General features: G+C 38.5%; 2 protein-coding genes across 5 annotated transcripts; both read right to left on the bottom strand.

The window, feature by feature from the left end:
* Positions 1 to 29: 29 nt before the first annotated feature.
* pdcd4b (programmed cell death 4b) lies at positions 30 to 8,749 on the bottom strand. 2 transcript variants are annotated; one of them, XM_013913496.1, is made up of 12 exons: positions 8,570 to 8,749; positions 8,018 to 8,123; positions 7,436 to 7,753; positions 5,525 to 5,619; positions 5,282 to 5,395; positions 4,895 to 5,116; positions 3,671 to 3,768; positions 1,939 to 2,053; positions 1,368 to 1,475; positions 1,032 to 1,157; positions 818 to 957; positions 30 to 723 (listed from the first exon to the last, which is right to left on the bottom strand). In XM_013913496.1, the coding sequence occupies exons 2-12, from the start codon at positions 8,058 to 8,060 to the stop codon at positions 663 to 665; spliced, it is 1,440 nt and encodes a 479-aa protein (XP_013768950.1). In that variant the 5' UTR covers positions 8,061 to 8,123; positions 8,570 to 8,749; the 3' UTR covers positions 30 to 662. The 2 variants fall into 2 exon arrangements, with proteins under 2 accessions (XP_013768950.1, XP_005743687.1); XM_005743630.1 differs by having other exon boundaries at positions 1,047 to 1,157; positions 8,570 to 8,748.
* Positions 8,750 to 10,775: 2,026 nt separating this feature from the next.
* Positions 10,776 to 57,978, bottom strand: rbm20 (RNA binding motif protein 20). Of its 3 annotated transcripts, XR_312004.1 has the most exons (15): positions 57,463 to 57,978; positions 27,403 to 28,447; positions 26,948 to 27,012; positions 26,512 to 26,621; positions 24,941 to 25,041; positions 19,677 to 19,823; positions 18,701 to 18,832; positions 18,538 to 18,617; positions 17,745 to 18,441; positions 17,578 to 17,664; positions 16,897 to 17,485; positions 16,487 to 16,552; positions 13,406 to 13,527; positions 11,747 to 11,982; positions 10,776 to 11,460 (listed from the first exon to the last, which is right to left on the bottom strand). XR_312004.1 is itself a non-coding variant. In XM_005743631.1 (14 exons), exons 1-14 carry the CDS (start codon positions 57,582 to 57,584, stop codon positions 11,914 to 11,916), a joined length of 3,432 nt encoding a protein of 1,143 aa, XP_005743688.1. In that variant the 5' UTR covers positions 57,585 to 57,978; the 3' UTR covers positions 10,776 to 11,913. The 3 variants fall into 3 exon arrangements, 2 of the variants coding, with proteins under 2 accessions (XP_005743688.1, XP_005743689.1); XM_005743631.1 differs by having other exon boundaries at positions 10,776 to 11,982; XM_005743632.1 differs by lacking the exon at positions 57,463 to 57,978 and adding an exon at positions 54,690 to 54,737 and having other exon boundaries at positions 10,776 to 11,982.
* Positions 57,979 to 62,078: the final 4,100 nt, after the last annotated feature.

Consider the following 62,078-nt stretch of genomic DNA (forward strand, 5'->3'; position numbering starts at 1 on the left):
GTGTGTTAAACAGACAAAAACAGATGAAATGATTTCATAGTGATTTAATCAACAATCAAGGAACGTCAGGGTGTCTCTCACACTCCTTATTCCCCAAATATAAAAATAAACACTTTTAACACACCACTTTGTGAAGTTACCTGATTGGTATTCGTTTTTGCACAGAACTCATGCCACGGATGTGTGATTAAAGACTGAAAACCTAGCACAGCATAGAAACAGCAGCTAGTTTGGAAGCCAGTATTGCATTGAACCAACAAACTCCCTTTTATTTTATTTTTTTTAATACATTTTTATAAAGCTCTTGACACAAACCAGTCATGTCAATACAAACACTGCTTTCTAGAAAACACAAAAGGAGTGGCAGTGAAAACAAGAAAATACTGTACAAAACAATGTGGAATGACTGACACGGAGAGGTGTGGCACTTTAAGAGCTAGCTTATGTAAATGTTTATATTGAAACACCTTGGAGAGAGTGATCTACTTCAGTTTCAATCACAAGTGCATTTTTTTTTTTAAATTACCCTTACCTCAATTTTGGAAATGTACCTTCTTTTGACCATTAGAAAGGAGAAAAACCATTTTTCAGGTACTTTGAAAAATATGCAAGTAAAAAAGTAGCTTTATGTTTTTTGGGGTAATCTGGCACACAAAGTCTTCTCAGTAGCTTTCAAGTTTGACAACACCACCGTCTCCCTCGCTGACATACCTCTTACGGCCCCTGAGAGAAGATAAGAGCAACAACATGATTAACAAAAACAGAAGCACATCTCTGGAGACGAGTGTCAGATGTGTGTGAAAACCAGCGTGCTTACCGACAGGGACAGAGATCCCTCAACTTTACATCAATGATTCCCATGCTGAAGCTCTTGTCAACAAACTGCTCCAAGATAAAGTATGCACGAGGGACATCAATGTTGATCTCAGCGATGTCCATGTAAACTCTTTGGTAGCCCTACAAGAAAAAGACAACCATTTTACAGGGCTACAAAAAAAGGAAAAAAAAAAAGCAGTGCATAATTCACACACCAGGTGGCACCATACCCTTCTCATTTGGTCCACAGTAATGATGGAGGACATAGAGAGTGACTTGAGTAGCTGCAGAACCATTTTGAAAGTTTTCTCTCCATTAGACTCCAACACCATCACTATCGCCTGCGAGAAACATTCACAATCTTGTGTTAATACTCAGAGTACTAACAGCTTTTAATTTAACTGAAGACAATGCAACATTAAGGGTTGCATTAAAGGTTGCTAAAGAAATCCCCTCAAAACAGATAAAATTTTTCAGTAGTTTTATAACATTTTACATTTAGACTGCATTTAATGTGTCTGCTGCTACATCAAATGTAGCCATGAATTTACCTCATAGGCAAACTCGTGATGGAAATGGGGAACCTCAAGATCTCTGAGACATCGCTCAGCCTCCTTGCTGTCACCAGATAGGATGTACTCCTTCAGAAGAAGGTTCATCTGGCATGACAGAATACAAATGAGAATTTTTGTTATTGCAATATCCATACAGTAACAAAGAGCTACACAAAGAAAAAAAAAAACAAAAACGCAAGTCTGCTGCCATCTGCTTTCCAATTTCACTTGAAAGTGATGAAAACAGACATATTTTACACACAACTGCTCAAAAGCTGCAAAAAGTTTTTTTGGGATACTTTTACTTCACCAATTCCTCGCTTTCAGACCTCTTAACGTTTCTCCCACATATGACTGCTATTTTGAAAACAACAACGAGACCAGGCAGGACCGGTTCATCAACATGGCACGGTTTGCATTTTAGGAAGAAGTTCTACAACCCCCCAAATACATGAAGACTGTACAGTGCTGCTTCAATTTTATTCGAGCTTTATAATAAGAACCAATTACAATTCAGAAAAACTGCTTTCATTTCAGAGTGTACTTGATTCTGCTTCATATAACCTACCTCTTTGATGAGCTGTATGACTGGTTGCTGGCCTCCACCTGTCCCCCATTGGCTATCTATGCGAAGCCCACCCATACTCATCTTCAGTAGCACAGCTGCTCGGTCCAGAGCCGCCCTGAGAAGAAAGCGATACACACAAGGTTTATAAAACTTTAACCTAAATTTTTATCTCCTTGTTTTGGAGAGTTGCTTGTAATGTTTAAGAGAGGTGGTGCCTGAGTAGAGTGTGCTGGGGGCAACACACATGATGCACACTTCCTCATTGGGAACTTTAAATGCTCTACCCTCAATCTACATTTCTCCAAATAGCAAGCTAGCAAGGAAAATTGGACATTTGCATTCTTAGACACAAATTAGACAGGGAACATGTAGTACAAACTCTTAACAAGAAGAAGAAAAAAAAAATTCCTGCAACAGATGGTCTGGTCCTAACACAGCCCTGATCACAAAAAACAAGAGTCAGTCTGGGATTACATAAAAACATGGGCACTGAGACAGCCTTCATTCAACCAACCTGCCCCAAACACCTTGTACACTGTGAGAACTGGTGCAGTTTCAAAAGCGAATCATGATCCCAACATTTTATTTTTATTAGATATTGTTTTGTTGTCCTTTTTTATAAATGCACACTTTTATTCAGTTTCTAGATAAACAATATAAATGGCAATATTTTTGAAAGCATCCTCACATCACTGGCAAAAACGTTTTAAACAATACTGTTGGTGTTAACCTGCTGCTCTCCAATTAGAGGACAACAAGAACAGCTGATCACAAGGCTAAACTAAATCCTCTTTTCTCATGAATCACATTGACTTATTGCATTATTCCAACAGCTATAATTACCCTGATCTCTCAAAATGCAAATGGTGCAGACAAACATGTAACTAACCATTAAAGCAATATAATAAAAGCAACCTATTGTGGGTTTAAAATCAGTTTATTGCTAAAAGATCTGGCTATATATGAAGACATCTTTAATTTCTGTGAAAAAACACAAAACAAACTTATTCCTTTTTGACTCCATGAACTTTTTAAAAACAAAGTTAATGATTTGGACATCTTTGTGCCATTTAAAAAAAATAATAATTAAAAAATAAATTTTCAACCGTCCATCCTAACTATTACCCCACATAGGCTACAGCTGGCAAATATTATGAGTTTCAAGAGATTTATACAAATTTATTTTCTGAGACAGAAAAAAAAAAAAAAAAACATTTTTGCTATCATTTTATTCGAGCTCCAGAGTAAAACCCAAAGAAAATTTTTGTAAAATATTTACTGCCTATTTATTTAGCAAACTTTGATCTAACCCAAAATCTGAAATACAGATTTTGTATACAGTTTTTCGTATTGAAGTACACATGGTATAGCTAAAATACAAACTTAACTTGTACCCTGATCCTTTCAACAGAAATTATTACGCTTCTCATTATTATTTATAGTTGGGTGCTCATATTTAACATGGTCAACGTTTAAAATAATGAGGTCAGTGTATGAACAAGTAATCTCTGTGAGCCAAAAGCTTCAGACTCGCCAGATTAATCGCTCTGTTTCTGACGGCAGAGAAATGTTCCTAATGTGGTAATACCAGGCCAACAGCTCCCCACCTACTGCCACAAACCTTCTGTTTGCTAAGGCTAGCAAATTAGAAGAGATTATTTAAAGGGAGAAAGAATAAAACTCCTTGTTTCATCATGCTAAGCTATTGTGGTGGAGTCCAAGAACGACATACCTTGCATATTCACAGTCAACTTTTCCTTTGTAGCCTTCGATGTAGGTCTTGGATAATATTTGGTCACTTACAGCTCGTGCAATGAATTGACCCACCAACTAAAAGAGAGATACAAAGATGGGAAAAAAGCTAATAATTTTAAACACTCTTGCACCATGTTCCTGTTTCTTAGAGCTGCTAACCCACTAAATCAGGAGATATGATTGGCTGGTCATTTATTTTCGGCATAAATAAAGTCGGCTTTCCACAGCCTGCAACAATAAGATTATTCGTAGCTTACAAGCTTCAGTTTGGAGGCCCCACAAAAACACTGACTGGACAGATGACTGACTGTTGCTTCACTTGCACGTGTCTCTTTGTTTACAGTAGTGTGAGCACGTGTATGAGGAAAATGAAAGAGCTGCCTTTGCTCTTCTGGCCTCCACAAAGCCTGGGCTCACTGTTGCTCATTGTTCCTGTACAGACAAGAGGCAGCTACATCTCAGCTGACCCACTGCTGTGTCTAGACCGACAGGCAAATGAGGAGTAAGGGGGCGTGTGCGGGCTTGTGTGTGAAACTGAGAGAGCGAAAGCGCGAAGGGAAGGAAGTGGGGGCAGGGCGCTATCATAATGTCCCTTTAAACCCACTGAGAATTTGGAGAGTGGGACAGACATGACCAGCGAGACCCAATGAGATGGCGAGAGGAGGGGTGCGGGCGGAAGTACGCAGAATAACCCTTTTAGCGTCCTTTGCTGAGCTTGCTTTTTGTGAGCACAGTTAGACAATAGCCACAGATCTCATGTCTGTGCAGGCCGAAAGGGAAAGAGCTCTAAAAAACACACCGGCTCTCTCTCGCACACCAACACACAAGAAAAAAAAAAGAAAAGAAAAACCCCACAGCGTTGTTCCCCTGTGCTCAACCACAAGCTATGTTAACACTTCAAACAAAAAGCATACTTCTAGCTGACGAGTGTTAAAACTGTTATCTTCTTTAAAGGGACTGACTTGAAATAATTATTCTTCAGGAAGTCAGTTTGTTAAATGTCCTTTACCACTTGTTTTATCTCGATTATCTTGCTCCAATTATCGCTGAAAGCCAGAATTATAACTGAAGTTCTTTTGTTTAACTGCAAAGACCTAGTTTGGACTCATATCCTCAAGAAACAAGTAACTAGAAAACACACAAACAGAATAAGTTGCTATCTGGGGACTAAGTATACACACATTTGTCTCCAAACACTCACCTGAGCAGCCCCAGGTGTGTCTAGGACCAAATCAGGCAACTCTCTGAGGAGTTTGTCAAATGACTTTTCCATGTCGCCGTGGGATAAAACAGGCCCACAAAGGTCAGCCAGCAGCCTGGAGGTGAGCTCTCGGTGGCTGGCTTTGGCCTCCAGGGCCAGTGCTACAGCCAGTGAGGGCACCACGCTCCGCATAGGCCCCAGGTTCAGCTCTGCAAGCAGCTCCTGGAAAAGGAAAAGGACACCAACTTGTCTTAGAATTCATGGTTGTGTTAATATCAGTTTTTTGTTGTTTTTTTTATTTTTTATTGTGTGTTGATCTCAGCTTCTGTAATAGAGTAGCTCACCTCAACTGCCAGTATACATCTACATTAACTTGGTAACACTCACCGCTACTTCATTTGTGTCTCCATGTTCAAAATACTCTTGCACTATGGGGGTAACAGTCTTCTCGAAGTCCCTTTCATCCAACGGAGGGACCACCGTCTCATACACACAGTTTTCCTGACGAAGCAGAATCACACTTCAGTCACACTTGTTTGTGGAACATGTATCCTTTTTTTACATTTGTAGAAGAGCCTGTGTTAATAATAATAATAATAATAATCCAGGTGATGTCAGCACAACAATTACCTGATCTTCATCATAGTTGGGGTCTCTTTCATCTACTGCCTCTGGTTCATAAACTTCACCAGATCTGCCCCATACACCTTTTCCTCCAGCCCCACCTGGAGACAAAGGGCAGTGACAATATGAATTGTGATGCGTGACATTGTCAAAGTGCTTTCTTTTTCTCTTTTAAAAGCTTTAGTGCCCCACATGTAGTGGCAAATCTTATTGTTTCATTATCAAGTGTACAAACAGGTTTGACAACAGGACTGAATTTAGTCATAAGATTAAAGTGTCAAATACATTTGGTGCTCTACTTTGAACTAAAACAGCTACTGATACTTCATTTACTGCATGTTTCCTGAATATCCTGACTTGCTTTGGTCATAGAGTACAAACTTCCTTTAAGAAATGGGCTTCTAGTGATAAAAAAAAAGGGGAAAATACTGTTTTTCCATTAGCATTTAGTCTAAATTTAATCAATCTGTCTGCATAATTTGTACCAATCCAAAAATGATTTCACTCCAGTCAAGTTCCTGTATGTTACATGCATCACAGTGTTGGTATATGGGGGTCTACTCGCTAAATACTTCCTATGCAGATACATGCAGAGAACTGAAGCTGCTGCCAACATGCTGCCCAAACTACATTTTCTGTGTAGACACAAGCAGCAAACATCTGCCAGTTCTGAGGTCAGCACTGGCAGATTGCAGACGGTTTAAGAAGCTGAATGCCAAAGCAGCTTGTGAGACATCCCTTAAAACCTCCATTAGTCTCCCACCCAGTATGTGGCATACGACATGTCACTATATTTAGCAGAGTCCACCTTGGTTGTGAAAACCGCCAAGCTTTAGCATTTAAACATTACACTTTTTCCAAACCTTAAATGCATAAAATTTTCATGCAGGAAAGCTACAAGCTCAAATTGCCAGGCTCTGATAGTGTGGCAGTTCTGTTACGCAATCGAGGAAAAAAAAGAAACAGAAACAAAAGAGGGCAGGCTCTGCGCAGGGAGAAACTAGACATGCCCATGGGGAGAGTCAAGTGCCTGAACTGTACTGCAGGGACACATACTGTAACCGAGAACTGTATGCTGACATCACTGAAGATCTGCAGCGAGAGGTGGCCGAAGGATTGGAAAATGCTGACACTTTGCTAAACTCTCATCTACTTATAGATCAACAATTATCTATACAACCTATACAAGAGGCAAAACGTTGGCAGGTCAGAGAAGCCATTATGCAACATTTCCAGCTGATTGAAAAAATTATATTTTCAATAGCATAATTATCTATAGCGTTAATGTTGCTTTACACCCAAATAGATAGACAACAAAAACACGGGAAATCAGATGCTCTATAAGCCTTGTGACTGTAACTTTAAACAGCACCTGTGCATCCAATAGTTATCTTAAAGATGGACTATTCATGTCACATCCTGTGCATTAATACCAACAACGAAAGCAGTTAGTGGTACATTATACACAAAATGGTAGCAGGATTGTTTTTATTTTAACCTTCTCACAACAAAAAAAAAAAAATTAGACCTCCTATTAACAAAACTAGTTACAACGAACGATTATGTCACAATGCTATTTTTGGGGAAGGGGGGCATTCACCATTCTGCAAAGAAGCCTGGAAATTTCCAGAAAGGCTTGGCTGAGCAGATGACAAGGGGGAAAAAGGATACAAGTGAGTCGGAGCCATTTGTTTACTTGTTAATTGGTTTATGGCTTCCATAAAATAAAAACAACAACGACAACAACAACAAGAATGGATGACAGCACTACATGAATGTGTGGATGTAGCACCTTCCCTTTGAAGTCCGGGAATCTGAAATACAAATGGCTCTTTGATAAACATTCACATGCCTTTGATAACGACCGTGCTTTGGTTACAACTGTGCTACGTTCTTCATTTAATAATAGGCTCTTACCTTTCTTTGGGAGGCCTCTGCCCTTCCCGAGCCGGGACTTTCTGTCTAGCAGCTTGCTCTTGGGACTTGTGGGTGCCACTGAAGTTCCCCTAACCACATCTCCATTATCGCTGAGCGAGTCCCCCCTGCCAGAGTCCCTGGAGGAGTTCTTCCTCAGCCTCCGCTTGGCCTTGGCCTTCAGACGTGCCTCATGGATGCTGTTGCTAGAGGAGGCCACCCAGTTGCCATTGATCTCGTTGTTAATATTTTTATTAGCGATAATGAAACCTCCATTGTCTTCCTCCCCAGATACAAAAGAGTCACTCAGGTCTCCAATCTCTGTTGGTTTACAAGAGAAAATTGTGGTGAGTTCGTGTTTGGTTTGATTTGATTTGATTGACAATATGCATGCATGCAGTTAATTTCTATCTGCACTTAAACACAGACTACAGCTGAGGGGGAGTAAAAAAAGTAACCGAATCTGTACACAGTGCAAGATAACATACTTTCACCCACTTCCGCATGAAAAAAAACCCCACTGCCCCACATCCTATCCAGCTGATGAAGCACAATACTTAAATGGCTCTAAATGCTCACACTTACCCACGGGGTTTGCGTTCAGCCAGGCCTCGCAGTCAGCTGCCATGATTTACAGTAGAAAAGAAGCTTTTGCGGCAGAACGGCGCAAAAACAGAATTTCAAGCGATACCTGCAATAACGAACAAGAAACTGTCACCTTATGTGTGGACGTGCGTCGATAACAAGCCCAGACAAGATTCAGTAACACCACGCCTCCCCCCTCCCCCTGTTCATTCAAAGTCGCACTGTTGATAAACAATGCCTAACGCTACATTAGCTTAAATTTTCACTGCTAGGAGATGTAACTGCTTTAAAAATCTATCTCCGTGCGCGTATTAACGAATAAAACTCCCACACCGTCCAATATCCGCACTTTTGTAGGCGTTTTATGCGTCGCTAACGGTTATCTAGCTCTTCTTCTCGAAGCCCGAACGTCAATTAAACATAATATCAAATTGCAAAGTCGCGAGCTCGTTCTCCATCTTGAAATACATCTATAAAATCCTAATATCTTTATCTACGCTGTCATATAAATCACAGCATTGGGGAAAAAAAAACAACAGAAAAATCTCCGACCGTCTGCTGTGTCCAAGCTCCAAACTGTGACACGAACACTGTTGTTTTTGTTTTACTGACAGGTAACGCTGGCACTTAGGCCAATGTTTTTCCTTTGCTCATTGGCTGGGGGAAAGGTTTTTTAAAGAAAGAGCCAATCAGCATGCAACACGGATTTCCTTCTCGCAATTTCTGTGAGGCCCGTGTGCTTTATTAAGTGCTGCCCTCTGTCGGCGATGTTGCGGAGCTGCACTTTCTATACATAGAAGTCATTTATTGGCAAAAATGGCATGTACTGGCAGCTGCAACATGCAGGTTTCCAAAAATAATAATAATAAAGCTATGGTCTTATTGACGTTACATTATCGATAGCCTAGGATAAGACATTATTAAAATATAAACTATTTGTGTGGTACTTTATACATTTATATTTGTATTTTTTTTTTAAATAAAGATTAAAGTATATGTCTAAATTTATATAAATGTCTTTTATTTTCACCAAAATCGTCTAAAATCAATAATGGAGGAAGAATATTGAGATGCTAGTGCTAAAACTTTTGCTTATTCCATCACTAATTGCTAAACCAGCATGTAGGCATGTGTAAAGTATGACATACAAGGGCAATTTTAACAAAATAGCTGCCACATATCTTCAATCAAATCAAAAGCATTCCTTTATTCATTCATCCACTGCACCTTCCCCACCAACCTCCTTAATTTTTATTTTTGACAGTTTCTAATGCAAAATATGCATAAATTCTCTACCATTAAATGGCCCTTCTTCCTCATCAACCTCTCTATGTATCAGAGAGAGTGATGAAAAAGAGCATAAGGCTGTGGTGGACAACTTGGTCACAAGGAGTGAGTAAAACCATCTGCATCTTAATGTGGCAAACACTAAAAAGTGGTTGTGGATGAGGTAGCCACGAACACCAGTGACCCTTATTTTCATCCACTGGGTCTGTGTGGAGAAAGTAGATGATTACAAATACTTTGGTGTTCATGACAATAAACTGGACTTCATCAAAAACACAGAAGGCCTCTGTTTCTATTTTCAGAGATGACTGAGCTCCTTTTACAGCTGTTCAGGATCTTTTATGAGTTTGTGCTGGACAGTACCATGCTCTTTGCTGTTGTGTGCTAGGGCATTACACTGAGTGTGGTGGAAAAATAACAGATTCAGTACACTAATCCGAATGCCAGTACCGTTGTGGGTGTGGAGCTTGACTGTCTGACAGAGGCTTCAGAAAGGAGGAGGCTATCCAAGTTACAGTCAGTATTGGGGAGTCTGCAAAATGTGGCCACCAGACTTTATAATTCACATTTATAATTCCTTACTTTCATTTCTGAACATAAAAATTGGTTTTAGTGATTGAATGTTATACTTGTTCTGGCTCAGATTTGAGTGTAGAAACATGAATTCATTTTATATGGCTAATAAATACCAATATAATTTTTAGTTTTAAACAAGACTGTGACAGCTTTCAAAAAATGTGTTATGTTTTTTATTGATGTTTTTTTTTTCATGTCAGGTGGTCTAATAAATTTATTACGTACTGTATATCTCACTTCCAGTTTCTAGTGATGATGCATTACTTTAACAAAAACGTTTTGTATGTTAACACCAGTTACACTGGGACAACTGATGTTTAATTGATATTAGAAACTGATTTTTTTCCACCATGGCAATATTATACTTAATTTAATGTAATGATAATTTCACTAAACGTTATAAAAAAAAATACATGTAGTTGAAAAGTGGAGTACATGGCCAATCTTCCATTTTTAAAATTGGTATTTTAAGTGAATAACTAAAATTCTGAAAACCTTGTGTATGAACAAACTTAAATTATCATTACAACATTTTCATTATAAGGTCACTCAAAAGGATTTTTGCAATTGACAGCATTTCCAGTTTTTGTAGTGCGATCCGGATTTTTGCATATTGTGAGTAACCAGCAGATTCAAATTTATCACAGTAAACAAATAATGATGAAATAAAAAACATGCATCTGCATTTAAAAACTTTCTCTGGGTTTTACATTTCTGTTTACAGCAGTAGATTTATTGCAGAATTACATGGATGTAGTGGGGGTTTTTTTTGCCTCAACACTTGGTGGAGCTCTTTCACAGCGCTGCCTTTCAAGGTTATTACACACAAAAAAGCTGCTAAAGCAAAATGATCGAATCTGTTTTTTGTTCAAGAAAGGAAGATGGCTAATTTGAAACATTCACATTGTTTATTCAAGTGTTTTCCATCAAAAAGTCAAGAAGTCTATCAAAGAAAAATAATACTATATTGCTGAAGTCACAGGATCAGTATTCACAGTATACAAAAACAGAGTGTGAGCTTGATAATCCCTCCGTAACAAATTGTCGTAACATGAAACAGTTCATGTTTAAGTTAAACACATGGTCCAGTTGAAGTTTCATATCTAAGGCATTACATGTCTTGGCAAATATGACTGGGATTGTCCTATGAATTACATTCAACATAAAAGAGAAAATAAAGATCTTTTGTATCACTGAAACATTATTAATCTAAAGGACGTATAGTTTTCCCTGACGGATACTGAAGTTCACAATCGCATGTGGGGGGAAAAGGGAAAAAACAAAACAAAAACAGCCTTAGATATAAATAAAAATGTTAATTTTATTATTTATACAGTGAAATTTGTTTAACAAGAACAATAAACCTGAGAATCTGCCTCAGTTTTTAAACCGAGGGGGGGAAAACACAGTGGCCCTGAGAGCTCACGTCACAAAGACGAACGAGAAGATAAAACACAAGCAGATGAAGAAAACATCCTCACTGATGATGTCACAAGTGAAAAAAACAAATGCCACAAATGCTTTTTGGGTTTTTTTGTTGTTATTGTCCAGTTTTCTTAAATACACATAGCTCTCAGGCTCTGTAACAAAAAAAAAATCATAAACTTAATACCCAACATATTCAAGTAATTTAGCAGACCTAAGTCTGTCCCAGTTGTTTCAGTGATGACGAGACAAAATTCAAAACACAAACTGTAAAAGACTTTTTTCTAGATAATTTAAGATAAATGTAAATGCACTTTTATTCCAACAATATAACTTAATTTCATTTCACACAAACCATTAAAGTAAACTGTAAGAAAAATGATAAAATTGAAGTTAAATTTTAAAACCTTACTATACATTTCACTTCATGTATGTACAAACCTGAAAGCCTCTATTGCCTGCGCCATTCAAACATTGCTCTCCCATAAACATCAGCATTCTTGTATTTGTCCGCATGTTCCATGTATGGCATTATCCGTGCTTTAGGATCGTTTAGGAAATCCTTCCTCTGATGTTCGTTTTGCAGCAGGTGAGAGGTCGAAGTATCGTCACTGTGCAGCTGGAGGTTCGGTCAGCACGCTCGATAGACTGACCTCTGCCAGCTGGGAAAGGTATTTCTGTTAAAAAGAAATCAAAGCAGATACCTGCTTAATACCTGCAAGTTGTGTGCTAGCCGTCTCATAAGTCGGTCTTGCTCCAGAACATCCCCCAGCACCATAACACCCATCCATGCTTTGGTTTTTCTTCAGACACCCTTCACAGGAAAGCACTTCACAATTGATCAATATAATCCCAGGAAGAGACACATTATACTCAGTAAAATTAAAGTAATCTAAATGCTGATATAAAAATCCCGCCTCATTCTGAGAAGTGTCAGCACGATGGCTTAAATCATTTATTTTGTACTGTCTGGAGATGAGAAGAGTAAAACAAGAATCAAAACAAAATCAAACAAAACAAACTGCTAAACACACAGAGCTTTGACAGACAGCACAACTGTTTAAAACTGTTTTTTTCCTCCTTGGAATGTAATGCATCAAATGTGAAGGAAACACGCTCCCCGACCTCGCTTCAGCTGTGCTGCAAAGGACGAGGGAAATGTAAGATGGGTCGGTGCTGACTGGCCAATAACGGGAAACCTAATACAGTCGCAAGTTTACATGCGATGCCTATGTTCGTGCGTATGTGTGCGCGTTAGGACGTGACAGCAAGCTGTATATTTATGTTCGATTTCAATTTACGATTACGATCCATTGATTTTGTTAAAAACTTTTTTTTGTCATTTAAATTTGAGCTGTTATGAAATGAACTTAGAAACTTAGAAAGACTTAGAAAATGGGTTCAACGATTTGTCAAGCCACAAACGCCCATTAGAAAAGTAAATCCTCACATTTCAGGAAGTCGAATTAGCAAACTTTCTCTCAATAAACAATAACAAAAGAAAACAAAAGAGACAAAAGAGTTTTTATTGCCAAAAGTGTCTTTGTGCTATCTGATCATTTAATATCTGTTATGTCTTCCAAACTAAATTTTGTGAAGAACATCTTTCTGAGAGCAATGGAGTCTGAATGAATCATTTGCTCCATGCATTGATAGGTAACACAGCCTCTGCAGTGGGGTTAGTGCTAAATTAAAATATAAAGATAAGTCATTTTTATCATTGCAATCCTGTTTGGAGAACAGAATCATACTTAATAAAAAAAGAAAAGAAAAATGTAAGTTTTATCCTCATGTGACAAAAGCAAGGCAAATTAATATAATATGCACGTGCTGACTGTGGAACAAAGAGATTACTCTCTAGGCTGAAAACAGCTGGTGTAATCTTTCGTTAAGGCCACAGTTGATGTGGCCTTAATGAATCCCTCAGTAAGGAGTGTGCGTCACACAGATCGACTTTATATGGGCATGCGGGAATGCCAGCACACACGGGTTTATGTCAGATACACTATCTCCCGCCATAAAGGCTTGATGTGTTCATATAATTAATTTCTCAAAGACTGGATAAAAGAATGGAGGTGTGTGCCGTCTCGCAGTTTGTACCTGTAGGTTCCTGTAATGGACGGTGCTGCGGCAGTGAGTGGTCTTTGCAGTTTCCTCACTGGTGTAGAAAAGTCCGCAGAGTTTACAGTAGAAGCCGGTTCTTGGCACAACAAACTCCACTCCTATGAGAGAGCGAAAACAAGAATTACAATTTAATCCTTGTCAAAAGACGAGACTCGCATGGTATTTATTAATGAAACCTTTTTTAGAAGGATTTTGATCCAGAACCACAGTCAAGCCTCATCCCACTAATTTGAGTCATTCTACAAATTTGCATACATTTTTTCTAGATAATAAAAAAAAAACAATTATAGAAGGTCAGTTATCAAACGTAAATTAACTACTCTACTGGGACTGGCTCGTGGGTTTTGCGGCTGACTGAAACCATCATGCTGCTGGTCTCAGATTACACATTTTCTTCTCTCTCCCCCGGGTGCCCTGATACCAAATTAACTTTGAACTAACTTTAATTGTAAATGTTTTTTTCCTGTACTGACTTCTTTCAACTCATAGTCTCCATCATCCTTTCTTTTCTTTTTCTCCATAGAAAATACATAGTATTCTTTATTCTAACAAACATCACAAGGTTTTAAAATTTATTGTCTTTTAATCCAAATGTATCCTGTCCAGACGTGTTTTGTTTTTTCCTGCTTTCTAATATTTGTTCTATTTCCCCCCGTCTGCATAGGTTATAGTAACAGATTTAAGGGCACCAGATGGGTTGCAGCTGAAGGTAAACAGAGGCTTGGTTAAAAATTAAACATGGTTGGACCAATGAGCACTGAATAAAGCACACTGGGAGTGATGGGGTACGTGGAGACCTTAACAGTTGCTTGAATATTCTGTGTCAGTTGTAAACAACTATATCCTAAAATATATGAATTCAGTGGGATTAAGGAACTTTACACTCTCATTGCAAAATGTCTTATAATAAACAAAACCCAGAAACTAAAGTAGTTTTCCGTCATGAACAATGTCAGGGGAATCAAATTGTTTGATTTAGCCGAGGGAGAACCTGGATCAAGTGTATGGAGCAGGACACGTGACATCTAATCATTTGTTCTGACTCCATCGGGCAATTATCTGAGCTATTTGCACATGGGCACAATCAGACATCACGCAGACTGAATGGAGCTGGCAAGGCAACAGCTGTTTAATGTCCAATATAACTCTACTGGACATTCGATGATAGATTTCCAAAGGGTAATGTAATAAAATCACAATCTGATTTTGTGCGGTTAAATTCAATTGAAAGAATGGGATTATATTATCTAACAATAAAAGCGATCATACCCTGCTGGCAGTGAGTTCTTATAGTCTGCCCACTGCATTCATTTCAGACTCAAAGACACGGCAAAGCCCTATTTTTAATACCAGGATTAATTATGTATAACATAACTGTATAGGTTCTCAGTCATCTGTAGTCTTAAGAGCTTGCAGAGAAGGTGACTAGACTCCTTTAAGTTTTTTGAAGATGTTTCACCTCTCATCCATGAGGCTTCTTCAGTTCTGGACTTTAAAAGAAGTCCAGTCGCCTTCTTTTCAAGCTCTTAAGAATTATTTATAACCAAAACAACTAAAAAAAAACAACAACAACACTTTTAGTTAGCGGGAATAAAATGATTGCTGGACATATATAAAACATAAGCGCAATGATAATGTGCTCTTAAATAACTAAAAGCTAAATGTATTAAGAATGTTCTAAATGGTTGTTTGAGGCTTTGTTACATATTGACTCAGTGACTCAGAAACCTTTGTAAATTTGTTTCTGACTGGGTCCCACAATGATCCACATTTATTACAAATAAGAAAAAGGCTAAAAAAAAAACTAAATTTAAAAGCTGGAAACTAACAGGAGCCAAGCTGAATTGAAAACACATCCACCACACACACCTATTTTCACTTTCAGGCTGGTAAAAAACGAACAAGATGGAAACAATCAGAAGACTTATCAGTATTCCATTGGTGTTTATGCACACGGTTTTTCTCTGGACACACATGCAACAGAAATAGCTGCACAATGCTTGTGTGTGTGCACTGTGCACTGAGCTCTGTTGTTGTTGTGCCACTCCAGGGCTTTTGTACAGTAAGTCTCTGCACCGCAGGCTGAAAACTGGCCATGTGCTTTGGCTGCGTCATTCTAGCTCTAATGATAATATAAATACTGATCCCTCAGGGGTGCATTTCACAACCTGCTCACAGAAATAGGTCAGCAAGTAGCCAAGCAGTTCCAGGCAATTAGAGTGCTAATGCAACAGATTGTCAGTGCCCTTACTAATGGTGAAAAAGATAATACTTTATCTTTGGGACTAAGATTATGGGCTCAAGACTCCCGCAGCTTTTGTCCACGATAATGAATAAATATAGCTGTGATAAGCAGGTTTTAAGCACACTGCTTTGAAATATATGGACTAAAGAATTTTCAGAACTGAGAGCAGACAAAAGCATGAGGATGCACGCTGAGACTTCTGTTTCAAACCTTATTCTCTGACCATCAGGATATACATTTTTTTAACAGCAACGGGTGTTAACTGGCCTCTAACATACAACCAGGTTAAATTAAATGTAAATCTTTTACAAACAATTGTGCAGTTGATCAGAATGAGGTTGTTAATTATTAACAAACTCGTTAGGAGCAGAGGAGGTGTGTGTGAGCTTGTGAATTTCTAATGCAATGAAATCTGATGGTAAACAATTTTTAAATTGCCAGCTCAATAGTACAAAATCCTTTCTCCTGCGTGCTCTGTGCAGGCTCCCTCACCTAAACCTAAAGTATTTCCAGTAGTGCAAATGCATTTGAAGCTGAACATACCCTGTTGTGTGTTTTATCTGAGCAGCAGATTTTTTTTTTTTTCATTTAATCAGAATGTCACACGTAAGAAGTCTAGACTAGATTAGAAAAAAGGTGTTACTTTTTACTTTGATACTGCTGTAACTTAGTGGGTTATCTACCCAGACATCCAGTCTTCCACTGGTGACTTTTTTAGGTTGTGGACTTTATTCCGAATGATTGGAAAACCGCTCGCTTTCAGTGATTTTATTAGTTCAACAGTCATGGTAACAAAACTGTGTTATGCTTACCCAAAGGAATGCCGTGTTCACTGACAGCTCTATCTTGTTCACGAGATGGTGAGCGGGCCTCAAAGTCTATGAAAGGCATATGAGTTATGAGAAAGAAACGTACTTACTTCTTGTTTTGTTTTTTGTATCTGGGTTTAGACAACTAAATAAGACACTTGTAGAAAAAATCTTCTCAGGTTACCCATCACGTAGCTCTAATTACATTTATAACCTGCACTGTCATTTGAGACCATATTGGTGACTTATTCTAATGAGGTACAGAAAGAGGAATAATTTTACAGGTCTCACACTAGCTAGATGCTTTTGTCCAACAAATGATTAACAAAACTGTATAAGTTTAACAAAATAAGCTTAACAGCTACACTTGTTTGTTTTTTTAATGAACATTAATGTTCTCTTGTAAGCAGTACCTTTTTTATGAACATCATCCTGGTGTTGCACTCCATTATTGACTACTTCCATGACCTGTCCTACTTCTAGGGTCTTGCTGTCCTCTAATACACAGATGTGATTTTCCATAGTCTCTCCTGGTGGCCCGTTGTTGGCTATTTCACTACCTTCAAAGCATGTCTCCTTCAATGCAGCTTTAAACTCCTCACTGGGGAATTCACTAAGGTTAGCAACTGGTAACTCAGAAGTCACTGGATTCGTATTCTGTTCTTCTGGTTTGGCTGAAGTCGTAACAGTCTCTTGTTTCTCAGTTACAGTTGTTGCTGCCTGGTCTCCAGCATCCCCACAAGACTTTTCAGTCTCTGGAGATTTCTCATTAGATGTTGGCTGCACCTCCAAGGATGAGGAAGACGGCAATATAGACTCCTCTACTGATGGCTCCCCTGCTGAGTCTTTGGGGCAGGATGCAAACTCTTCCAGCTCAGAAAGGTCTGGCTCAATAATGGAATCATCTTCTCCTCCCACTTCATCTACAGTGACCAGTTCCTCCATGTTCTTAGGATACCAACACTCTTCATCTGTGTCGTCACAACTTTCCCGATCCTTCTCCTAAGAAAACGGGTCAAGAAAATTGTTTTTAATACCCTACTTTCAGCTGGAACCAGAGCTTATAAGGTGTCATAAACATCATGTTTACTTACAGCGTCCCTGTCTTTACCACCTTCATTAGTTTCTTTTGTCTTACTGATTCGCTGAGGTGAAACAGATTTTTCTTTTGACACGCGTTCCTGAAAAATTCAATCACTTTAGTTACAAGAAATATTTGGCAGATGTAAATAAACAATGTACATTTACAGAAGTTACTCACAGTATTTTCAGTAGCATTTTCTTTCTCTTTTTTCTCCGCAGCCGTGTACCTCCTGCTTGTTTTCTTACTCCTGCCCCTGCCTGGTGAACTCTGCCTCTTATTTTCAGGTGTTCTGCAAAGTGTCTGATCAGCCATCTCAAATTCTGAATGCCTGGACCTAGAGTGGTAGTCATCACCATCCCTCCTCTTTGGCTTTGTGTCATGTCGCTGGTATGGAGGTCTGAGCGGCTTGTCTGATTTGTACACTTGTTCCTTGTAGAAATCCTCTTCGATGTTCCTGTACGAATTATAGGATGAGCCTTGAGGGCTTCCTCGTGGGTGCCAGTCTCTGCCCCTCATCCCTTCTCCTCCACCTCCTCGCTCATCTGTAGATCTGAAACTAAGATGATCTAAGGATTTTTGGTAGGTCTTTCGACGGTCAGGCGCCCGTCCACCATTAGGTCGATCATCATCCACGCTGCCCCCATTCCTCCACGGATCATCCCTCTCCCTTTCATCCTCACCCCTTCTTAAGTGTGACGACCACTCCCATGAGCCCCGGTGGGGGCCCATACCGTCTGAGCCTCTCTCCGGACCCCTGCATGGTGGCCCTTGGGGGCTGTGGGCTGAGCTGCATGATGTAAAACTGGGGCTGTGGGAATGAGGACTTAGAGAGTGGCTGATAGGGCTGCGAGAACGTGCTCGCTCTGGTACAAAGCTAGGAAGAGAAGATGCACGTTTTTGAGATTGCATTTTCCCCATTAGCAACTCAAAGAAGTCTGCTGCATGAAAACAAACATTTGAGTTTTCTTACTGTTCATGTTGTTGCATCTCATCCCTTTCCCGCTGTGAGGTAATATCCTGGATGATTGATTGAACATCTTTACCTGGTTTCTAAATTAAAAAGACTTATGGGTTTAGTAAATGCCCAACAGAGTGTATAACTGATTTTTGAGAATGTTTCTCTTTAGTTTTACCTTGAGTTGCAGCTCCTTGTACCTCTTAGACATTCGTATTAGAAGTTTTTGGTTGTTAATCATAGCTGGAGTAAGTTGGTAGTACTGAACCATGGCATGAGCTGCCTCCACATATGCCATTTCTAGAAAGGCCTGATGGAGGAATACAATGTTAGAAAGTTGCAATAACATGAACCCTGTTACGAGAGGTTCTTTTTTCAGGGCTAATCTTCTCAAACATATATACGTTTCAGATGACAGAGTAGATGGAAGAAAATCTGAACATCATCATCCTCCAGTATCGTATTTCATTAACGTAATAATTCACTGAAACATTTTCTTTCATCTTTGCAACTAATACAGTGATTTTAGAGTGAATGCTTTAAATTTGATAGGGGTGATATGAATGCTGCAGGTCTGTTAAACGAAACCCTGGAGCCTAAGTGAGCTGTCAAGTACTGGTAGTTAAACAGCCAGTAAGTTATGACTAAGTGTTTGGTATCATATAACAGCCGTGGCAGAAAAGAAGATGCAGATAATAATAATAAAAAAAAAAAAGATCATTGAAATTTTACACATGTGCTCCATATAAAGGTAATCATCCAATCCGCAACTTTTCTGGCGGTAACCACTAAAGAAATCTGTGCAAACATAGCAAGATGCTTCATATATTTTAAAGTTAAGTTCGGGGCATAATTAAACACCCTGCCACTGGTATTAAAACCCCAGCGGTCAACTGTATGTATGACAAGCAGCTGCAATCAATCAATAAATGCTAAAATAAAGAAAACTGTAACCATGTGTCCTGCATGGTGCACATTTTAAGCACAGAAGTTACCTTTTTATACTAATGTAACAAAGAATGTACTGATCTGAATGAGCAATGGCCAAAAGTATAGTTTTCTTTTTATATAGACATGTAATTGAGACCTAAACAGTTTCTGATAAACATGAACAACAAGTTACTATTCACTGATAAATAATCATTTTGTTTTACCTGATGTGTAGACCGCATGAGAATGTAATTGGTAACTTTGCCAAAGGGTATTCCCAGGTTGATGACATCAGTCTCCGTGCAGCTGCCCTCAGGGAGGTTGCATATGTGGACGACTCGACCGACGGAGGTGTTTCTGATCGGAAATGGCTGCAAATGTGAAACAAAAATGCAATCTTTGAGCAACTTTAAATATTTTATCTGATCTTTATTTAGATCGTCAAACTTTAAAATAGCTTTGTTCTATTTGCAGCACTTGTAACCATGACCAGGATACAGAGAGCTGTGTTTATGTGTCAATTTTAGTGTGTCCCACAATGAGCACACGACTTCCCAAATGCAGAATGCAGACACTGAAGACAGGTGTCAGCCATGGAATTCAGTTACCCAGCGTCTCAAAGGTAAATATAAAAGATATCACATGACATTTCATAGCTTTAATTTCCCCTTTGACAAATCTTAGCAAGAAGTTTTTTTTCCTTCCTTCCGGAATTATGTGAAGCTAGGCGTAGGAATTGTTATCGATCCTATCATCTAATTTTGGCTGATAACAAAAAACATATCTTCAAAACTCTGTGTCAATCTCTGCAGTATATGAAAATCATGCATACTGTGTAAAATGAGTCTATCTAAGACTGCTAAGACACTAACAAACAGACAATGTGTAAATTTCCCTCCTTCATACAGCCCACCTTAGCGCATTTATTAATAGATCCTTGGGAGCCATCCAGCAGTAAAAATTACATTTTGTTACTTTTTGGCATTAGAGACATGTCAGTTTACTAGGCCCAGACATATAACACACATCTCTCCAGGCTGTCAAGTATTGTGACCTGCACTGCTCAGCACCCACTTGTAATTCCTTTTTTAAATCTGACCTGAGAGGGGGTAATACAGAGGCACAATACCCTCTTTTGTTATGGAAAAACACTAGAAACTAGACTCCAGGAACAATACAGATGAGGTTATACTATTTGTTTTGTATAAACAAATAGATGCTATAAAATCCTATGTCGTTATAAATCGAATCCCTTATGTCGATCATCTGGTGTCCCACAGGGCTATATTGTATGCTCTGTAATGTCCAGCATTAGGTCAATCATCTTCCACGCTGCTCCCATTCCTCCATGGATCATCTCTCTGTCTTTCATCCTCACCCCTTTTTAAGTGTGACGACCACTCCCACGATCGTCGTTGGGGATGGAGACCATTGGAGCCTGTCTCTGGACCCCTGCATGGTGCCCCTTGGGTGCTTTGGGCTGCATTGATGTAAAACTGGGGCTGTGGGAATGAGGACTTAGAGAGTGGCTGATAAGGCTGTGAGAACGTGCTCTCTCCGGTATAAAGCTGGAGAAGGAAGACAAGTGGAAGCTAAAGTGCTTCCTTTAGTAATTCTCACATACTTAGAGTTTGATAAACCCGTCAAATAGAGTTTTATAACACGTAAAACTTTAGTATTAAAACCACATAAGATATATTGTAATTGATAATACAGATACCTGCAACTCTTATGCACCTTCTTTACTGTGACGGAGAAGAGTGAATCCTGCGTATTGCATCTTGCAAATACGAAGCGCTATATTCATCATCAGACTAGCTGGTGACATGCCGTCATGTTCCTTTGACATCACTGCAGAAAGCAGTTATAAATTCAACTTGTTATATCACAGAGTCTTAATTCTGCAACCATTGTGCTGCAACTGCAACTTTTCCAGCACCCCTTCTCTTCTTTCTGTGTCTCTGGTTGACAAACCTGACCAACAGTTCCATGTGTTAGCCAGACCGGGGTCTCGATTCGACCCGGAGCATTTTTAATTTTGTCCAAGAAAAGCCCAACAATAACAAAGACTTTACTTTGCTTGAATCTAGAGTGTATATAAGTCTTCGTAAAAAGTAACCTTTAAAATTTACATGTCAGTTTGGTGCATATTCTGTGCATACACAAACAGCCCAAACACAACATGTGCCATGTGACTATATTTTAGACAACAAAAAAAAACATTTGATAATGCTATTAAAAAAAAAAAGAAAAGAAGATATTATAACTTAATAGTTTCTGGCCAGCACAGTGACATTAACAACTTCAGATGCAATTATGATAATTCTATTAACAGCCACATGCCAGTTCCACCACCAGAACACATAAAGGTCAGTTCAGGATGGGCTCAATAAACAGATCCAGGAATAGGCTGTTTATGTCCCTGGGATATTAGTGAGAACAAGAGGCTCAGTCGCTGCTTGCTTTAGTCACAAATGTGTGACCTGTAAAAGTCAGGCCTGTGTCTGATAGGCCAGACAGTTTGACCACAGCATTAAGATCACTTTCAAGGTTGGCTCAGGCTTTGAACAGTAGCCGTTTCTGTGGTCCGCAAACCAGAAGTGCAGAGTTATGCCGTGTCGTTGACTACTCACAAGGAGACACTTTACACACAGCCTGGACCTCCTTAATGTGGTTTATTTATTTAAAAAAAATAATTTGAATAAATGACAGAAGACCTTTGGTAATGTTCAGTGTTCACTAAAACTTAATTATCAACAATTAAAATGCACAAATACATAAAGAACAGGAATGGAAGGACTTCAAATAATCTTTTAACTGAACTGGCAATCAACCCTGACTGAAATTGTTTAATTAAACCCTTGCGAGTTTCTTACAGTTTCTTACAATTCAGCGAAAGGAAACAGTCCTAAAAATATAGCTTTGCAATGTGTTCAGTAAATTGCAGTGGAATCTCTTCTGAGGATACGTCTGCTTATTTTTACAAATCAGGGTTCATGCTGCAAGACGGTCAGTTTGGTTTCACAGTTTCTCCCCACGTTCCTACGCAGAGTGCTCACAAGCCGATTCCTCAGATCACTTTACCAGTCTCTCACCAGTCTGAAACTTAACACTGCTGCCTGGGGGGTGTGGCCCTAGGGTCTTTAGGTCTGTGCTCCATGCAGCGGTTAGCTGTAATCCTGTGTTTATCTCTGTTCGAGTTCTGTCGAAAGAAGCTACTGTGTTACTTCAGGCTGGACAGCTGACACTGCAGTGCAGAAGAACAAAAGTTGTGCATGCTTCTAATGTATGTATGAACCCACATTATTATATGTTGTGGTATCTTCACAGTGTAGTGGTTTACAAATTCCCTCACAAGCAAAAGATCCCTGGTTTGAGCCTTGGATGGGGCTGTGTCTGGAGGGACTTTGGTGAAAACGTGTCAGATCCAACATTTGGTGGTACCTAAATCCCCTTTTGAATATAGAGCAGCTGAAAATAGCTTTCATCTTTATACTGGTAATTTTTTCCCCCTTTTAGTCTGGTTTGTATCTGAGTTATTGTAGTTTTTATTTTTCAGTTTTAATTAAACTTTACTCACATTTCAGTTTAATTCCCGTTTGCTTTTAAAGCGACCATATCAGCTTAATTTGTGTTACTTCTAAATGCTTAGTTCTTATTGTAGTTTTTGCCTTAATATGGTAAAATGGTGCACTTTTGCATTTTGGTTTTGTGACTCTTGCCTGTAAGTATTCACTTACTAAAGTGTAGTTTTTATTTTTTATTTCAGTTAACTGCAACCACAATTTTTTTTATTTAGTTAAGTGAAATTAATGAAAACAATTTATGTAACTTTTTAATTTTTTTCTGTGCATATCTAACAACTAAATTGCTGTTACACTAAAAATGACACAGAATATCAAAACTTGTATGCGTGTGTGCATTTGTGTGATCCCTGGGATCTCGCAGGGCTTTAAAAACAATAAAACCTCACATGTTAGGCTTGGACAGGTGTGTGTTTATTGCAACCAACATTAGCTCATGTAGCACACCCTATAAATACTTCCACGCTAATAAAATCAAATCCTTTGTCAAAAACCAACCAAAGACGCACACGGCTTTTTCCATCACTTACTTCAGCATTCTGTTATACAGTTACCCTGGCAACAAAAAACAAACAGCGGCTTTAGCGGCGAAGGAATCTAGTTTAAACATTAAGGCATCCATCTCTGGATCGGCCTGTCTTGTCTTTGAATTTGACTTTGAATTTGTCACAAATTAACTTTAATTTAAAGTTACAAATTTAACTTCAAAATTAAAGGGAAATTATAGAAAGTGAGAAAATATAATCTAACAAGTTGAATGCCATGCTTTATGCATTATAAAAAAACTGAAGCTAAAATAGAGTATAGAGCACACGAGTCTGTATAGTGTGTTTGTGTAACCATATTAATACATATCCATGCACTGGGTGTGTGTTGATGCCCGCAGACTGTTGAAAGCTGCATGCTAGTCATAAGTGTAGGCTTCCCGAACGTTTGCTGGGTCTAATTTTGGTGTCCTTTCTCTTCACTCATCATCTGCACTGTGCTTTTCAAGAGACCTGCCTTCATGATGGACGCCTATCAACAGCTGCTGTTTTTTTAACCCCAGTCAAACACAGGCTCTTTAACTCAGGCAAACTCACTGCAGGACCACAGTTAGGACAACTATCCTTCATCTATACTCTTAGAAATACTTTAAAATCAGTGTTAGGATTAGTTTTTGCTTTTGCAACCCATTTGGTAACCCTCTACATTGCTAATATTAATTATGTTTGAATCCTTCAGTGTCATCAGGAGGTTAAATCGAAGTGTCTTTACAAATTAGGGTGCATAACCAGAAAACAGAAGTAAAAGAAAAAGTGTTCAAGCAATTACAAAAAATCTCTTATTCTTAAAATATAAATGTATTCTTGAGTAAATCTGGATAAATGTTCCTATGTATGTATTTGTATTTATTGCTGTTGTTCTCTTTTTTAAACCTAGGGCTTTCGTAATTCATGCGCTTGATAGATTTGGAAGTAGTCTTCTAACTATTAAAGTTCAGTGGAAGAGCGCTAACATGAAACTTGGTGTTGGGCCTGAGCGTCTGTCAACAAGGTGAACTGAGTCCATTCAATAAGCAGCACACATTTGGTGTTGATTCTTACTTATTCACTCTTTCTTGATGTTTAAATGTCACATGAAAGAAGTGTAGCAGAATAAATGCTCAGAAAAACTAAATGAAGAGATCATGTCAAAGGTATAAGAGCCCTTTGAACATACTGTTGGATGTTCAAGTGTAATTTAAAAAAATCAAATTTGAATTATATATATATTTTTATAGGGAGTGAAAAATCAAGAATTTCAGCTGCTTCTTTGTCACTAGCATTTTTTCCAACTTATCTTAAAATTTGATTTATGTGCTCTGGGCAAGCTCTAACAAAGAACCATGTATCCAATCCAAAAAACCCAAACATTTGTCTGACCTTTGACTCTGGCTGGTGTGAGGCAAATCCTGTGTCTGGCGTGGGGTAAGTCTTCATGGCTGTAGCTGGCAAGTATGACATACTGGCTCCTGAGGATACATCTGTGGAAACAATTTGATATGGGAACTTACAACTGTCCTGAAACAGTAAACCCAGTGCGAGGGAAGAACTTTGCTTTAGTAAAGTACATTTTCAAACTGTTAAATATTTTGTTCAAAATGTTTAATATATTTTTTTATTGTTGCTTTTTCTTAATTTCCTCTTTGTTCAAAGTCTTTTTTTGCCCCAACCAGCACCTAGCTGGAAGAAAAGGCTTTGCTAAACTCGTCACTCTTGAGAAACATCTGGGAAACAGTAATGATGCTCCACTGTGATGCAGATGTAGTTGCAGTTTCATTTGCATAACCCATTTTCACACAAGCCCTGTAGCTTTATAGATATTACAGATGGAGATGCAGCTGAGAATGAAAATGTTTGATGAGTCAGATTGGAGTCTTCATTCTGCAGTTTTCTCTGCACCACAACATTCACATGGTGTCTGATTAAGCAGATTTCTGCCATTTTGGCCGATGTGAGAATCGTGCAGGCATTAGTCCTAGCTAACTCGTGGTGATTATGTTTTCTTGTCTCTTTCCCCTCATGCTTGAGCCAGTTGTAGCAGATCGCTGAACTTCCCTGAGCCTGGTTCTGCCAGAGGCCTCTTTTTGCTACACGAGAGCTCTTCCTTCCCATTGTTGTGTAAATACTTGCTCATAAGGGACCATCCAATCACTTGGATTTTAGCTCCAAAACTATTTAAACCAGATGGTTTAATCTTAAGTGCAGAGTGCCTCCACAATAGATATCCAAATGTTAGCTTCAGATTTATTTAAACCCTAAAGAGAAGATTGTCTAAATTTAAAATCGGTTGAATGTGCCATAGGAGCTGTAACTATGATGGAATGACCTCAGAACTATTGGAAATTGGCACACAGTACTAGCATAGTTCAAACAGCTACCCAGTCTTGGGTAGCTCAAAACACATTGTTTCCATTTTATTTAAAGACATTTCTTCACCACCCTTCCAAGCAATGGGAATACAATACTGAGACAGAGATCTTCTAACAGATTACTCATCCAATAAAAATTGTGTTAGGTAATTAATATATATTAATGCTGTATGGGCTTGTTGGCAGTTTGTAGTTAGTAATTATACATAAGTGAATGCATGAAGCATATATAATAGGATCAAGAGAGTTTGTCAGAAAAGCAGCGCGTAGAAGTCTTCGGCTTTGTTGTGTTTACTGCTACTCCTCCAGCATGTACAAAAAAAGATGACTTGGCACGGTGCAGCACTGTTTTAGGACTTCAAAACACTTCACGCTAACTGCACGCAGCACTTCAATGTGTTAAAATAAGAAGTGTTCAACTATAAAAACATGCTGCCTCATGTCCTAAAAATACCCTGTTTCTCATAATCAAGTGATGAGTAAAATATCACTCTTACAGCAGGAGTTAAGACTGATGTTTTACCCTTTGCGTTAATGTAAGGAGATACACAGCTGGTGGTGTTGGTGGTGGGCTTATCCTACCTTGACTCGCAGCAGAACAGACTATGTGGTTCGTTCCTGCGGGGTTCAGACCTCCATCAGAAGGCCTGTTGACAGCATAGTGAGTAGCTCCAGCTGATACCACCGTTGAACTGCAACAATCAGAGACGGCTGATTTTAGCTGCCTCTCCCCTGCCTTGCTCGCTCATATCTTATGACAGAGCTCATATTCAGAGAAAGATTAAGACAGCTGCATAAGAAGTAAGGAAAAGGAAACTAACATATTTCCAACTGCTAAAAGAGGTTTGCTCTGAATTGATCGACATCGTTTTAAAGCTGTGTAAAAAGTCTGAAACTCAGCAAAACAAAAACCACAACAAATCACATCAACACAGAGGCTTACTGAACGTCCTCAGTCATCAATGATAGTCTAATTTAGACTGTGTGCAGTGAATCTTTGGAGTTGTAAATGACTCACCTGTCATTTGCATACAACATTCGATTCTGGAGGTGTAGCTTTCCCTTCACGTGCTGTTCCCAGTCCTAAACACACGTACACACATAAACACTGTCTGAACATGTAGACTCAAACAGCTTAGACACAGGAAGCCCAATACTTGCCCTCCCTTAGTGGCTCTTAGCTACCCCTTGTATAACCTCATGGCTGAAACCAATTAAAGAGACACCATCATGGACTTAGAGGCCATCGAACAAAAATACTTAACTACTGTATATTAGCTATTCTTAATATCTGCTTAATGCTCATTCAGAAAGTCAGGACTTGTTTAAATTTTGTAAAATCCTTCAAGCAACGCACAAACTTGTGTTTTAGTTCAAGAAAACTAACTTTGTTCTGTTCCTGTTTCAAATATACAAATGCATAGATTCATATAATGGTCACGTGCTAAGATTTCCACTCATCAATTTGCTCACCTTTAGGTTGTAGACCTTCTTGTCACAAATGCTACACTGGTGTGGCAGCTGAGTGGGTGTAACAGCATGGTAATCATTGACTTGATAAGGCTGAAGTGTCCTGGTACCTGACGATAAAGCTTCCTCTTTTCCGTGCAGGTGCTGGTAGAGTCCTAAAGCCTGCATGCCACTTGAACCAAAAGAGGAAACTGCTGCACTATTGCAGTTTAACTTCGTATCATGGGTTGGCTCCTCTGGGTTATATAGTTCAGTCCTAGGCCGAGCCGGCTGTCCAGCTGGTGTCCACGCAGGGGGAGGATTAGAACCCACATCCACCATACCGGTGTGAGACAAGTTGGTTTGACCTTGCCATTGCTCTTTATGTCCCATTGAGTTAAAAATGTTCATTTTCTGCTCACTAAACCCAGCTTGTTGTACTTGCATATCCTGTCTATAGAAATCTCGCTGAAGACCAACATTGGTCATGTTATTTGCCTGAGTATTGATAACTGTGGACAGCCCGTTACCAGCAGTGGCTGATGCTGCAGATGTCCCTCCAGATAAGTTGTACTGAAGTCGTCTGTCTGTGTCAGAGGGGTAAGTCGACCCAGACTTTTTCCCATACTCATTGCCCTGTTGACCCATCGCGTCTCCTCCACAAGGATGGTTCAGCCTAACAGTGCCTGAATTTTGGTTGAATCCCCCACTGACCAAGGCTCCCAAGGCTGAATTTGAAGAGGGGAAACCTAGCACTCCTGTGGGGAAGGCACTCTGTTGACTTCCAACCATAGTTGAAGTCCGTAACTGATTAAACAAGGGCTGAGACATGTTGACATTGGAGAGAACCTGATTGAGAACAGTGGCCGCAGCAGCTGTGTTGCCTTCCTGAGCCAGTTTCAGGCGATGGAGGGTAAGCTGGGCCTGGAGCTGAGCGAGTTGGAGGCTGGCTGGAGTCAAGAGGAGCTGCTGGTTTTGCTGCTGAGGACCTGTCTGCGAACTGCCAGGGAGCTGGACACCCAACTGGAGACCCTTATTGTCAACACCGTCCAAAGGTCCCGAGGTGATGCTGCAGGGTACAAAAGATCACAGATGTTTTTCAGGAACCTCAAAGATCTAATCTATTAACCTTGCCTATGATTCTAAGCCTGTTTCTGAAGATTTGGGCAAATTTAACTGATACTTATAGGCTACAGAACAGATCTTTGCTCTGTTCTTCATTAAAAATGGTGGATTTAGTCTACAACTGTCTGTAAAGTGTCAATTACACATTACACATGTTTTTCATTTCTAATAAAATATGTGGCCAATACTGTGATTTGTATGATATTTTCAGACCATTTTCTTTTATAGCTTCATAATTATTTACTAGTGATTTGCAATACTGCAAGGTTTGGTAGCAATCCAATACCAAGTAAAGACACAGTGAGTTTTGCTAATACCAAAAACCAATATATATACTTTTAACTTAAAAAGCAGCTTATGTAGAGCAGAGAGCTGTGTCATGATTTATGACATCAATCATCACCAGTTTGCAAATTCTGAACACATTTTAAATATCACTAAAGCATTTTTTACTTTCCAGAATATTTAGTTCACAAAATAAAACACAGCTTTCACTAAACCATCGATTCAATCTTGCTAGTATTACTCTGATAACAATACTGGCTCAATATAATAATAATAATAATGGATTGCATTTATATAGCGCTTTTCAAGGCACCCAAAGCGCTTTACAATGCCACTATTCATTCACTCTCACATTCACACACTGGTGGAGGCAGCTACAGTTGTAGCCACAGCTGCCCTGGGGCAGACTGACAGAAGCGAGGCTGCCATATCGCGCCATCGGCCTCTCTGGCCCACACCAGTAGGCGGTAGGTGAAGTGTCTTGCCCAAGGACACAACGACCAGGGCAGAGAGTACGAGGATCGAACCAGCGACCTTCCGGTTACAGATGCGCTTCCCAACCCCCTGAGCCTGGATTGGTATGTGTACACATATTGTTTCCCACACCTATATATAAGTAACAACCAATGCTCTACAGTTTGCACCACACAGGGTCTTGTGTACAGAGCATTTTTTTTAAACATTTGATTTATTATTGGAAAGCACTTTGGTCAACTTTGTTGTTTTTAAAAGTGCTATATAAATAAAGTTGGATTGGATTGGATTGGATTTGCAAATGTTGTGTACTGATACCAAATAATGACACATTTTGCACAGTTTGCACAGTCCTTTGCAACAGCTTAATAAGCACTGATATTGTGCTTGGCTTAATGCCCACCGGCAGCTAATTTCTGGTTAGCTTTCATTACACTAACTAATACCATATATCGCTGGTATTACAAAGAAAGATTTATCAGATACTTCACAGTTTTTCTTTTCTTGCTGATATTGGCTGATTTAAAGTTTCAAAGTTTCAGCTTTAAATTTTTACACACTTAAGTGCCCCACAGCTAATATCTGCACACATGGAAAATCTCACAAGCAATAAACCAGAAAATGAGAGTTTAGCACTGCCATTAGCCTGTTGTCATTGCTGCTGGGATTAAGGCAAACCAAACAATGTAATTACACAGCATTTTGCTTCTGATAAGCAGATTCCCATCTGCTTATGCATTGAAACAATGTCTTAAATCAAACATAATTCCCAAAGGTCCCAACCTAAAACTATCAGGTCTCCTGCCAGGTTCATTTCCATACCCCAACGGGTCACAGTTGTTTTTCAGAACCTGCACAGTATAAACATTGTGGCTAATCAGTGTGCATATGGACACAGACACTATGTTTTAACCTGTTAAGACCTGTTCATCAATTTAATTTTGAAACCTTTTGAAAGTTTATTACATCTCTATGGCACATATACTAGCATAATTAAAGCAATGTTATATCCATCTAAAGCAGCATATATTTGATCCAGTATGGTCAATACTAACACATCTCCAGTCCATTGTTGACAGCACAGGAAATGTCATGTATTCTTTAATTAAGTCCAAGGTGCAAGGATGAAACAGAAAGGTAAGAAGACAATCCACTGAGGTATTCCCATGACGATGGCCACGTGTACTGACACATCTGCACATCTCCTGAAAATCTCCCTGTCGTGTCTCTTTGTCAATTTCTGAAGGCTCAATTCTTCATATTTAGCAGCTTTTACAGGTGATAAAGAGCTGATAAAGTCTAAAAATCACATTGTCTTGGTACTGATTGTGTTGTCCCCACATAAGTCAGTTTGCTCCATTTTGCAGTTAACCTGGGAGCTCATTTCATGTTCATGCTCACAGAACACAGAAAAACCCTTAAAAGGTCTCTGCAGACCTCCATTAGCAACCTGTGATATCCTACTCACAGCATATGAAGCGGGCTCAGTGTGTATCATGAGTGTCTCCTAAAGAAGTTAGGTATTGTCCGTTTGAATACAACTTATGCGTTCACATTCGCAATCTGCCCCAACCGGGATGTAAGCAGCAGCAACACATGTGAACTCCCTCGACCAATCACACGATTGGAGCCTCGCAGCAAGCAGTTCACATTAACATGTCTAGAATAACATCATCTGTTAATCCTACATCACAAGTACTGCAATCCTCACACATTTCCTCTTGCCAGTCTGCCTCTGTGTGCCTGTTAGATCTGAAAACTGCTGAGTATGAGTTTGGAAGATTTTCCTGCACAAATATCTCAGTAAAGCACGTGATCCTACAATCCCAATGTCCCTCTGGGTCTTAGTCAGTGCAGCTATCATCTCAATTTTGTCTGCTATAAGAAATAAACTGAAGAAAGAGATTAGACTTTCTAGACCTTACTCTCCATCTTGGCCGCAGCCTTGCATTCACAGGGTATTATCTTTAACTCATTGAGGATTTGGGATCTTGCAGTGTGCCTTTGTAGAGCTCAATCAGCTGATTACTTATGTAAATGATGTTCCACCTCCTCATATTATAGCATCACAATGCAAAGAAAAAGCACTGGGAAAAGCAAGAAAAATCAAAGTTTGGATAGCCAGAGTTCAAACGCAAGTACAAAACACAAACATTGAAATGAGCTGTAGGAAAATGAAGTCCTGTATGATTTTTAATCGTAATATTTGCATATTAATATTTGATTTAACATTATTCATCCATGTAAAACATAAATTCCATTTAATTTTGACAAAGATGTTGGAAAGTTAGCACCTGAGCTATTTATTTACAGACACAACAACACAACACAAACTGTTGTAATAGAACAACACAACCCACAGGTGCCATGACCCTGTTTCACTGGCCAGCTTTTTCAGTTTCTGATGAATGCTCTTACACGAGAGCTAAACTTAGTCGACTTGACTATTCATCACATTATCTATGTTAAGCCCTTGACACCGGCCTGCCTGGCCACTGCTTCAATATTTGTGCAAATACTCTGTCAGAAACAAAGAAGCGACAGCCATAAATCTTTGTTCACAGCAATTATGAAGCATTTGAATCTGGATTATTTGCAATTTTTTCATAAAAGGCAGTACTGTGCCTAAGAAGTGAGAGATTATAAAATGGATTTTGGTTGTTCTAAACAAACAAAAGTCAAAAGGCATTTTCAAATATTAATTTATGAAACAGAATCTTGCAGAGGATTATCACCTTCATGTCTGTCATCCTGTTGGCTTCTTCAGTTGTGATATGGTCTTGTGACTACATCGCCACATCATAAACTTGTCATATCATATCCATCACTCACACTTCAAGTGAGCCATAAATCATCTTGCTGTATATACTGTGGTCCTAAAATCCCACCTCTCCAAATGAAACATCGTGAGTTTGTTTTGGACTTTGAGAATATTGTAGTACACTTTGTATTGAAATATTGTATTAAAGGTTGTGTATGTTCTACAGTATAAGAGTAATGGCTGATGTATAACACCATTAAATCATAAAAAAAATACTAGTTCAATCAAATCTGATAATAAAGCATTCATTTAACTTATTATGTGTCCAAAGTGGTACATCACAATGAGTTAGTTCATCAGCAGAACTTTCTGTTTCCAATAATTGGTCATACTCAGTGTTTTGGCTTATTACCCTAATTTAGTCAACAGTTTTTATTGTTCTTTGTCTGTAAAGCTCTTTGGAACTTTGTTAATAAATAATTTATGTATTTGCAACATATACAAAGCAAAGTAATCCAGTACAGTCTGTGGAGTTATAATACCTGTGCGTATGATATTTTGCTCATCCTGGACAATTCACAGCTCCCAGTTCTTCTTAAGTGAACAAGCATGCTGATGGAGAGATACACTTACACCATTCCAGCTTATGACTCAAAGCTATAAATACTAGAGTTGCCCTCTGCCATCATGATACACAGTGTCCTTAATAGGCTAATATGGACTCTTGGGCTCCTGGCACAGTGTGCCAGACACTTCAAACTAATCTTGTTATGATGATAGGGAATATAGGTGTCAAAATAACCTCAACCAGTTGTGGAAGGGAAGGGTTTAACACTATGTATGTATACGTATATGTTTCTGTAGCTTTCAGATAGATAGATAGATAGATAGATAGACAGATAGATAGATAGATAGATAGATAGATAGATAGATAGATAGATAGAATAAACATTCAAAGTGACTTTCTATATTTAATTGAAAAGTGAAAAAGAATATCAAGAATATTTAATAACTACAGGAATGGACAGGAAACGTAAATAGGAAGTTATAAAGTGACAAACAAATCTAATCTGAAGACAAATCATTCAAAACAGAAAAACAAACAAAAACATGCATTTCTGTTTAAAATAACCAATTTATCGAACTTTTCAAATGGACTAGAGAGCTTAGATCTGAAACATGCCTGTGCAATTTTCAATCCTAACACACTCTGGTACTATAGTATCCAAAACAAGTTGCAAATCATATATAAAAACATCACACGTGTATGAAATACAAATATAATATTGATATTATACATTATATAAATGTAAGATGGCGGCACGTATGCAGCTGCACAGCGCCCCCAGTCCCACAATTTGTTTTATTTTTATTTTGAAAATAAAGGGCTATTCTATTCTTTTCTATTCTATATTTGAATATTCAAATATAGATGTGATGTGTTGTTATTTTGTTTCAGGTGGTGTGCCAGTGTGTTTTTTGGTGTGTATTTGTTACAGTTCCCTGCTCTGAGTGACGCGCTGAAAACAGCCTCTCACAGTCAGAGTCGCAGTACAGATTGATAGCAGACAGCATTAGCTCAGTCTTCAGAATAGCTTCATGTGTTCTTAGCTACATAAATACATGTACAGGTTTCTATTTCGTCCCACAAGGTTTAATTTTAAAAATACATAATTCGAGAGAATATACATCAGAATTACGGCTGTTTATAAACTTACGGAGCAAAGTGATGGCGGATGGTATCAAACAAGAATGTCTACTTTCTCATATGGCATCATTTACAAGTTAATTTGCTGCTAACTATGCATGCTCACTTATTCATTTTGTTCTGATAGGGAACCATAAGCTGTCACAAAAACATAATAAAGACTCATAGTGACCTTTTTGCTAAAGAAAAAAAAGGACAATAAAAAGAGGTTAAAGGCTGAGTGTCATCAGCATATTTTAAAATCAAATGAAAATACATTCCTTAACAACAGAAAATATGATGTTTCTAATAATATAAACCAATATAAAATGCCAATAACCAAAACAATACAAATCCATTTTATTAAGAAAATATCTCCCCCCACGCCCCGACGCCCCCCCCCCCCCCCCCCCCCCCCCCCCCCCCCCCCCCGCCACCCCTTGTGGACAGGGGCACATACGTTGTGCTGTAGTTCAAGAATCTAATTATTTATAATTATTCCAGTGAAAAATTCATATGAATGTTAAAAGAAAAAACTCCCATCTATTTCCTTATTCAGAAAGCAGTCAGGTAAGCTCTATTCTGCACCTGGAGCGCTGATTCCTTGTTAATTCAGCTCAACAAAGCATTATACAAATACAAGACCACATCCTAATGTCCAGTTAAAACTTCATTCGTGCATACTGTATGTTGAGAAGCATACGTAAAGCAGCAGATTCATAAAAATCAGCCAAAAACAGCTGCCAAGCAACTTTGACTGATAGTTGCTTCCTGTTCTATTTTAAAAACAATAATAACACAGTCGTTTGGGGGACATGTCAAACTACAACAACCACATTCTCTCTGCAAAACTTGCAAGACAGCATCATAGTCAAAAACTTGAGCGTTGATCTGGTCTGTCTACAAAGCCTCATCGGAGGAAGTAACAAATTAGAGGAAGGGTTCAGGTCCAGTTTGGTTCAAGAATAGTCATCCGCTGAGTCCAGTAAAACATCCAGCAAAATGCAACATTGTCCAAAACAGTTGCATCTTCACGATTAGCTATAAATCCTGCTTCCGTGCAGCTGACAACACTTGATGCTATACACCCAACGAGCCAAAACTGACAAGCAAACCTTGACGTATTGGAAGAAATGCACAAACCTTGAAAAGTTAGGCAGTGAAGGTCCGAGTTACACCTCTGATGCTAAATTCTGCACAGCTTCTTAATAATCTGACCTTTGCCCAGCAGCTGAGACGGCATCTTTGTCCACTAACATGTTGACTAATGCTAGCACATGTACACTAACATAACATCACTGCTAGAGGTCTTTACCCCAGCGTGAGTGACGCTGCTTCCCTGTGTTAACGGGACAGGCAGAGGCAGAGACGCGTGTGATGAAAAGTCACAAGTGGTTGGCATGTGTGTGTGAGGACGGGGCAGACCAGCACACAGGAGGAGAAAGTATTTACAGAGAAGGCATTTGGGTAATGCAGTGCAATCCTGAATCTGTTTCCTCTACAATAGCAGCTGTAAAGTTTGGTGTGGAGTCAAGTGTCAGGTTCAAAGTCACAAAAAACAGTAAAAGCTGTCACAAGACTACCAACCAACTACCTCGTACGTGTTTCGCACCAGCAAAACCATAATCGGGAAGTTTTGCGACGCAAAACACGGATGTAAAAAAAAACAAAAAAAACAACAACAAAACATTTGATAAATCAAAAAAGATGCATATTCAAATACCTCCAATCTGAAGGGTATGCATATGGTGTGATTTTAACAATAAAAAACATTAGCTTCTTGAAATATGGGGAAGGATCAAGGCATAATGTGCACATACGAAAAATTAGTTTTGCCTAAAAACACTGTGTGTGTTTAGTTAGTTTGTTTGTTTGCTTGTTTTAATCAATTTTAAATCATGCTTTTTATTTGTTTTTGTTTCTAATGTCTCTGTAAAGCACTTTGAATCACCTTGTTGTTGAATTGTGCTATACAAATAAATTTGCCTTGCCTTAAAAAACACCTCATTGGAAAAGACTTGTCTCTAATTTCTGCTTTCTCCAAAAGAAACCAGGTAAACAAGTGAAGTATGCGTGAAACTCACGGCAACCAGAAAAGCTGTTGTTGTAAGATTTATTAACACTGAAAAAATTGAATACATTTACATTTCTACAATAAAAGTTGTCTTTTTTATTTTATGATGTAAATAAAACAAAATAATAATTATTTGTTCTTCATCATTACAGCTACATGACTATAATATTGCAATTTGTTTTTATATTTATACAACTTAACTCTATTTATAAAAAATGATACACATTTAAGCACATTTTTAAAAAAAGTTTTCACTTTACAAATGTGCTGTCTGGGCATGTACAAAAAATAAAACTTTCACAACATTTGCCTTTTGATTTACTTTTGGGAGGTTTTTTGTTTTGTTTTTTTGTTTTTTTGTGTTGTTATGCATTCATGTAGGTAAAACCAGATCATTAGAATTACATAATGCATTTTGTTCGCTTCCTATTTCATAAGAAGTCACCACGGGTAGTCATGTACATTTGATTTGACAGATTTTCACATTAGATTCTTTTCCTGACTGAACCACAAAGAGATTTCTGTGTCCTCCCCTGATCGCTTGTCAGGCAAAACACATGTTTAAAACACGACACTATACTCCAGCCTACTGTAGATAAAATAAAATTTACAAAAAACATATACATTAAAATACATATATAATACATACATACATAATATATGTAAGCCTACTTTTTTTTTATTGGGGTTTTATGTAAAGTGCTGTCAGTACATTTTTTTACAGCTGCAAATAAAATCTTTACTTAAGCATACATGCATTCAACTCCCAAGGAGCCTTCAGTTTGAGAGATTTATAGTCACTCCATCTGTTAGCGTCACAACCAGATGGCAGGGAGAGAACAAGCTGCTTGTTTGACTGCCATACTTTATGACTATCAAGAAAAAAAACCCAATTATTTTTTTAATAGTAGTAAACGTATTATTATTATTATTAAAATTCACCAAAAAAAAGTTGCAGAATATCTTTCAAGTACTGGTTTCTAACACATTTAAATCAACTGCATTTTCTGACTGGATCCAGCAGACTAATGCAAAAACAAATTGTGTGTTAGTGAAGAAAGAAAGCAAACTGATAATTATACTAAACATAGATTTTATTTTGTCTCCTTTAGTTTTTGATTTAGCTTCAGAACGTTTTCTGTAAGTACTTGCAGCTGCAATGTCTTGTAATGCTGTTTTCTTACAGTGTGGTACAACTTAGAAAATCAGACTTTTTAAAAACTGTAGCTGAAAGTACACAGAAAAGCCTGAAGTCTCACACAAAAGGTTGTGAATGGTATTTATGTTATTCCTCTATTCACAGACGATTTTAATTCCATTAAAATGCAAAAGTAATGTTTATTCTGCATATTATCAAAACGTTAATTATGTTTTTTGTCACTTCTATTTTTTTGTTTTACTGATTAGAAATTTCTTTAGCAGTTTAGGATTAGATCCACATTAAATCATGTCTCTACTGCTTCACTGGCTTGTATTAATTTCCTGATGACTGTACCAACCGACAGGGTTGTCATCTTTTTTGCCTAATTCCACTTACACACAATCTTTACCATAAAATGTAATAATTTACAACATTTTGACTAAAAAGGGACATTATTTTTGTCCATACACTGTTAGTAAAAAGACCTACAAGGTAGGTTCCTTACAAAAAACTATTTCTGCTGTCCACTAGGTGGTGCCACATATCAACATAAGTAGCCCCAGGTGGTCTGATAAGGATTCATCATTTTGCCATATGAGGGCACTCTTTTCATTTTAATTAACAGGTCCTTACCAGGTTCCTAGAATATGACATACAGTGTTTACATTTGCAGGCAGTGATTTAGAAAGTGTGCCTCATAATGAAATGCCATGATGGTGGTATGGTAGCCTTGGAATGGGAAACAAAGGCTTTCCAATCCCTTGCACAGATGTGACATGCAGACAGAATGTGGAGAGATGCATATACGTGGATACTGCTGAATGCATGACTCAAGACACTAATCAAGAGGAGCACGTGTAACCTCTGCTCTTCCTAATAGGGCAAAAATCATTACTGACACTCCAGAACCTTAATTTAACTTTTCAACAAATGAGACACATAGCTGCAGCCTATCAAGCAACGAAAGACGGTCACATGGTGAGATATGTGCTAGGAAGCGGGGTCAGCTTGCTTTCGTCCACATTTGGCACAGACGGTAGTTCCTGATTTATAGGTTTCTAGCGACAGGTGAGGTATCTCGGCCACAGAGACATAGGGTCTGGCCCATCGCAACCCCCGTAAAGCTGACACATCCACTCAAAGGCATCACTTTGATCCATACCATGTTTCTCTGGTGATGCTTGTAAAATGGTAAGATTTATGCAGGGGATCAGTCACAGGGTTTTATGAAGTCATATTAAAATGTAAACTAAAGTTTGTGGGGCAACTTCAATCGCATGCACCCCGCCCAGGCTAATCAGCAACAAACAAACCTTTAAATCAATGACTTACACCAAAAGTGAACAGGAGATATGCAACTACACGTTAAGAGAGTTAGTTCTCACATGCACACGGTAGCTGAAGGTGATCTTGTTTCAAGCATAGGCTGGTAGGATACTGGAGTCGTGGAGAAACATGCAGGTCAAAAGTCTTACTTGACAGCTGTCTCCCAACTGTGGACTTTTAAGAGCCCTCCAAAAAATATGTTTCCTAGCAGGAAATCCGCAATTAGTTGTCAAAGCCCCCATGGCATGGTGCCCACTTAAGGACTTTAAAGGGACACCTGCTTAAAACGAATGCAAAATTTTTTTTACTAGCCAACTGATGACAAAAAATGTGCTCGCTATTCACTAAATTTACAAAAAAAACCTATGACAAGTAACCCATGAATTGTAATGCCAAACCTTTATCAACACTTGTCCATTTTTTCTAGTCTATCGGATGTTCTGTGGTTAGTTTTGATTCAGCAGTGCTGACAAGAGCTAAGAAAAGCCCTTCGGTTACCTGGGATCTGCTGACACTGAGTGTCAAACTGGGTGCTGAGTGCTGAGGGCCAGGTGAGTCAGCTTGCTTGGACTTTGGACAGAGTGACATCAGCGATCCAGCTGGCTGTCAGAGCTGCTGCTGGCGAAAAGAAGGAAGGCAACCTCATAGGGAAAGTCTAAACTTCATAAACTAGCACCAGTTAGACAAAAAATGATCCATTTCCCTTAATTAAAATAAATATACTATGTAAGAAATACAGTCAGCCCCAACAGTATTTTCTTTTCTTCTTGGCGAGTTAATCCTGTCTAAACTGGATTAGTAAAATATTTGTAATGTGGGAATTCAAGCACAGGAACTGTCACAAGACTCAGAGGTGAAGTAATATGAGGAATGGGGGTGTGTGTTGGCTTTGACAGCTGAGCTTTACCAGCCATTTTTTCTGCTGCTCTGAAATAGTTATTTATAGCTGCTGTCTGGGTGTAGACAGTAAATTTACTTTTCACTGGAAGCTGCTGTGCCGTACCACATTCATGTTTCTTTGTGAAATTCCCAGTGTAAACATCAAAATAAAGCTTAACCTGTTAGCAGTCGGACGTACCGCCCACGGTACATTGGATGGTTTAGGGGACTAATTGTAAATTTGTAGGACTGCTAAGGGGTTAACATGTCCACAAGCTTACTGATTACTTCTGTTGATGTGTAACTGCGGGGTACAGTAAGGAACACGTAAGTTTAGTCGTTCCTGACTGTGGTCAGCAACATCAGAGCTATATTGGTGCGCAACGTGATGTAGCGATGATTCCTACAACCCCTCCTTCATTCCTTCTCTCTTTCCTTCCTTTCACCCTCTCTCCACGGTCTTACCTCACTCCCACTCTCCTCCATCTCCTTCCAAAGCCAGCATTGCATTTTGCCATCTGTCACTTCTGCCAGCCTCACAAATATCAATTGCACCCAGCTGTGTCATCCCAGTCTCTGACCTCTCAGCCAATGGCAGTGCAGCTCCTTTCTCACCTCCCATCATCTTTTAAAATTACTCCATCTACCCCTGAGTAGCACTAAATCATGCCACAGTGTTTCCTGACCTACATTATAAAATTGCATCTTTTCAAACTGAGCTGAAATGCACCATTAATGGTTCAATAAATTCCTTTAGAGCCGATAAATAGTCCAACCAGCAATGTAATTCAGTAAAACCACTGCAAACCAAGTGAAGCATGCACAGGATTCCCTGCAGGAAGGTGACTGCACAAAACTGGACAAAGATCAAATAAAATGGGTGGGAGAGCTACGAGTATTGATCGTATTGCAATATGCAAAATCTCTGTCTGTCTGCGACAGTCCTCATACACAATCAGGAGTTCAGCAACTAAACTTGGTACAAAGGATGAGCTACAATCCCTGAAGATTCTTATCTGTCTCAGAAACTGTTGTAACTGCCTAGCAACAGACTAAAGAAACCTGTTTTAGCACTTGTGCACCAATAACACATTATAAAAGCTTCGTATCATTTTTACTTGGTAGCAACAACATCTATAATTTACATCCATAAATATGGAATTAAACGTACTATAAAATGAAGTCATTGTGTTGTTTGACAAGAACATAGCAACTGGCTAAAATGAATGCTTTTAAAGCACCCACTACTTTAAGATCACTACATTAGCATCTCATTTATGTCCAATTTGAATGATAAATGCCTACAAACTACCTACAAATGGGCTAAAACCGCCCAAAATTTAAGCAATTAAACATCTACTACCACTTTTACTTCTCACAGTGTGATTAAATATATCATTTTTCCAACAGTATGGGCATTTACTAGTATTTTAAATACAAGGTAATTCAATAGCTTCACTTGCTATGGGTGGGTTGGGAGTCGAATTCAACAAAAGACATTGAAAGTGATTGCACACATAGACTTTTTTTCTTGTTTTCTCTCTTTCACTGGAAATATTGGTCTCATGCAAAAAGAGGGATAATCTGCTATGAATTTCATGTTTTATTAATAGTAACTTATTAGCTATTTGTAGCTCATATAGTCTAAACTGCATGTTGAGTAATGGTTCAGTCACCTTTTATTTTACCAATAAAATTGGCTTAACAGGGTTGTCTCATTGTGATATTGAAATACAGTCAAGACACAAACCACATGGCACAGCAATAAAAATGAGAGTTAAAGTGAAGACGACAGAAGGATAAAACAGCCAGTCATACTGTTTTACCCTAAAAGTAAAACAGCGGTGGACATAACACAAAGCTGACAGTGAGAGAGAGGCCATTGCTGCCATATGGCTCAATATATCTCATCTCAGGAAACTGCTGGCATCTCAGGCTGCTCAAAGAACCATTAGTAGAAATGAGCCTAAACAGGGAAAGCAAGCGATTTTACCACCTTTTCCAACAGCTGCTCTGCAGAAACCCTAAAACGACAAACGAACCGAAGGGGAAAGAAGAGACAGTCGTCCCAGTGTAAGTGAGAAATCCCCCTCAAAGCCAGTGGACAGAATGGGTTGGCTATGCCCTGGAGTAATGACCATCGAGGGATTTCTCTGCAGAGCTTAGTCATTGGAGTAATACATACTAATAAAACTCAAGCGATAAACTAAGACTACTCATCTTGTACTTTATCATTTTATAGCTACAAATACACAGCGCTGAGTCACGTCTTTCCTTTCAGTCGCATAAACTAAATCAAAGTCAAAGACAAAAAAATCCACACAGCATCTGTGACAAGCTTCAGTGTGAAATTCTGAAAAAACTGCTATGCGCACACACACACATATGTCTACACATATATTGAATAACAAAAAATTGTGTTTACAAACTGACACATTAGTCATGGAGCAGAGAATTATAGTCATATTACAAAGACTGACTTAATATGTTCACAGATTTGCACAATATACAGTTGCATGTACAGAAAGTCGCATCTCTGTATTTTTGAATGCAAAACGATCTGATAGCATAAGGCTGATGATGCGCCTCGATCAGCAGCAGTTATTGAGGTAGTCTGTGTGTGGTTAGCACCATACGGTACGATAACTGCAATGCAAAAACAATCTGAGATGCCACGAGGCTACAAAAACTACTGTAAACTTAGTCTGGTAGAAACAGCTCTGGGAGGACTAATGAAAAAAATTACTATGAAATGTCTACTGGGTTCGTGCAAACATTGTTTTGCCACAATATACAATAACTTTCAGAAACTTCAAATTAAAATTTTAATGCTTTTCCTTATTTTCTGTAATATTTCACATTACCAAAGTTTCAAATAATGCTCTTGGATCGGTACAATATCAAAGCCCGTCTCTTTAATATGGTTGTGTCCGGAATATAGTTCACAAAACATTTTTGTTTACGAATGGCAGTCAATCTGAAAACCGAAAAAAGGCGTCCTTAAAGCAAGAGTAGCTGAAACCGCTCGGCTCAGACACATGATTACGTAAGAGGCTCCACCAACCTGCAGCTCAATTCCAGGGATAAATATGTGATAAATACAAAAACAGCAGGTCAATTTTAAATAAATGTACCATATGCTGTTAAGCCCTACTTAAACACACAGAGCTTTCTCTCTGTGTGTTTTCAACTTAAAAATTTTTTACCATCATTTCAAGAGAACCCTCATAGAAATATACATGAAAAAGCATGCCTGCATTGCAGCACACTGCAGTTAGAAATTATGTGTAACATACACACACAAAGATACATATAAACCAGAGAGGTTTTTACTGAGAACACAACGCCTCAGCGGACTGAGGGAGTTTTGTCTTCAGTTTACCGCCTGCGAAGGGGAACAGGCAAAGCCACACACACCACAGGGAGTCAGGAAGGTTACTGCCCTGCTATCTTCACACTGATGAGTCACTGACAGCTGTGTCTGAGCTGTTCCAGACCCACACACAAAAACACCAGAGTAACTTTCTTTTTTTTCCTCGTGCACTGCGCTGACAGTCCGTGTTTCTCAGACAAATGAAAAACAGAGAGAACAAATTAAAAGGAGAAGTGCCATTATTATGTCAACCCACCACCTCTCCCACCTCCCTGTGGTGCAATTGATTAGCTGGGAAGTTAATTGGCAGGAAGCTCTTTGGCATGGATGCTGACCTTGTGGTGACAAGCAAAAATCTTCCAGGTCACCTCCCCCTTATGACACTGGATATTTTAGGCTGCCCATTAGCATGCTTGATTTCTAATCCCTTCCTCAAACTCCTGCTTGCTATGTAGCTACACCCCCATCTCATTATTTCTTCCTGTTTGGGGCTGTTCTGTGCTTTAGCCACTGTTTACCTCCCATCACCACCACTGCCACCTCCCTCCCCCATCCCAGACATCCACACAGACATCTCTTTATCATCCCTGTCTGTCAGTCGGTGATAGGGGATGGAGAGCGGATGATAGCAGACGCCAGAAATAGCAGCCTGACGTATGATTGTTTCTGCCTTGGACACAGCACTGTGGAGTAATTGTTGGACATTGTAAACACCTGAAAGCAAAGTTGCCATTACACAAAAAGGAGTTAGCAAATTTTCTAGGAAGAGCCACAAACTTTGTCTGTGTTAAAACTGTGAATGTGGTTAATTCTTTTTGATTTTAAAGGAAATAAGATAAAGAAATGAAAAACCCAAGCTGCAATTCTACCTCACCATCACCACTCGATCATACCCTGTCTTCTCTAACGCCCACAATGACAGCCATCGGTCTTACACAGAGTTGAGTGGACTGGAATAAGACTCCATCTTACACCACCCTCAAACAAAGTTTCAAACCAAGAGCAAAGCTAAAGAAATGAAAACATACAAAAACATTATGCCAACCTTTCAAATGAGGGTAAAGAAGAGGCGTGATCAAAGATCTATGCTGTAATTAAACCTAGTGTGGGTGAGTCAATCTACATACACACAAATGTGCTTCTAAAAAGGTGATAAGATGTGTACAAAGAGTTGCATAGCAGTGATGAGTCAAGTGTAATGACAAAATGAAGATGATCTTTTTGCTTTCAGCTACTCATTTGTCATTAACCTACATATTATAACGACAGATGAACTACAAAGTAGCATCTTATTAAAGCTAAAGAGCTCAAAGCCTTTTAATAATGCAACCCACACCGATAAAAAAAAGAAGAAAAGTTAGATGTTACATCAACACAATGACGATGACCTGACCTAGTTTGCCAAGTTGAGTATTTAAAAAAAAGACTGTTTTAGTGTTATGTAAGGTCTGTGCAGATAGACAGGGCAGTGACTCATTCCAGGCCCCAAAACCTCTCCATGACTCAACACTACACCAAAAATACTGTGAGTCCTGAATGCCTGCTGCTCCACACTTTGGGACAATCAGTAGGACTTAACTTGAAGAGAAGGCTGAAGTTTTATAATTGATCAAACTCTTACAATTAAGAGAGAATTATAAAGTAGAGGTAAAACCTCAATACCAAAAAAAGATTCTGTTGAAAATACAAAAGAGCAAAATTAATGACAGGCAAATAATTTAAACTACAGCCCTTGAAAATCGGAGCTAAATTCCCACTTTTATGCACATTTTTATATCGTTTGAGAAAGCATGCAAATACTGGTGGATAAACCATGACAGCAATATTAAAAAATGAATAAAAAATGAATAAAAAACGTCGGTAATTACCAAAAATGTGGAGCAGCTGTGCCATAATCCTCGCATTGAGTGGTATGGATGGTATACTCTATATCTGTCTGAACACAGTGCAAAAACATGTACGATGAGGAAATTTATCCTAATATTGAATTTGATGCCAGGAGCATATTTTCAACAGTTGGAAAAGGAGCCATTTATCCTGGTGAAAGATTAAGCCTTGTTCAAACACACTGTATGCATTTTGAACCTGAGGAGCACAGCTGCAGTAGTTTTCAACATGTTTTCCCTTTCTTGGGTGACTGATTAAGGATCTGCTCCACAGTTTGGGCCTCATGCATTTTTTGCAACATAACGCGCTGATGCATGTCAGAAATGAACTTCAGGCCAGTTTAGCATTCTGATTTACCGATTCCACAGCTAAGCTTTTGTAATTTCTGCAGAATATGACGGTACTATCTTGCTTAAATAAGCAAAGTCTTCCCCTAAAAAGAGGTCATCTGGATGATGGTCATTCATGCTTCTGCATCACATTGTTAAAGCTTACCATATAATGCTTCTGAACTGGCATTCTCCTCCTCAGAAATTTATATACACAGATTTTAAAGTTTATGTGATGATATATAGTCCTGCAGTATAAAATGTATGTGGTAACATAAAAGAAATACTGTTGCTTACTACCCCACTTGGATGCTCTTAAGCAAGACACTTATCCTTAGCAGTTAGCAGATGTATTGTGCATTTACAACAAACATGAAGGTACCTTGTCTTGTGGTGTGATTACATGCAAACACTATTCAACTGTGCCGGCCAGTGCAAGTAGTTAAGATAGTTAAAATAGTTAATATGTGAAAAACCATCAGATTGGAGTTTCCTCATACACAATCACACACTGAGCTCAAGTATGGTGCCTGGAGTAATATGGGCAAAATTGCAGGAAGTTATGGTAACTTCTGAAAATATATTACTGCAACTTGGTAAATGGCCTGTATTTGTATAGCGCTTTACTAGTCCCTAAGGACCCCAAAGTGCTTTACACTACATTCAGTCATCCACACATTCACACACTGGTGATGGCAAGCTACATTGTAGCCACAGCTGCCCTGAGGGGCACTGACAGAGGAGAGGCTGCCGGACGCTGGCGCTACCGGGCCCTCTGACCACCACCAGTAGGGAACGGGTGAAGTGTCTTGCCCAAGGACACAACGACCGAGACTGACCAAGCTGGGGCTCGAACCGGCAACCTTCCAATTACAAGACAAACTGTCGACTCTTGAGCCACGATCGTCCCACTTGGTTCTAGCTTTCAGTGGTACTCCTCGTTGGCTTTTAGGGGTGATTATTTCTTGTTTCAAAAACTTCAAGTCATGCAGCTGTACTCATGGGAATAAACTAAGGCAAAACTTCTCTTCACATTTGGTGTGAACACATCATTACTTGTACTGTCCCCTCAGCAGTGCCATCATTTCCACTTCACTTCAAGACAAAAACTTTTCAAAGCTTGGTGTAAGGGCCTGAAAGACTTCAGCATTTCTTGGTAGCATAAATAATGTTATTTCCGATGTTATTTTACAGAGTGTAGAAACAAATTTTCTGATTTTCTCAATTTTGTCCAAAAGCTTGGATGGTTTTATATTTAGGATAATAGTATACATATACTTCTTCTTTGAGTTTTTAAATTGTATAAAATGTTTAAGTAATATTTATTTACTGGTCTGGCAAAGTGCCATGCTTCTGATGCTTACATGAAAGATAACACAAAGGGGGCTAGATGGCAGATAAAGTGGTTCTCACTAGTAGTAATGTGGTCTCATGGGAAACACTCCCATTCCAATATGTAGACAAATTGCCAAGTGACTTAAGTGGGGGTATTTTAGTGTGTAAATGTAGCTCAGGCATCTTGATTTATTGTTGAAATTTCACTATTTAAAGTTAAGGGAGGCAAAAAGTGACTTTAATCTACAGGAAAATAAAAAATAATTGAAAAAAGGATAAATTAGAGTGCTGATGTTGTCAAGTTAACCCATTAAACATGTGTAGCCTTTAATTTTAAGATGAAAGACAATAATTAATAAAGTTGTGGGGAGCTTAAATATTAAAAGTGGTCACAGAAACTTTATAGTCTTTACTGGCCTCTTATAAAGTCAAAAAAATACTTTTTTTGTAGAACTCCACTGCTTAATATTTATACATATAAGTACTGAGTATATGTAATACTAAGTACTCCAGAACTACTCCAAACTAGCTGGGATGCTGGGTTTAATGTAAAGGTTTACATGTTAAAAGTGATCTGATTACAACTATAGGATTAGGGACACTTTTCTTTAGTTAGTTATGTTTTTATTAAATCATTCATAGACGTCGTTAACAGAAAAGAATTCAATGTTTACTGAACATTATGTCATAATGAAATAAAAGATCTACCCATTAAATTAAATTGTGACAATATTATAGATAATCTAATAGTACTACACAATATTTATGTAATGATGTTACTAAACAGATAATAATAAACAGATAACGTGTGCTTACTCATCTCTCACAGAAACATTGGAGGCCTGTTTGTTGGCTGCAGTTCAGCCACACACAAACTCAAACAGTAAGCTATTCTGTGATGGAGAGTTTATCAAACACTGTTTAATGATTTAAAGTTGAATATGGCTTTTGTCCAAATGAGTTAAATTTATTTAATCCTTATATCATCTTCAGGGCTCCATTTTACAACTACTCCACTAAACTTCATTATTCTCCCAAACGGGTTATAAGCAAAGTCCTGTGTTTATTGTAAGATATCTTTCATTTGCCTCCATTTCCACACAAGAGCATTCATCATTTTTCTTGACACAGCAACCTGTTCTCAACATATATACTCTATCAGCTGTTCTGTTCACCTGCTATGCCAAACTCCAGAGTGGATATCAGGCATTTCCCCATTAACATTTGTGCAGACTGTATCTACAATTACAATTGCTGAGTTGTAAAGTTGTATATTAGCTCTAACTATAAGAGTCCTCTCTCCTGGCATGTCTGATAATTTATATATTGCCCACCTGGTGTCCTCCGCATATCCCAGGGTCTGAACGTGCTACACTGAGAACAGCTTCTGTCATCTACTCCCTCAGCCCAACTTTCTCGCGCCCCTCGTGAGGGTGAAACAAATAGAAATGGGTCAAAAAGCAACATGAGCCAACCCTATTAAATGTCCAACTCTATCTTAATTCCACCACAAATCATCAAGCTTCTTCAGGCTGTCACTCATTTCCACATATAGTCAAAAGAGTGTGAACAGTGTTGAGCTGCCTTACAGATGAAAGTCCTGTCATTTGGTAAAACACATGGTAAAATACAAAGATAGAGTGAATTGTAATGAGAAAGTTTTTTTGTACAAGTTTGTTTTGTATTTTCTGGACTTTTGAGAACGGAACTAGATTAGTAGTGACATTAATAATCAAAAATGTTCAGAGAACTTTATCTGAATACACTAAAATGTTCAGTTGGAGATGTAAAGGCAATACAAAGAGCCACAAATTGCCTACACCAAAACTTCTGTGTGAAATTCAGCAAACAAGGGCAGATATATAAACATAAAGACAGGTAAACAGGTCTAATGTCCAAACATGTCTCTATGAATGAAATACTGCACTCCTTTTTGTACCTTACAGCAAAAAGAACCTTGTGACTTGTGATTTTTCACTATATAAATAAAACTGAATTGAACTGAGTTATAGTTTCCAGACTTCCATTAGTTTGAATGCTTTTCACTATTAGAAAATATGTCAACAGTTCAAGGAAACATGGTGATAGTCAGAAATGCTGAAAAGACTTTGAGCTGTAGCTTCCAAAGTACGTTGGTCATGAACTAGTTCAAACTACTAGTTACAAAAGAAAAAGCTAAATTTTGATATAAAATCCTGAATTTGGTCAAATGAGGTTTGATAACATATCAGCTTTTACAGTTTTTAAACTTCAATTCAATTCAATTCAATTTTATGTATACAGCGCCAAATAACAAAAACAGTCGCCTCAAGGTGCTTTATATTGTAAGGTAGACCCTTCAATAATACATACAGAGTAAAACCCAACAATCATATGACCCCCTGTGAGCAAGCACTTTGGCGACAGTGGGAAGGAAAAACTCCCCTTTAGCAGGAAGAAACCTCCAGCATGAATACCAGCTAATCACAAACAGATGGCTTTCTTCAAAAAGCAGTTCTATTGCTATATCTGCAGACCAACTGAGTGTTTTTGCCTATTAATCATTAAAATCAGTACTGAATAGATTTATTTCCAAATATCTATCACTGGTTTAAAAATTAGGGAGACATATAACCTTATAAACACAGAGCATCTTCACTATATACATAACCAAAACCTGACAAAGTTATTAGTACGCTTTGGATCATATTAACCATTAAAAACCACTTAAGCCTAGACCACCTGACTTTCTGTGGGGACTTTCTGTGGTCAGCCAGACATGTAAACATGTCCCTGGATGGAAAAAAAGCCAGCAAAAACAATCAGGCACCGCTCCACTGCCTGTGACGGTCAAGATGAATGAATCCAATTTCACACGCAGTTCATTTATATGGTGATTATAAATAATTATACAAAGGTATTTATCACCTTTTGCCTTCCTTCTGCTTGCCATGGTGTTCCCTACTGAGCAGCCCTTCTTTTAACGCAGAGAAGCTGAGTGTGGTATTTCTGCTATTAAGGACCTATACATAGCCAAACCCCGGGTAATGGGACGGGGGCCACTTGCTTATCCCTACCCAGATACTGACAGAATTCAAGTCCAAATTCAACAACCAGTAATAGACTAGCTCTTTTAATTTACATAACCAACCAATTTTAAATCGTAAGCACAAGGTTAGGCTAAATCCTTAACATAACAGAACAGTCTACGCCCAACGCCGCCTATTTATCTTTCAGCGGTGCTCTTTTTCACGATACAAAGAGACTGCATTAGCAGACATTAGCACCATGCAATAACAAATCCATTGCTGGTAATATGTTGTGCCAGATTACTTTGCTCTATAATGACAAGTATATAATGAGCTACAGTAGTACATAGTCACACAGCATAAGCAAAAGCACGCTAACACATAAAATAACAAAAATACACCCACACACCAAGTGCGTAGACACAACGAAACAGATAAACAACACCTAAACAAATTGATATATCTGGGATTGTAACAAGCAAAATATGATATAAAATGTCTTTAAAATATATGAAATGGAGATTAAATGTATGTATGTCTTTAAAGTACACTTCACAAAGGATTAGATTGTCTTGGCAAACCCACGGACGACATAGTGACATAATCTTGGTGTGCACATGTGACATAACGTTTAAAAAAGAACTGTCCTCATATAGAACAAAGATAAATCAACAAATAAAGTTCTTATCTGCAGGTATTGTCTGTGTATGTGTGTGCGAGCTCCACCTGTGCATGACAAGTATACAGAGAATTTGATTTCCTGGATTCTGGCCTGCTCACTATGTGGATGAAAGGAAGATGCCTTTGGGGTGAGCACACGTGCTACAATCTCCACTGGCCTCAGCTGTTGATGCCGGCCTAACAGAGCAAAGCAGAGTGGCTGTGTGATACTGTGTGGGTTTATGTGTCACTTAAACACCTGTACTCTCCTTCTGTTAAACCTGTAGGGCAACATGCATTCAGTACATTCTCCCAATTCAGAACTGAGCTGCTTCCTCTAACTGTGTGTGTGTGCAATGTGTGACCTTGCACTGAAGTCTGACATACAGTAGCTGCACTGCAGGGTGACATTTATTTATATTAATTAGGACAATCAGAAGAGCCAGTCTATTCAGACCTTTCCTGGTTCGAAAAATAGCTTACTCCCAGGTTAAACTACAGCTTTAAAGGCTGAGAAAGACAAACTTATTCATTTTAATTCCCAAGATTTTAGACATTTCGAATATTTTGTAGTGAAGGCTTTTACTGCAGCTGAACAGTGCTATAACTGGCTGACAAATCCTGTAAATGTTCATTTTAACTACTAAAGCCAAAATATTAATTTTGCCACCTGCAAAACAGGTTACTGTAAGCACCAATCACGCATGCCTCTGCAAACAGAAAAGCTCTCTGCTAACTTGACAGGGACTTCTTTATCCGTCAAGGCCCTACATGTGAGAAAAGTTGAAAACAAATCAATATTGTGCTCAGCATTAATAGTAAAATCGTCTAACTTTGTGAAAAACTTTCACATTCGGTATTAAACTTTCTGACTGCTGGTTTTGGATAGCAGCAAATTTGTCAGTCGAGTTTTTATACACAACATAGAGCGTCACAAAATGAACTATGCTTGTGGCATTAGCCTTTAATCCTCTCACTTTACTATATCTTGAACAAATACCACTAAACGACTGATTGACAACAAGCAGCAGAGGCCTCCTACTCGCGTTAGCCTTGTCAGAAGAAAATAGCATAGCAGCAGCAGTATTGACAAAACCTTAAAACAGTATCTGACTCATTTATGACTCATTGAATCCAATGTGGGGTTTAATTATGCTCAATTCAAGCAAAGTGCCCACGTACCCAAGCTTACATGCAGCACACTACCTACGCGCTACCTGAACAACAAAATACAAAATTATGAAAAACTAAAGTTATTTGATTACTGTCACAGACACAAGATACAAAAAATGTATTCAATAATTTGATGATGCAACCCCCACATCTGCAGAAGAGCAGCAGAGCTGTTGTCCCAGCATAATTTGTTATAACAAGGAGGAATGTCTAGTCCAGCAGCAGATGGTTTGATAAAAAAAATGCATAGTTTATTTAATAACAGTGATTATGCAAGCACTCATAAAGATGGAAAACAAGCCATACAGTCAGCGTTAAATAAAAAGTGCCCAGTTTAGTGTTTGATGAGCTGCCAGTGGATCATGACGAGAATGTGTCCTTACTAAACTTTTCACATAATCTTCCCATTTTTGTTTTTTGGAAATGGACAAAGGCTTATTTATATTAGGATAGTGAAATATTATCCCAGGCCCAACAAAGGCACCATCACAAACATATAAAAGCAGTCACTGTTCACATGCACGGAGCAAATCTTACAAACACGTTGAAGAATTTATCCGAAAAAAAGAATGTTGCAGCCCCCGCTGGGAAGTACACTTCATCCGTTTCAAATGAACAACCCTTTAAATTTAGATTGTGTTCACATCGAGACCTTTAAACTCTGCCAGCTCATATATTTAAGCATTAAGAGCTGGAAAGGTAGTGATGAAGAGCTGATCCCAAAGACGACTGATTGCCTCTTGTAATTAGAGCTAGGATCAACTGCTCAAAAGATTCATGTTATGCTATGTAACTGTAACTAAATAATTTTCAAGAAGAAGTAGTCACAAATTTAAAAAAAAAAAGTAAAAATCTCAAACAGCTACTGGATACTTTAAGCTCTACGCTGAACAAACTGTAACCATCCTAACAGTATGACTGTCTCTCTGAGCGATCCTGCTAATCTTTCTCAGTTTTGTGCTCATGGTGCTAGAATTACAGTCCATCCATTGAAAGAGCAAAAGTCTGTGTGATTCTCAGTAATGTGCAGCTGATACTGTGTTACTGATGAATCCAAGCAACTGCAATCAAACGTCACAAACAATTACCGCCTCTCATTTTATTAATATTGTTCGAGCTGCGTCTGTGATTTTTTTCTGCATCAGCTAAGAAGACCATCACAGCATCGGCGTCATATTACCGCTTCATTTATAGAGACACCAGAACCAAACTGAAACTGTGATGATTTCGGGATTAAGTGGTGTATCCCTCTCAAGCCCGTCTAAGTTGCGTGCAAATCTCATTGGTAAATATATACAGATGCAGATATTTGACAATGCTCTTTTATCATTGCTGTCTTTTAATGTGGATACCATTTGTAAAGACATTTAAACCCCTTTAACTCTGACCACTCCCATTGTTCCAAATAGTTAGCCTTGCTAAGTCTACCAACTCAACGCCTATAAACCCTTTCCCACCAGGACATAACCCCATGTGCTGCAGGAGAAGAACCACAGACATGAATTTACTGTCACAACCAGCACAGACTCCGTATGATCATTTCCTGTTTTATTTTGAAACGTTCTACCAGTTTATTGTACTTGTTCCTTTGGTTTCTGTTTGCCCCCAACACCTGTTTCCCTTGACTTAATTACTCTTTATACAGCCATGCTGCCATCTGTTTCCTGTCAGACTATCTCAGCAATTTCCAGTATTTTCTTGTGACTTGTTTCGAAATTTCCTGTAAATCTTCCTTGTCTGAATTTTTGGATTTTTGCTCTGTGAGTCTTTTATTTAGCCTCTGGATCTACTGTTTGGTTCAGCCATTAAAGCTACAGCATACTGCTGGAGTCTGCCACCACCTAAACTTTCTTTCACCATTGTGGCATGTCACAAATCCTGCTTGTAACAATGTTTTTCTAAGGCCTTTTCACAGACTGTTAGCTTGAAGAATATGCATTTAATAGTTTTGGCAATGGCCTTGTGCTGTAAGAGAATGTGTGCCGAATTAAGTGAAATATTGCAGAGCTTTAGAAAAGGTGTACTCAAGCTTAAAAATCATTTAAATTAGGTAAAGCCCAGCCAAATAAACTGTTACGTGTTTGTTTTTACTGTTATGCTTTATTACTCTGCATTAGAGACACTGATCTTTGTGTACAAGTCACAAAGGCTATGTTAAAGTTATAGAGAATGAAACTTCTTTGTTGTGCCGTGGGCTGATATTAATGGTGCATTTTGTGGTAACATCCTCAGCCTAATTTAATGATCCAATTACAGGATGCACCTACACTTGGCTGAAAGTGGACACCAGCGCGGCCGTTGTACCTACGAAGACTTTCTCCGGTGCAACTGTCAACCATTTAACATCAGGATTAGCCACAGTTGCTGCCACGTGTCAACAAGGCAGTGAACACATGCTTGAGGTGTTGGTGGGGGAGGTAGATGGTCCCGTGACACAAATAGGTGACACTAGAAATTAAGATTTTCTGTAAGCAACAGAAAGGACAAATCTTCCTGGTAAAAAATGAAGGACGAGCGTAATTAATCTGTTTTGTCAACTTTTCTGTCTTCTTAAGGAGAGACAAGATCTATTGGAGGGGACAGTGATGACTGTATTTTAGTATCAAATGTTATTTTAAAACATAAAAAAAAATTAACTACTCTGTATTTTTTATTTGCTCAGCCTTGTGCCAACCAACATCACGGGTTTCAAAGGGATCCCGCACAATCACAGATCTGCAAAGCGACCACACCAATCACTCAACACTTCTCTGTCCAGACGGCCATTTGGCCAGATCCATTTAAAGTGTGCGAAAGTCTAAATTAGCTCCCGTTAATGACCTTGCAGGGGATTGCAGGGATGATTGAAACTTCAAGTTAACGACTCGGTGCAAAGAGCGCTTTTAAACATGACACACTTGGCAGCAAACTAAAGGATGTGAATTTGCTTTGATAAAACACATCAATAGTTTTCTATTGTTGTCAATTTTCAGACATCTGTGTTTAATGGCTTAAAATCTATGAGATTTAAACAACAGAAAAAGGATGTTAACAACACGTCACCAGAGGGGGACAGCCCGAAAGAGTAAATATCTGTGAAACTTCATTTTCAAAAACTAGATCTCCAGAGGATTTTTGGAGGATGCTTCTGTTTCCCTGAACCACAACATAGTTATTTTCAATATTTTGCTTTCGACAGCTGTGGCTATATACTTTCCCTAAGGCTCGAGCGTGGTTACACATGGCAAAATGGTCCTTCAACTCAATTGGCTCCCCTCTTACACTTACACTGCCTCCACTGAAAGGTATTTATTACATTAAAAGTTTTGAGAACACAGACATTTAGACAGGCAAAAAAAGATCACAGATCAGTCGACGAATAAAATAAAACACATAAATATTATAATTGTACGTGTTTATCAATGCAGAACATTCTCTGTCCTGATGAGCTTAAATATGTACCAATGTAACGTTAAATAGAAGAGGAGCATAAAATAAACTATATCATTGCTGTTTTGATTTACAGTGAACAAACAAATAAATATTATAAAAATATAAGTACATGATTATAGCTTTATTTATAAATCCATGGATACTCCCAAACGCAAATGCTTTTACAACTAACCCAAAAATCAAATGCAATATATTCACTACTTCATTAAAGACAAAGTTGTTCTTTACAAAGCTGAGTTTTAGACCGTAACGTATTACAACATGTAATGCCTTTGAGTTTTGTTCTGTTTTGTTCTGAAATGTGGCTTTCACAGCACGGAAGAAAAGTATCAGCACATCGATAGAAGAACACCGGCTTTTACCTTTCCTGCTGCATTTTCACATATCAACTTCCGATGCGGAGCCGCACGGTCTGTGGTACAAGGTAAAATTCGCTCAGACACTGAACTTTCCCCTCTGTGACGCGCTGTCACAGTGATATAGAGCCGTGGCAGGTGGGAAAGAGTCATAAGATGAGGAAAGTGAAATGGCAAAATAAGGGAAGGTATGAATGCTAATGCATAGATGGTGTGACAAAGCATGTCAAGCATGCTCAACTGATCTGTTACAGGACAATCCATCACAGGCTACTCACCACTAAACCACCACAAACATGCAGTCTGGTCACCCGGATCCTTCGGTCCTGTCCTAAATTCTGGCTGAATGTTTTTGTAACGACATGTTACAACTTTATAGTTTCCTTATTAATTGTGCAGATGTTTGCACAGTGGTCCGTATACATTCACGGCAAGTCAGAAAACTGCATACGTGGACATGTTAGGCTCTGGAAAATCCATTTATTTTATTGTAGCCTGTGGTGATATGAAAAAGAAAAAGCTTCCTGATGGAACTAATTCCTTATATCTGTCTTATATCTGGGATAATCTGTCACATTACAACTGAAAAGACCCTGGTAGGTGTTTAAGAAAGCAGCTAAAATGGCTCTTTTCTTAAAGGGGTGACAGCTTTTAACAACAACAACAACAAAAAGTCTTGTTACAGTCTACTACCCAAAGAGCAGATACTTTTTCTTACTGCACATATTTATTTGCTGCATTATAATGATCTTAGTACATAATTGTACATTCCTATTGTTGCTTTTTTCATGTTTATTTTTTGTACAGCCTTATTCGTGTGATGCAGAAACATAGAAAGTCTGGCAGAATTTTTTTTGTTTTTGTTGAGCCCTAACTTTTCTTGTTTGGCAGAGGTTTGCACAGCAGTTCGAATGCGTAACAGTCACTGCAAGTGAGAAAACCCTGCACATAGACTCACTAAGCGCTGGAAAATCTATTTGCTCCATTAAAAAAAATAAAAAATTATTATTATTTTACATGTTCAGACATTTCCAGAGCTAAAAGTAAGAAATTGTGTATTTTATTTTAGTCTGAAAAAATATCTGAGCTAAAAGTTTGCCTTATGTACAAATGTACAAATTCCTCATAACTAACAAAATTCAGATTATTATATCTGAAAGATTTTTTCTGACATGTTTAAATGAATGATATCCATGCCTGGGCTGAATATTTGAGAATTAAGAAAATGTTTATAGCACTTAAGACAAGAAGACCTCAGCGTGTCACAGTGTAACTGAAAACACTCGGGTCGATGTTTAAGAAAGCGCATAATGATCTATTAAATTTGAACATTTGTACAATCCTACCGTTGCTTGTTTCTGGTTTTGGAATATTTAGACTTTATTTCCCTTAAACACTTTTCCTTTAATAATTTATCTCAGCTCTTGATTCTCCAGGTTATCCAACAATACTTTTTAGGTAACTAATAAGTCTCGAGAAAAAGTCGTTCTAAGGCTGCACAGTCTGACTACATGTTGGGTTTTTGTTTGTTTTGATGATGGCAGCAAGCAGGGCGACAAATCCTTAACTGAATGACGATCTTAAATAAACAGCAGAATGGAAGTCCATTAAAGTGCTATCGAACTCTTTTACTTTGCTGATTTGCAATTAACCAAATAAAATGTAGCTACTGATACTATCACACACAACAATTTTCATGTATTCATTCAGTAGAAACTCTCTGCCCAATAAACGTTTCCACCAATTCATATTAATATTTAAAGACAAATTGCTCAGTTGTCTCCTCACACACTGTATGTACAGTAATTCAAAGAAAAATCATCAATAAATACAAAATATAATCAATATAATCAAGATTTGTTACAGAAATGATCACATACGTTTTACAGTTTTATTGTAGGGTTGCAGAGCTTGAGCTCAGTGATACTGTGCTGCTGACAAATTTAATATAAGACCTTTCAGTGACTTCACATTGTTTGGCTTACAAATTACATCTAATTTTCTAAATTTAATGGATATGTTTATCAACTGAATTTAGTGGTCTTAGGTACAGAGTACATGTTGAAAACAGCTAATTTTCCTAAATTAATTGTTTTGGTTTTAAAAGGTTAAGTAGTTTACAAAATATAATTTATTCCAATTTAAGAAGCAGCAGCAAACGTGTGACGTTAAAAACAGTGGGATTGTTTTCAACACATCTAATATTTTGAACAAGACAACCACAGATTTGAATGAGCAGCGGAAAAAAAAATCACAGCAAGGCCGATCGTTTATTTTCAGTCAGCATTTCTGCTTTTTAATATGAATCCTGGATATGTTTAAAGGGGAAAATGTGTTAGCTCAGTATATTCAGATAAACCTGCTGACTGTACAATTTCCCTTTTATTTAATTTTATATAGCTTTTTCCAAAAAAAGAACCTTAGAGCCTCTTTAAAGCGCAGATATTTTTAAAATAAATTTTAATAAGCACTTTGTTATATTGTTGCATATTGTTTTGTTTTTTTTATATATGGTGAGTATAAAATCCTCAGTACTGTAGTAATATTCACTAAGACACATTATAGATAGCCGTATTTAAGGTTATCAAATTCGATTTCATGCAAGAAGACCTTACAGGACAGATGCAGACATTTTTCCAACATCACAACTTTTTTTTTCAGGATATTCATGATACCACTGCAAAAACGTGCTGTGGACTTTTTTTCATAGAGCCACGTGAGCACCTGGCATGTGTTTGTACTGTATCCTGATTCTGCGGTTTACAGATTTTGCTCTTACCTCTGTAAGGTGTTGCTTGTTGTCTCAGGGGGGTATCCACTGCTTTGTCCTTTTCCCAGCATTATTATATGACCTGTTTTGTCACTGTCAACGCTGCTTGTCCGATCCCAAACGTTCTGCATGGCAAAACAAACTCCCTAGCACCACCCCCAGCCTTTACACCCTTCCAGTCACCCCCCTCAGAAGTAACCACCTCAGACCAAAGACACCAGATCTTGATAGGGCAACTTTCTCCAGCCTGCTTTTCTTTGTCTTTTTTTTTTTCTTTCTCTTCACTGAACGGCCACAGAAATACCAACAGGCAGGAAGAGACTGGGGGCTGAGCACTTCAGCGGGGTCTCTGCTGCACAGCTACTCCTGATCGACAGCAGCAAAGGCAGCAAAGCCCCCTTTACCCTTGGCTATCCAACTGTCTTTCCCTATAAACTATGCTACATACACTTCCAAGACTTCCCTTCACTTCCTGTATTCTCTCCAGGGGCAAGAGATGGGGAAATCAGTGTAGCGCCTGTTCAAAGAGAAACAGGAGGATGACTGAGTGAAGTTAAAGAGGGAATAACAGAAGAGGTGGGCTCAGGGGACCGCATAAGGGGGGTGTGAGTTAAATAGACTAAAAGGGAGTCCCTGCCCAGGACAGCTCCACGCAGTACAACAACAGGGACGAGAAGGTCTCTCCAGCCACCGCTGATTATCACCTCTACACTGACACAGAAACACAGACACACGCACGCTTGCATAGTCTGGCTGATGAAGGCATGCACTGCGGTTCTGGGAATGCCATCAGTCACTCAGTAGGTGTCGGGATCAATTTAGCTGCTGAATCATTGGAGAGATCCAGTCTCTAGGCCTGGAACACAGTGTCAGATTATTAACATTTTGCAATGGTCAGACAGGCTGAGGTTTCACATCTGTCAGCCAAAAAGTAGGGTGTGCTTGATAATAAATCACCATTAAGAAAAGGCTCATACAGAGTGACAACACATCAATCCTCCGGGTCTTGTACGTGCTGCACGGTTGGATTTTTGGGTATTTATTTAGATTGCAAAGGAAAGTGTAATTTTGCAGGGGGATTTAAGTTATGAAGACAAACCTAGAAAAAAGTTTCCAAGAAATGAGTCAGAGAATCTGAGAGATGATGTTTGTTTAAAGAAACCTAAACCATGTCTCCCCATAGACAAACATATCATCTAGATATAGCTGCTATTTTATCTGATTGATCACGAAACAAAGATTTTCAGCAAAGTCTTGAAACCTAAATTTATAAAATAACTGAAAAACTTTCACAATATGCTTTTACAAGTGGATTAGAGTTTCATAGCTCATCTGGATTTGCCCTAATAAATCTACTTGTACACAATGAAGACTGGAGGAAAAAAATAAGGAGCTGGAGCTTGCGGCTAAGCTGTTACTCTAAAATGTAAACAGACCCGCTACACTCGTGGTTGTTCAAGGAAGCTGCTCCTGACTGATCAGCCGTTTATGGTAAATAATTGTAGTGCACAGAAACAGTCAAGCAATCAAATTCAAGTCACAGAAAAGCAGGAGGCAATTCCTAATCGTCCACGAGATGCCACATTCTCTCCATCTTCGCACTGACTGCTTGAATGATGAATGGCAAAACTGGAAAATATCTGACACACCTTGCCGACAACCGCCAGGAAACTATCGCTATGCGTTGCGTGTGTGCAAGCAAGCGTGAGTGTATATATGCATGTGACAACTCTACATAACAATCCCCCACACTTATTTTTGGCGCTGTGAGAAAGCAGATACCACTGTAGCATGAAGTGGTTTCTATAATGGTGTGTGCCTGGATGGCTCAATGATAAGCGTGGCAGTTAAGAGAGGTGAAATACATTTAAACTGTATTGATTCTGTATTGAATCTTTCAAAAAACAAAACAAAACAATAACAAAGACTTGACAGCCAGTTTTATTTTCATTACAAAATGATTAATGAACATATTTTTGTTCCTTTTTTCTCTTATTTATTCCAGTTGTGATACATCAAGGCAATTTTATCTCAAGAGAATTATACACAACAGAACAACAATATTAGAAATACAGAAAAAATGAAGGCTAATTGCTATGACTTTGTTTTACATGTAGTCACATTAAAACATTAAGTTGGGCACTTTAACTTACACCCAAAGAGCCACTAAACTGCAGCTGGAGCAGTTTAGGGAATGCTGTTTATAAAACTAATACCTACATACGGCTGATAGCTTATCACTTTTCGCCTACATGTGAAAGTACTTCACTTTTATCCATCTGAGTCTCTGTGTACTGTTTATACAAAAATGCACTCTGGTTTTAATGACTATGTGAGGTGAAAGGAATCAGAATATATCCATCTAAATGTGTGGCATAAAACCACATTTCCCACAATTCACCAATACAGGAGCTAACTTTAGCACCGTCATGTGAACTGAGACGACAGTGACAAGTGATCTGTCATATTCAATGTAGCCAGCTGTGGTTGGAAAGCCAAGTGATGAAAAGTGGTTTTTGATGATAATGAGTGACAACAAGAGGCCTCGCAAAGACCTAATCAGTGACAAAGTGCTGTCCAAGTCACAACTTCACAGCACTTACAGGGTAAAAATGGCAAATGGACAGCGATATATGACCAACCAGTCAGAGCAGTTAAGGAAGCCAAACTGTCTCTGGACACATTTGTTACTTATTAAATGTTTTTTACATGTTCCCAGTTTTTGTATATTCAGACAATTACAATCTTTTTCCGTCTTCAATCATTTTCAGTCCGGTCCTTGTACCTGATCATTTTCAGACTAAAGTGTTTATATCTGTTACACCACTTTGACCTACTGACCCGTCAGTCATTCAAACATAAAAAAGCACCTAACTCAAGGGATCAACCAGTGTCTATCTACACACAGCAGACAATTTAGCTTTGTTACTAGCAGCCTGTCACAAAGACATACAATTTGTTTCAGTTTCTTTAGTTGAATCTACAAAATAATCCCCAATGCAACACCAATGTGATTTACAAAGAGCTATTATGTATAGTTACAATATATCCAGCAACGCAAAATAACACATGAACCAAACTGAAAATCAGTGGCAGCACGTCTTATGGAGTGATGACACCAGAGAGGTACAATGATGAGTATCTACAGCCATCTGTGAAACATGACGGAGGCTCTGTCATGGTTTGGGGACGTATTTCAGTCGCTGGCTTTGGGGATCTTGTCAAAATTGATGGAATTAGGAACACGGAAAAGTACTGTCAGAGTTAAATCCACCGTGTAATCTGACCAGCAATGATATTTTTTCCGTATATGACTTTGTCCACAAAAACACTGTCCATGAAGTAATAACACTCAGTGGAACACTATCAGTCATGGATTAGTCAATGAAGCAGTGTTGGATCATTTTGACAGAAAACGGAAAAAACAAAAGACAGCCAACATCCAAAGAAGAGCTTCAAGAAACCTGGAGAACTGTTTCTGAAGTAAGAACTCTTGCCTAAGAGAGTTCAGACTGTGTTGAAGAATAAAAGTGGCCAAACACTGACTTTCAAGCTTGTGAGAATTGTGCAAACTTTTTTTTTTATAGTGTATATCTATACATTTCAATAAATCACTGCACCTATTTCTCATTTTCCTAGCAAAATGTAAAGAAATGACTGGGTGCCTCAACACACTTGAGGCACCAGAGTTTAAGACATGAGGGACAACTCTGAGGTTAACCTTTCAGCATGTGTCCCCAAACTTCTACGTGCAGATTTGAAACCAGAGCAGTATATTTAATCATGCATGCAGTCATGAGAAAACTAAGAGTGTCTCTAGTTTTACAGGGATAAATGGAACAGGCATGTGGTTTAGCCTTTGTAGAAATCTCCCTGGATGGAAAATGTAATGGCACCACAACTTCTCCGTATCAATATCACCATTAAGTTTTGTGACACAATAATGTAGTGAAACAAAGACAACCATGTGCATCCATACCATTTGCGAAATACCCAAGTAATACTGTGCTAAGTAAGAAGCAACTCCCTTTCCAAGCGATCAGTTTTCAGAAAATTCTCCCAGTGCAGCTGAGAATGTCTCTGTGGAGCCGAGCATTCCCGTAAAGACGGGAATGCTCATTTTGCAGAGGATTTAAGACGACATGTGTGAAGCCATTAAGTAGACTTAGTCTCTTAATTAAATTCATTCTGTTGCTCTACCTTTGACCTCATTACAGCGAGACCTCTGCACTCAGATGTGAGCCGGCTATAGTATGCGACAAGTAAGCGCTCACAAATTCATTCGCTGCCACATGTGGCACACACACATGCACACTGAAGGTCCAATGTGCTTACAGCCGTTGCATGAGAAGAACGTATCTATTTCAGCAGATCTCTTTGACTGTGTGCACCCCAGCTAGCACAAATAGCAAACACAAACACAGAGGGCATTAGTGCTAATCGTGGTTTGGACTGAAGCTGTTTAAGATATCTTTTTAAATTATTTGTGACTATCTGGGATTCAACGGATTAACGTTTTCCCCCCAATTTCCCCCCCCAATTCACACAGCCACGGAAGGCTTTGTATTTGTGAAGAACAGTTGCTGTCTAATTAAAGGTCATAAAGGTATAGCAGGAGAGTTTTT

This window comes from Pundamilia nyererei, unplaced genomic scaffold (assembly GCF_000239375.1).
Source record: "Pundamilia nyererei isolate P.nyererei 1_Seehausen unplaced genomic scaffold, PunNye1.0 scaffold00134, whole genome shotgun sequence".
Taxonomy (NCBI): domain Eukaryota; kingdom Metazoa; phylum Chordata; class Actinopteri; order Cichliformes; family Cichlidae; genus Pundamilia; species Pundamilia nyererei.

Coding starts and splice junctions, on each gene's coding strand:
- pdcd4b (XM_013913496.1), bottom strand. CDS start 8,060: ATGGCAGCTGACTGCGAGGCCTGGCTGAACGCAAACCCCGTGG. Junction 1,476..1,938: donor TCATACAGCTCATCAAAGAG/GTAGGTTATATG, acceptor CTGTCATGCCAG/ATGAACCTTCTTCTGAAGGA. Junction 1,158..1,367: donor ATCACGAGTTTGCCTATGAG/GTAAATTCATGG, acceptor TGTTTCTCGCAG/GCGATAGTGATGGTGTTGGA.
- rbm20 (XM_005743631.1), bottom strand. CDS start 57,584: ATGCAGAACGTTTGGGATCGGACAAGCAGCGTTGACAGTGACAAAACA. Junction 19,824..24,940: donor CACACCAGCCAGAGTCAAAG/GTCAGACAAATG, acceptor TCACATTTGCAG/CCATTTCCGATCAGAAACAC. Junction 17,665..17,744: donor AAAATGCTACTGAAAATACT/GTGAGTAACTTC, acceptor TGAATTTTTCAG/GAACGCGTGTCAAAAGAAAA.